Source organism: Abrus precatorius, unplaced genomic scaffold (assembly GCF_003935025.1).
Source record: "Abrus precatorius isolate BTA unplaced genomic scaffold, Abrus_2018 Scaffold2, whole genome shotgun sequence".
Lineage (NCBI taxonomy): Eukaryota > Viridiplantae > Streptophyta > Magnoliopsida > Fabales > Fabaceae > Abrus > Abrus precatorius.
Window position 1 is genome coordinate 29,539,169 of NW_020874362.1, and position 72,089 is coordinate 29,611,257.

General features: G+C 28.5%; 6 protein-coding genes across 10 annotated transcripts in view; 3 read left to right on the forward strand and 3 right to left on the reverse strand.

The window, feature by feature from the left end:
* Positions 1 to 18,085: 18,085 nt before the first annotated feature.
* On the forward strand, positions 18,086 to 18,955 carry LOC113859024. 2 transcript variants are annotated; one of them, XM_027491841.1, is made up of 2 exons: positions 18,126 to 18,603; positions 18,652 to 18,955. In XM_027491841.1, exons 1-2 carry the CDS (start codon positions 18,206 to 18,208, stop codon positions 18,671 to 18,673), a joined length of 420 nt encoding a protein of 139 aa, XP_027347642.1. In that variant the 5' UTR covers positions 18,126 to 18,205; the 3' UTR covers positions 18,674 to 18,955. The 2 variants fall into 2 exon arrangements, with proteins under 2 accessions (XP_027347641.1, XP_027347642.1); XM_027491840.1 differs by having other exon boundaries at positions 18,086 to 18,955.
* Positions 18,956 to 27,703: 8,748 nt separating this feature from the next.
* LOC113858819 (phosphate transporter PHO1 homolog 3-like) lies at positions 27,704 to 32,256 on the reverse strand. 4 transcript variants are annotated; one of them, XM_027491583.1, is made up of 13 exons: positions 31,734 to 32,256; positions 30,567 to 30,864; positions 30,435 to 30,483; positions 30,274 to 30,345; positions 30,038 to 30,167; positions 29,841 to 29,961; positions 29,461 to 29,719; positions 29,268 to 29,372; positions 29,123 to 29,167; positions 28,856 to 29,005; positions 28,185 to 28,463; positions 27,923 to 28,059; positions 27,704 to 27,803 (listed from the first exon to the last, which is right to left on the reverse strand). In XM_027491583.1, the coding sequence occupies exons 1-13, from the start codon at positions 32,254 to 32,256 to the stop codon at positions 27,704 to 27,706; spliced, it is 2,268 nt and encodes a 755-aa protein (XP_027347384.1). The 4 variants fall into 4 exon arrangements, with proteins under 4 accessions (XP_027347384.1, XP_027347385.1, XP_027347383.1 ...); XM_027491584.1 differs by having other exon boundaries at positions 30,567 to 30,809; positions 31,679 to 32,256; XM_027491582.1 differs by having other exon boundaries at positions 30,567 to 30,915; positions 31,671 to 32,256.
* A 4,324-nt stretch (positions 32,257 to 36,580) lies between these two features.
* LOC113858026 (ribulose-1,5 bisphosphate carboxylase/oxygenase large subunit N-methyltransferase, chloroplastic) lies at positions 36,581 to 39,820 on the forward strand. The gene is made up of 6 exons (XM_027490428.1): positions 36,581 to 37,135; positions 37,375 to 37,403; positions 37,604 to 37,815; positions 38,209 to 38,334; positions 38,686 to 39,090; positions 39,319 to 39,820. The coding sequence occupies exons 1-6, from the start codon at positions 36,660 to 36,662 to the stop codon at positions 39,535 to 39,537; spliced, it is 1,467 nt and encodes a 488-aa protein (XP_027346229.1). The 5' UTR covers positions 36,581 to 36,659; the 3' UTR covers positions 39,538 to 39,820.
* A 52-nt stretch (positions 39,821 to 39,872) lies between these two features.
* Positions 39,873 to 46,921, reverse strand: LOC113858025 (rhamnogalacturonan I rhamnosyltransferase 1-like). The gene is made up of 9 exons (XM_027490426.1): positions 46,450 to 46,921; positions 46,046 to 46,338; positions 44,251 to 44,318; positions 44,074 to 44,162; positions 43,822 to 43,984; positions 41,556 to 41,845; positions 40,902 to 41,106; positions 40,507 to 40,664; positions 39,873 to 40,408 (listed from the first exon to the last, which is right to left on the reverse strand). The coding sequence occupies exons 2-9, from the start codon at positions 46,296 to 46,298 to the stop codon at positions 40,135 to 40,137; spliced, it is 1,500 nt and encodes a 499-aa protein (XP_027346227.1). The 5' UTR covers positions 46,299 to 46,338; positions 46,450 to 46,921; the 3' UTR covers positions 39,873 to 40,134.
* A 17,325-nt stretch (positions 46,922 to 64,246) lies between these two features.
* Positions 64,247 to 67,140, forward strand: LOC113858550 (transmembrane emp24 domain-containing protein p24delta9-like). The gene is made up of 4 exons (XM_027491241.1): positions 64,247 to 64,653; positions 64,763 to 64,972; positions 66,303 to 66,379; positions 66,774 to 67,140. The coding sequence occupies exons 1-4, from the start codon at positions 64,423 to 64,425 to the stop codon at positions 66,916 to 66,918; spliced, it is 663 nt and encodes a 220-aa protein (XP_027347042.1). The 5' UTR covers positions 64,247 to 64,422; the 3' UTR covers positions 66,919 to 67,140.
* A 1,339-nt stretch (positions 67,141 to 68,479) lies between these two features.
* Positions 68,480 to 72,089, reverse strand: part of LOC113858245 (integrin-linked protein kinase 1-like) — a 5,399-nt gene continuing 1,789 nt past the window's right edge. The window contains exons 7-11 of the mRNA XM_027490777.1: positions 71,019 to 71,078; positions 70,704 to 70,825; positions 70,527 to 70,612; positions 70,330 to 70,445; positions 68,480 to 69,261 (exon numbers count right to left, since the gene is read on the reverse strand). Coding sequence (XP_027346578.1) covers positions 69,135 to 69,261; positions 70,330 to 70,445; positions 70,527 to 70,612; positions 70,704 to 70,825; positions 71,019 to 71,078 — 511 coding nt within the window. The 3' untranslated portion in view covers positions 68,480 to 69,134. The remainder of the gene's footprint in view (positions 69,262 to 70,329; positions 70,446 to 70,526; positions 70,613 to 70,703; positions 70,826 to 71,018; positions 71,079 to 72,089) is intronic.

The window sequence follows — 72,089 nt, forward strand, 5'->3', positions numbered from 1 at the left end:
ACTTCTCTTCTCTTATTTTATTTTTCTCTATTGAAAAATAAATTATACAAATTTATTCTATAAATATAATTTTTCCAGATTTTTTAGCCTCGTTGTTCATAATTTTTCCAGTTTTCAAATCTAGATAAAATATTTAATTCAATAATATAAAATGGAATTCGTAAAATGAGATAATAATAATTGTAGTAATGATAATATTTGTACAAAACAAGAAAGAAACGGGCTTTCTTTTTGTCCATGAGCTGTTGGGCCTACAGTTGATAATTTGGGAAATGGGCTAGGAATAAGGTCGATAATTGCCTTGGTTTTTCGCTTCCCTTGGTTGGACCTTCTTTTTAAGGGGTTCTTTTGACAAAATAAAATAAAATAAAGGAAAACACTTTGCTTCATATTTCCGTGGACCAAAAGGAGATACAAAATAAAACTTGATAGAACAAGAGAGAGATAGAGTAAAAGCTAATGTCCAATAAGGTGTTAAGGTCATGACTCCCGGAATATTAACTTCTTTTCACGACAAACATTTTTTTTAAATTAAAAAAAATTAATAATGACACTTTTTAAAAAATAATACTTGTTATTACTTTTAATTTGTTAAAAATTATAAAAATATGAATAAAAATAATTAAATCAAGAGTAAAACTCATAATGTTTTAGATTTATAATAAATTTTAACAAACAATAACAAAGTGTATTTAAAAGAATACATTAAAGAAGATTGTATTCCAAAATCCATATAAAATTGCTTTGATTGATGTTCATAACAAAATTAGCAAAACATAAACCTAGGACAATTCTACGGTACATGCACAATTGGTTGAAGCAAAAAATAAAAAAGAAAAAGAAAAGTCATTTTACGGTTCAAAATAAATTTTAGGTGAGCATAGAACACTGAAAAAAAAGGTAAGCACAAACCTAACACTTTTATTTAGACACAATCAATTAAAACATTATTTACGTATTTTTTAATAAAACAAACTAGATGAAAATAATAAGAGGAGCATATGGTTGGAAAGTGTTGACAGCTCTACATATTATGAATTAAGAGAGTTATTGCGTATATCTGGATTTGTCTTGCAAAATTTGAAAATTCCTTCTGCAAAGTGGAAATGTCGTAAATCTCCCCCCAAAGAAGAACAAGTATAACTTGATATAAACAAAACAAATGAAGAAATACAAATTGAGTGATTCTAAAAATCTCTCCTAATTACTAAATAAAGAAAATATTAAATATATTATATAATTTGAAGATAATAAATGCATTAATTTTTGGAGCAACATAAATTAGTTCTACTCACTCTTAAGCTTCACATAACACAATAAATCTTTCTCCACCTTTGATACCATGTACAATTTTAAATAGAGATGTCATCAATGTTTATTATATTGGTTTAGAATACTACAGGGCTCAAAGAGTTCAACGTTTCCCAATAACTTACCAAAAGAGCATCCCCCAAATAGAAGACGTGGGAATATAATTCAATCTTGTAATAGCTCATGAAAGGAAATACGTTGATGATGTAAATAGTAGCATAAATACATTTGTCTTAGAATAGGACTTTAGATTGTAAGAGAGCAACTCTTGCTACATTTAGCAAATGCATGTATTTGTCCTTCACTCTACATGAACAGGAAAATTGAATTTCAACTCATTTTTTGCTAAAGAAATTTAAGCAGGCTAAATTATTTAACTGTTGATTTTTATTTTCTTCGTGTCACTACCAAATTGATTCCTGATATAAGTAAAGAAGTTTTGAACCAAATAAAAATATTCAATTTTTAAAAAAAGTATAAACAATAAAATAATCAGCATTACAAACTATAGTTAGGAAATAATGCTTACCATCTGAGGTTGGTTTAGGATATAGACACCAAAAAATATATTGTATACGATTAAAAGTATCTTGTGCACAATTGTTAATTGAAATGAAAGGATTAATATGAATCTTTGATGGTGGAAAAATATCATAATTATGGGACTGAAATTAAAAGATAATTTTTTAGAATTTTACTACTTTGTACTTTCAAAATTTAATCAAATAAATGTCCTAATCTAGTGTGTAAAGTGGTGAAGTTAGGTATATGCAAAACATTATAAATTAGTGAGGTTTGAGTTTAGAGTCATAATTCTTATGGCTTGGATAGGAATTTGTGTATAATTAATTTAGTAAAATAATAAATTTATGTTAGAGAAAATATGATATGAGATGTGAACTTGCATCAATTATGCATTTATATGGATTTGTTTTGCGAAAAAAGAGATAGTGTAGAAAGAAGGAGTTCGAAAAGTCTTTTATAGTTGATAGTTAATGTTTGAATATGACATTATAATAAAACTAAATTTATGAATACTTAACAATAATAATTTTTATCATAGTTATACAGACGCTTATCAAATCATTTTCAGTTCCACCTCATTTCAATGCAAACCTCCAAAAAGCATAAAATAATTAGCTTATGTACTCATTTTCTTCCTAGGTGATATTTAAAACTAGTACTTATTTTGTCTAAACTACAAATATTTGCTTAATTAAAAATAGGCATACATTACTTAAACTAATTACTAAGACTTATTTAATAAGTTCTTATTGTATAAAGACTTATGATATAAATTTGATTATAAAATTTATTTTAATAAAATAAAAAATAAAGAATTTATTTTATTTTATTTAGTCATGTGTAATTTAGACTTTAACTTTTAAAAGTGTGCAAATTGTATAAAAATTTATGATATAAATTTGATCATAAATTTATTTTAATAAAATAAAAAATAAAGGAAAAAGTCCATTTTACTCTCATACTTTAATTTTTGAAAGTATACAAAGAAATCAACTAATTATTCAGACATATAATTTTTTTAATTTTTGAATAAAAATATTTCAAAAAATGTCTGTCATCGTTGAAAGAATGGAGATTAAAAGTATATTTGATTTACTTTCTAAAAACTATTTTTATCAAGTAAATTAAACATGCTCTAAGAATTTAGAGATATTTTGGTTTTAAAAATTGGATAAATTAAACGTTTGAGTAATGAAAGTGTTTCCTTATGCACTTTCAATTGTATAATGTATTTCGTTGCACACTTTCAAAAATTAATATTTAAATTACACATAGTCAAAGATATAGAGAGGTCAAATAGATTTTTTCTAAAATTTAATTTTGATAATTTATTTTAATATAATTTTAAAATAAACTAAGTTTTTAATAATAATCATAAATTATTTTTTATAAACTCTTTTAAGCGTAAGATATAACACAAAACAATGGAGATTAATTCTTTCAAATTATCGAAACATGATTTAGTTTTTAACAAACATTTTCATGGTAAATAGGTATACATTACTTAAACTAATTATTGATTGATATATAAGACTTATTTAATAAGTTTTTATTGTATAAAGAGTTAATATAAATTTGATCACAAAATTTTAATAAAATAGAAAATAAAAGAAAAAGTTTATTTTACTTCCTTTAGTCACGTGTAATGTACACTTTAACTTTTGAAAGTGTACGGATTATATAAAAATTTATGATATATATTTGATTCTAAAATTTATTCTAATAAAATAAAAAAGTAAATAAATAAAGTTTATTTTACTCGCGGACTTTAATTTTTAAAAGTGTGCGAAGAAGTCATCTATTAAAAAAATATTTGTCACTATAAAGAGAATGAAGATTAAGAATTTGGAAATATTTTAGTCTAAAAAATAGATAAATTAAACGTAATGAAAGTGTTTTCTTACATACTTTTCATTGTATAAGCATTTTGTTGCACACTTTTAAAAATAAGGATCTAAATTACACATAACTAAAGATATAGAAAGGTCAAATATATTTTTCTTAAGATTTTATTTTGATAATTTATTTTCAAGTAGTTTTAAAATATTTTTTTATAATAATTATAAATTACTTTTTATAAACTCTTTTAAACATAAGATATAACACGAAACAATGAAGATTAATTCTTTCAAATTATTGAAACATGACTTAGTTTTTAGCAAACATTTTCATGGTAAATAATTGAACTTTTATTAATTTGATATAATTATTTGAAATGAATGTGAGAAGAAGAATAGTAACATAATATTTTATCAAGATTTTTTAATGATTTGTAAATGACAATACATAATTTTTTTTAATATAAATTTTTTATATGTGATTAATTACGTAGAAAAGTTTAATAGATGGTGAGAAATAATTTTCTCTGGCATGATATACAAGTTAATAACTTTTCTATTTTGTAATATTATTTTACTATTATAATAATATACAGTTATTGTAAATGCACTTTTAAATCTTTTTAGTAATTTTATAAAGTAAAATAATATTTTTATTTTAATAACATTATCATATTTTTAGAAACTTAAAAATATGAAATTTTGAACAATTTTAATTTTATAAAAATAGTCAAATTATATAAACTTATAATTTAACTTTTTATTTTATTATATTTTTATAAACTATTTATTATAATATTTTTAAAAAATAATAGTTCTATTTATAATATTTTTGGATACATCATCAATTTAATTATATAGTGTTTTTAAAAATAAATTCTATTTAAAAATAATAAACTTTAATAGAGGCAAAATTTCATGAAGATGACATGTATCACACACAAAGAGTTTCACTTGTAAGAGTGAAGAAATTAATATTTTTAAAAAAATTTGAATTTATGTGTTAATACATGGTGAATTTCACTAAAGTTAATGGTGAAACTAATTATGTAATATCTTACTATATATTAAATAATTTTCTCTTATTAATATATAAAATTTTGAATAAATCTCAATAAAAATTGTTAAAGATTTGGATAATTTTAAAAAGTTAGAGAGATGTATAAATATTAGTAAGGGTAAATATCTTCTGCCTTACTAACTTTCATTTAATTAAACAACTGAAATAATATAAAAATGATTATCTTATATAACATGCATTAATATGGACATGATTTATAAAATAATTTTAATTAAACAGAGAGCATTCACATACATCATTTATTATTTAATCAAATACAATATATTTCTTCTTTATTCATCGTAATCAGTTTTTCACTTAATCAACACAAGCATTCAATATCTAAGCTCATGTCACTCTGCTCATGTCACTCTGCTCATTTCAATTTTGAATTATTCACCAAATAAGAGTACTCTAGATATTCACGGGCTCCAAAATTACGGCTAACATACTTTTTCTAATTGTGATGGACTTATGTCAGCATGGATAGTTGCCGTCAGCCACCACACATAGATACAACGTGTGCTCTGTTAAGCATTTTATAGCAAATGTATATTCAGGAGATCAATAAGGAAATGAACATGAAACCTATAAATGCATCCTACTATTAATCATGTGCATATCAGTGAACAACATTTACCACTTTTATTTTTCCTAGACTTCCACCATCGACTCCAAATCCTGTACCTCCAATGTATCTCTAAACTACCCATACAACAACTCAACAATTAATAACAATTGATATTGTCCTAATGCTTGTGTTATAATCACACTAATCAATGTCATAACATGTGTATTGTAATCGCACCCGTCGATATATTACAACTCATATATATACACATTAATCAATGTATTTACAACACATGTATTGGTCATTATTTTTCCTTTCTCACATTTTCCTCAACATTTCTCAATCCAGCATACAGTTATAAAACATGAAACATATCAGCACAACCCAATACAATGCACTAAAGGTCAAGCACTTCCAGACTCAAGCCAGTCACGCAGTTCATAAATATTTTGCCAAAGATCACACTCTCTCAGTCTCAATAAAAATTTTATCTGGAGGTTTAATCTTTTTGCTAGCACACTTAATATTTTCAAAAATACTTCACACCTTAAAAATGTTCATGTATAATAATCACTAGTAAAGTTGTAAAACTTCTCAAAAATTGGTTTTCTTCATAATTCTTACAATGAAACTTTACTCAAGTAGTAATAAAAATACATATAAGTTTTACATATCCATAAATTCATTTTTACACTGTAAACTTTAAGAAATCATTATAAATCCACCATCCTAAACAAGAGAATTTGAATTTCTAAGGCAAAAACATGTAAATGGGAGTTAGGGTTTCAGATCAACTCCCCTTACCTAGAAATAAGTCTCTGAGAGCTCTAGAGAGAAACTCCACGTTTCGACCGGAGATACTACCTTAGACTACAGTTCTTCCTAACATTATAAATTAGAGTACTATTATGAAAGAGAGAGTAGAGAAATAAAAATGAGATTCAAGAGTTAAGCTCTAAAAACTTTCTTAAATTTGAGTGGAATAGACTTTCAAGTTTAGATCTAAGGGAGATTCAGGATTAGGGAGGCTTTCTCTAAGAAAGAAGAGAGAGAGAATAGAGAGGAAGAAGTGTTGTGGTGCTAAATGAAAGTTTCTTTGATATAAGTTTCTTAATTATCCCTCAAACTCTTGACTTTTTTGCTATAGTGAGGGCTCTAAAGAGTTTGATTATGATTAATATCTCCTGCTATAACAAGATATCCTATAGTTTACATCAATTAAACTCTTCTAATTTCAAACAACATGCACAAACAACTAACATAAATTACTATGATAATAAATAACAAAATAAAGGTGTTATAAATTACATGTAGACACATAGCACTTCACAACAATTTCATCTATCTCCACTGACGTTCTTCTTTGGTCATTCTTTTTTTTTCTTCCATTTCTCCCTTCCTCATAACAATTTTCTTGTCCTTCATTTCATTCTTCCTCATCTTCAGCTAATTTAATTCACCTTATTTACATATTTGAATGTTAATTAATATATAATTTGAGGTATTATCACTTTTTGTGTATTACTACTTTATATTATATGATATTAATTTATTTAAAATATTTTTGAAGTGATATATAGCTATCAATTTGTGGTACATCTTATTCTTGATTGTCATAAAAAAACTGTTAATAAAACTTTAATTTTTTTAATAATTATTTTTATGTAGTTTATGATATATTATTTGTTTTTAGATATACAAAATTATAAAATAAATATGTTATTTTAATAAGTAGTTAAAAATTATTTAAAAACTTTAAAGTCTTAAAGATTATAATTAGCAATAGTATAACTATGATTATAATAATAAAAAAATTATTTAATTATTTTTAGCTAATTTTTATTTCAAAATTAGTCATCTGTTAGATAGTAACTAATTATTAAATTAAAGATTAGTATTTTATTTTAAAAATTTAGAAGTTAAAAGGATTATAATATGTATTAAGTATATTTGTTACTTATTAGTTTATTTGCATTTAGAAACTAATAATTTCTTTAAATTAATTTGTATAATATTTTTAATTTAAAAAATAATAGTTAAACATAGAAAATTATAAGTTATAGGAATTATATAATTTGTTTTAGCATAGTTATTATTATTATTATTATTATTATTAAAGAAATTATTGAAAGTTTTAAATAAAGTATATAAACTTTTTACATAATTATCATCAGTTTATTAATTTATTTTTATTTAGAAAATTATTATTTGTATTAGTATAGTTATAATAATAATAATAATAATAATAATAATAATAATAATAATAAATTATTATTATTATTATTATTATAATATTATTATTATAACATAAATTATTATCAAGTTGAACTAATTGTTTTCATTTGTTACTTAATTAGTAGTTATTATCTTAATTTTCATTTAAAATTAATAATTTCTTAAGTTTTTAATATTTTTAAATTAAAGATTAAGAGTTTAATTTAGAAAATTATAAGTTATTAGGATTATATAATTTGTATTACTATAGTTATTATTATAAAATTTATTTAAAGCTTTAAATTAAGTATTGAAAATTCTTTCTTAATTATCATTAGTTTGTTTTGATTTAGAAAATTATACAACGTAAGGATTATAATTTCTATTAGTATATTTATTATTATTATTATAATAGAAATTATAATTATCATTACGTTAGAAACAAGTTTTTGAAGTGCTAACTTAGACAGTAGTTAGTAGAAACCACTTTGTAATAACACATTTAGAGAGTAGTTAGCGTTGAATCGCTCTTGAATCTATACTTCTGAACTGCTCTTCAAAATTACTCTTGGAGAGCAGTTAACAAAAATTTGCTCTCCAAGTTTATAAGTGAAACAAGCTCAATTCATGAATCTTTTCGTCTTGCCAACAAGGTTGGTCTCTTTTATCTTTGTAAATTTTTTTCGTCTTTTCTGCGTTAACAAAGTTGGTATCTTTGGTCTCTTTCACGCTTGTAAGTTCTCTTCGTCTTCTCTGTTCTCTTCATCTTCTTTGCACTAATAAATTGATGCTTTTTCATATCTGTATGTACCTTTTTCACTGTTCTTTCTATTCTTTCTTTTTTTTCTTTTTCTCTTTATTAATGGTGAATCATCCATTCTCTCTTTCTTCCTTTTTATCTCTATTAACGTTGAATCATCCTACTAATTTGTTCTCTTTTTTTCTACTTATTTGTGTTTGGTTCATGCAGATATGAATTGTTCGCTTAAACACAATGTATAAACTCAAGATTCAATTTTTATTTGTGATAAAATGAAAAATTTTTGAATATCAGACCTATAAATTAAAATTTAAACGTAACAATAAATTAATTTTAGTTTGCAATAGAAAACTCACAAAGAAATAAATTTCAGATTCGTGATTTACACATATACTTTAGAAAGCGGTTCCATGCAGAACCGCTTACACACATTGGATACCGCAAGTTTTAGAGCAGTTCTAAACGCTTTTTAATTTAAAACAGAACTGCTCTCACATCTTCTTTCTGATGTAGTGTATCTTTAGATTAAGTATGTAAATGATTATTTGTAAGTTTATCATCACTTTCATAAATTGAGTTAGTTTATTATGAATATTGAATTTTGATTCTGATGACATCATCTTCGAGATAGAGTAGGGTCATAAATCTTAGTTGTAATTTCAAAGTATTCATGTTTCAAAACACTTATGTGATAGTTATGATTACCCGACGTTGAAAGGTAGAAAGATCCAAGCTTATTCCTACTAGTTTTGAAGGTGTTTCAAACAAAATCTTTCCTGTTTAGAGGTTGTTAGTTTAGCTGCAGTTGTGTAACTTTGTCATATTCTAGTTGATCTTCTATTGGTCACTATATTAGTGGAAACATGGAGGCCAATGACTCACACTGTTCACCTACTCTTTGGAGGGTGTACCATTACACTTCAAGACAATATCATTTTGTATGGTCTATAAGTTGATGACAGACCCATTATATGGAGTACTCCAGTGATTAGGTATAGATGATGAAGGATAACCTTGGTATTAGACCTCCTCCTAATGTTTTTGTACAGAGTGACCTAAAGATAAGTTAGTTGGACCAACATTTTACTGACATGGTGATGTGGGATCAAAGTTCCCTCCAAATCACAAGGTTTGTTAGAGTGTATATGTTACTATTGATTAGGGATTATATGAGGCATGACTATTCTACTAGCAAGGTTTCAGTTAGGTGTTTGCCTTTACTCAATGATTATCAAGTGACTAATCAATATAGTTGGTGATATGCAATTTTGAGATTTTTGTACCAAGAGTTGTATATGACCACCAATAAAGATCATGTTTTGTAGGAGGCATGCTTACATTGATCATCATGTGGGGATAAGAGAGGTTCTTATTCTCAATACCCGTAACTCCCCTACACTCATAACAACATCTTCTATATAGTGCAAGGTAACCATTATCATTTTGTTTCATTCAATTTAATGTAGTTATTATGAATATAATTTCATTTAATCAATGTATTCAAACAACTTTTGGTAGTGATTATAAGCATTGGAGTGAAGAAGGAAAAGAAGGATTTTCACTATTATAGATATAAATTTGATTATCTTAGACGTGACAAAATATTAAATTTTATTTTATTATGCTTATAAATATCACCAAATTATTTAATTATTTTCCATTGTTTTGTTTGATGATTTTGATATTGCATATTGTATAGCAACCATATAGTATCAATGTAATGAATAAGCTGCTCACCGTTTGCACTCAGAGTATGGATACATGTTGGGTGATTATGTCACTTATATCTTTCTATATTGTGAGTGGCACTAATTTGACCAAGTCATGCATTAGTTTGGTATAGTACAACATATACCTTACCCTTCATGTCAACTTGACCATTTACTTGACCTTACTCTTCAAGGGAAGACTAGGGTTAATTGGTTAACAAAGTTCAGAGATGCATTGAACATCAAGGAGTAGAGAAGATATTGGGTGATAAGTAATGATCTGCAATATGGTTTGCTTTCATCAAATTCGAATTATATGTTCGTATGTTACTCATACTCAACATTAGATGCATAGGGATTTAGTTGTTGGAGTGTTACTAGTAAATGTCTAATAGTAGTCTACTATGTATTACTATTGTTATTATTTAATTAATATTGCAGGGTGATGCACTTGAGGGCACATTTCCTGAGCACAAATAGGAAAGACACATTTACCTTTGATTATTTGAGAGACCTGTGCGAGATCATGTTATACCCAAAGAATAAGTAGGACTGTACTATAGAACCTGCCTCATCATTTGACCTTGTAGTGTAAAGTACAAAGATTTGTGATCAAAATGTTTAGATTCCCCCACTAAGGCAACAATGACAAGGCATAGACTTGCGGCAAGGCTGGAGTGGCCAAATGGTATCTTTTATGTATCATTACAATTCTCTTTCCATCCTTCACAGTTAAGACCACCTATTATATTTATTCCATTATATAATTTATATCTTTGATTTCACTATTGTGAAATTACTTTTCTTATAGACCTTAAATTTCATGATTCTCATAAAACATACAAGTTCTCCTACAATCAAAGGTTTAAATAGCACTAATTTGAATCTATTATTCTTTGATAAGATCTCCCTTGTATGTTCTTGAGTTCTTAGTATTTTTGCTAACTCTTTCTTCCTCCTTTAGCTTTCTTTTGATAGTTGAGAGAAAGTGCTCATTTCTGATTATCGTAAAATTGAGAAAAAAGAAAGAGAGACTGTAACTCCTATTTTGATAATTTCTCTTTTATATAGATGGAAGGAGAGAATAATGTTTCCTCATAATTGTATTTACAATTATACTCCTAATGACTTTATATTTTATATTAACAATTATTACGTTTAATCTTTAATTAGAGTTATGCTATAAATTATATAGATCACTATATAGATTATTAAAATAATCCAACATCACCTACCTATTTTTACTCATCTCAGTATAACCAGTACCTATTGTATCAATATTTATTCATCACACCTTCACTCTAAGATCCACTAGTATTTCTGCTCAGAGTACTTGATCATAATTTTTAGCATTCTGCATATGATTCATCATACATAGATTCTACATGTCAAATATTGATCTTAATGCCCAATTTGGTATCGCTCAAGATGTTTCAGGTCAAGATGTGTGACATAACCCATATCATGGTGTTAAAAATTGATCTAGGTAGTGCATCCTCACGCAACATGACTAGTAACATTAGCTAAATTTGAATTGATTAATGTATTATTTATTTTTTTTGCTTATTTCACCCAAACTTAGTAATTTAATGTTTTTTTTTTTTTGCTTATTTTCTTTGTAAAGTCTTTGATTATTTTATGGATAATGTTCCATGTATATTAAACAATAGTACATCTTCATTCATAGCACCTTTAAAGTTTATGAATAATGTTATATTATACAATAAACTTAAAAATAATATAAATGTAACATGAAGTTTTATACAAACACTAACGACTAATAATACATTAATTATTTTGGTTTTGTAAGTATATTGATGTTAGTTATAATTAATTTTTTTACAAATTCTACACCTTTATTGAGGTTATGACTTAACCTAATCCATTTTATTTTTTATAGGCGTAAACCTTGGTTGACCCTTACCTCTTGCTCTTTCATCATCAAGTAAAAATTTCCATTTTTTGTAAGAATGTTGCTTTTATTTTTTAGGAGTGACCACTGTGACAATATGCATTAACAAGTTATTGTATTGAATAAATAGGATCAACCTATTGCCAAAAATCAACTCATAACAACATAAGTAACTATCACATGTAAGCATAGAAATCAATATGTCTAAAACCTTCCACATTCACAAAATCATGTTGAAAGTATGACAGACCATTTGTGACCATTCCTTTGTGGGCTTAATGATTAAAATAATATTTTTTTAAAAAATAATTATCAAAATAAAGTAAAAAAAAAAAAACTTATTCCCTGTCTGGGGTAAATTTTTGCCACGTAAGCAGTAGTTTTGTATTTAAACTAGACAAAATTAATTTTTTTATTATTTATTTAATCATTTCGTTTAAGAGAGACGAAACACACCACAAGTTGACACGTGTTAATAATTTTGTATAAAAGAGGGACGAAACAATAGGATCTCAACACGTGCCAATATCTCGTTAAATTTGTCTCAAATTAAGACAAAACTATTAAACATTGACACGTGACTTGCTTTAGTTAAATTCGTCTACGTTTAAGAAGAAATATGTTTTACCTGTTAACCAACCGACTATCACTGCGCCCAAAAATTATATACATAGTAAACATTATAATAACTTTACAAATGACCTTCTCACTTATCGGAAATTCTTTTTGGGTCTATGTTTAGATAGGAGCAGGCTCTTCGGTGCTGCCAGACCAATTGTTGCCTGCCCTGTAGTTGTTTTTGGTGGATGTTTTGTTGAGCAAATATTGGTTTATACTTGTTTGTGTTTTGAAAATGCAGATAACCGAAAGCTGGAGTTATCCTCCACTGAATGATACTGCAGAAGCTACCAGCCAAGTGGCTGCTGCTCTTACTCAGCGAGGATGGACTATCTGTGTGTTTATTTATTTCTTACTCTAGTATCTCTTTGTCATCAAGATGTTCTTTGCTCAGACTTTTGCAGTATGTTATTCATTTATATGTGGTATAGTAGGATAATCTTTTTGCTTGTGCTATGTACCAAAAAACAAGTTATAATATTGAGTTGAACATATTAACTGTAAAGTTTGATGCACATTAACATAGGAAAATCTGGCTAATATTATATCAAGATGGTATTGAATCAGAATTTTTTTAAGTGAATACTGATATTTATGGACTAATTAATTTGCCTATTTTCTTTTTTAATTGAAGGACTACTAGAATCTAATAAGCAAGTAATTGTAATTTGTACAAGTTGTATGTAATATATATCCATAAAACAACAACAACAAATTAGTAGCTACGGCAAAATTGTCCGTTGGTTTAAATCCTTATATTTATATTATATAATATACGTATGATTTGATTGAATTTAAATAATACAGTATTAAGAGCATTTTTTTTAATTTTAAAATTAGTTTTATGTTTTATATTTTATTTTATTTTTAAAAATAGAAAATTGTTTTTAAGAGTCCCAATAGCATTTATGTGTTTGATTTGGGTCGAAGTAGATTCAACTCTGAACACTGAGCACGGCTTGTTTGGTTGGAGCGGAGACAAAATTGTTACTATGTATACAAGTTTTGGGCGCAGTGATAGTCGGTTGGACAACAGGTAAAACATATTTCATCTTAAACGTAGATGAATTTAACTAAAGCAAGTCACGTGTAAATGTTCAATAGTTTCGTCTTAATTTGAGATGAATTTAACGAGATATTGACACGTGTTGAGATCCTATTGTTTTATCTCTCTTTTATACGAAATTATTAACACGTGTCAAGTTGTGGTGTGTTTCGTCTCTCTTTTAGACGAAATGATTAAATAAATAAAAAAAAATTAATTTCGTCTGATTTAAATACGAAACTACTGCTTACGTGGCAAAAATTTGCCCCAGACAGGGAATAAGTTTTTTTCTTTACTTTATTTTGATAATTATTTTTTAAAAAAAGTATTATTTTAATCATTAAGCCTCACTTTGTGTGACTGGATTAAATGTCTTATCAACCTCAAATCTTGTTATTTTCATGTCATATGGAAGAACTTAATGTGGTGAAGTTTTCTGTTGTTTTTTTTTATATATATACAATTAATTTTTTATAAAACCTATGCTCATTATTAAGGTAAGTGGTGACTTTTTCTCTACGTTTCACAAAATATTGAACCATACATCCTTATCTGCATTTAACAAGGGTAGTAATAAGATTTCTAACCCCTTTTAAAACCTTGTTATTGACCTTTGAAAGATTAATGGTCATGTGCTTATAACAACACTCTTGTTTCTTATAAGCCAAAGCTCATTTCTCATTTGATATGCTACCAATCAAGCTTTGTATTTCTAGAGCTTTGTTACAAAGATCTTTTCAGTTTATCTTCAAAGATTAGCTTGCATGATATATACTCTACAATTATAATAAAACAATATTAGCAATTATAAAAAAAAATTTAACGATATACTTTACATATGATCATAAAAAATATAATTATTCTTATTAGATATTTCTTCAAAAATGTAATTTTAAATCAGTGATTGAAATTATTTGCAATATGACAAATGCAATAAATATGATAAGCATTTGGAGGTTGTCATCCAATGTGTGCATTTGAAACAACACCTTTTATACTTTAATGGTAATCAAATATCAAACAAAGTTTTGTTTTTATAGTTACGTGCAAAAAAACCATAATCAACAATCATTCCTATGTCACTAGAGTTTCTCCTTCGACAACGATAAATGCTATTAGCTAAGAACATGATTATTTTCATCTTGTATTGTAGGAATAAGCAATGTGTGACAACACTTACCAGATAAAAATATTTCATCTACTTATATTATGGGTTTGCAAAGTTGAAAGCTTTACAACATTGTCTAAATAATCAAAACAATCATTGAAAAGCTCTAAATTTATTATCCACTTGATGACTAATGACATAATCATTAGTTTTAATTTTATAAATAGATCAAAGATCATGTAATTGCATGCACTCTAATCATTTTAACAATGTAGCATATGATTCATCCTAGCAAATACATACACTTATAATTACTTTTTGTTTCACCTTCCATGCTTTTATGTACAAAATTTTATATCTAAATTAAGTAATCATCATCTCTTGAATTTATGAAATAGGCACTAATAGTTCTTGATTTACCATACCTACAAACAATAAAAAAATATATAGAAAAGATAATTCATGAGTAAATTATTTCTTAAAAAATATGTCATTATATTTTGATGGTCTTGAAAATTTTTCATATTAACACATGTATGTGTACTACTTCACCTCGTAATTTTTCACTTGTTTAAATTGTTTAGTGATGATGCTTTGACTCTTCATAGACAACCATTACTATGGTTTAAATATTTCAACTTGGATGTATTTGTATATCAATTATAATGTGTTTTTAACATTCTTTTTAAAGTTAAATAACAACCCAACATATTTAGCATCATCTTGCACCCATGAATTAGACTCATTCAAATATTATCCTTCCATTTTTTGATCAGGATGTTTCTAAATAATATAGTTGTAGTGTAGACTAACATTCCAAAAAGGAATTTCACTAGAAAATGCATTACGAAAATATTAGTGTGCATAATTGATTATGACATGTCCTAATCAAGTAAATCATTAATAATACCTATTATGTTTTGTTATGATATATTCAAGTTAGAATCAAAATTATCTTCTAAGTCAATATTAGAAAAAAAAAATTAATGTAATTTCTCCTTCATCATAATTATGCTCATCATTTTCATCTAAAATTCATTTCTTGCAATAACTTTGTAAATCAATATTTCTATCAAACAAACTATTAATACAAACAAATTAGTAATTTGTGGCTATACTCAGTGTAACTACACAATGACCATGTCAACATCAATTTTTTTAAAAAAGTGTTAAATCTATGTCTAATATCATTGAGAGAACTAAAGAATTCTCACCAAATCTAACGTCAACATATAACTCAATCATAGTTTTACCATATTGTTATCAATGCGTACTTATTATGTAATCAATGTCTTCCCTATCATATATATATATATATATATATATATATATATATATTCAAAGTAATATATTATTTAACACTTGCATTAACAAAAAAAATGTGAAATTAATCTAAAAACAACGTCATTTTGTTAATGATTAAATTTTTTATGAATCTTTATTTTTTATGCTTCCAAATTGTCCCTCATTTAATCTAAATTACTTTTTTATATATATTCTTCAAAAGTCATACCTCCATTTCCTTAAAAAAATTCTACTATTCCAATAGACAACAACAATAATAATTCCACTCATTCTATTTTTAAAGAATTAAAAAAATATTATTAAATAAATAAAAATAAATTACAATTAATTTAACTAAAACAACAAACTCATGAAATACAATTTTGTTAAATTAATTATTCAATTGAAATTAATATAATTAACTAACATTATACAAATTTATTAAATAAATTTTAATTGTAATTAATTTAACATAATTATATAACTATAATTTATTAAATATATTAATTCATATTATCAATTTACAATTTATTTAAATAACCAACTCAAAGTAATACAAATTTACTAAACAAATAAATTAATTGAGACTAATTTAAATAACTAACATAATTCAAATTTTTTTCCAATAACTAACTGAATTTAATATAGCAATTTAATTGTAATTAAATTAACTTAGTTAATATAATTTTACTTTATCTAATATTAATCAATTTCAATTAACTAACCCAACATAACTAACTAATATCATACAAAATACTTAAAAACTTTACAATATTTTGCAAACCTGATCGAAGTCTATTTGAATCTTCTCCAAAAATTTACAAAATTACGTTGAATTAGTGTGGTTTATTTAGGAAAGTTTTTTGAATAAAAAAGTTTATCTACATACATTTATCCAATGAATAATGTTACTTATCAACTCACAGTAAATTTTACTATCAATGTAGGCAATACTATTTTCACCGTTACTAACGAAGTCTATGATGTTGACATATGCTACACGGGAATTTTTTTTAATAATAATAGCAAAATTAGTATCGTATAACAACACTATTATTATTATTATTAGTGAAATCTTTTGTATAACATGTCACCTTTAAAAAATTTCACTCTAAATTATGATGATACTTATTAAAAATAATGTAAAAAAACTAAGGATGACATGTCAAAAATTACCTCAAACAAAAAAATTATATTAAAAAATATATTTTAATAAATAATTTTAAAAATAAAAGGTCATTGTATTCAATTCACATATAAAATTATATGATAAAGATATAACTAACAGTTTCATTTTATACTAAACATTACTTAGAAATTAACATCATAAATATTTATATAATATTGAAATTTTTATACTTTTATTTTTTAATAAACTAGTAATTTTTCGTCTATTATGTAGTATGATTAATTAAAATAAATAATTAAAAATATGTGTATAATTATTTTAAAATTTATAATTTTTTAAAAATAAATATTAAAATTATTAATATTAGATAAAAATTTAATTAAAATTAAAATAAATATTTAATATAAGATAATTATGATAGGATAAGAAAGAGTAATTTTTTTTTCTATTAAATGGGCTGAAAGCCTGGAGTAATTTTTAAAATACCTTATAAATTAAACAAGTATTTTATACCCTCTTAACGTAAAATAATTATCATTCTTAATTTAATATTAACTCAGATTTATAATACCACTTATCCTTTAGAATTTGTAAAGTTTAACTGAATCGAGAATTGAAAAAAAAAATAAAAATAAAAAAATTAATGACTGAATTAATCAATTTATAGAAATATATTTCATATTATTTTATATAATAAAAATTAAATTATAAAGTATCCTTTTATTTTTTTTCAAAAGATACAACGTAGTTTTTATATATTTATATATATACGACAGTAAAAAAATATATAAATAATTAAATTTAATTAGATTATTTTTAATTTTAATAATATGTATATGTATTTTGAGATAATCAATAATATTAGTGATTTATTTAAAAAAATATAAATATCCTTAATCTCTAATATATACAAAATCACAACTGAAAACAAAATATTCTAAAACTAATTCTGTTCCAAAATAATTTTAAAATTCGTAGTTTCAAAATCTTTCCATACATATTAAAGGGAGAAGTAAAAGGGGAAGGGTTTTAGGGGGTTTTAAGCAGGATTTATTATTCTTCGCGTACAAGAGTAGAGGAGAACCCTGTATCGCAGCCACCGTGTCTGAAACTTGTACCCCATGTCCACGCCCCCGGAGCAAGTCCCGAAGGAGAAATCCGATGCAAAAGCAGAGGATATTCCTGCGGATCAAGCAGGTTCGGAGTCTCCCGGAGCAGAAGCAGAAGCAGAGGAGGCGGAGGAGGAGGAGGAGACGGAGTGCGGGTTTTGCTTATTCATGAAAGGGGGCGGATGCAGAGATGCATTCATCGATTGGGAGAAGTGCGTCGATGAAGCCGATACCAACAAAGAGGATCTTCTCGAAAAGTGCGCTCAGGTCACCGCTGCGTTAAAGCAGTGTATGGATGCCCATTCCGATTACTACGAACCCATCCTTAGGGCCGAGAAACTCGCCGAGCAACAAGCCATCATCGAATTAGAGAAGGAGAAACAGAATTCCCAACCAAACGACGAGCAACCCCCCCAACCAAACGACGAACAACCCCCTCAACCAAATGACGAACAAACCCCTCCTCAAGATCATAAGTGAGACCCCATTCCAGTGCCCTTTTATTTTTCATTAAACTAAATCTTATGTTATACTTGTACCGTCTAGTAGCGTTAGCGCAAATAGATTACACCTATTTAATGTCATTGTGACTTACAAGAGTGTGTGGGTCTGGGTCCTCTCATTTTTTTGTCGCAATAATTGGAATTACCAATATTTTCTTACTTGGTTGGATTCGCAGCTCTATGATATTTATTATTCTAGCTCTGCTTATTTCATAATTTGGGTGTGTTCTGTTATATCTGTTGCTATTTTATTGTCTAGTTATTGATTCATGCCCTATTTTATTCTATACGATTCTCTTTTCTATGATAACTGTGTTTTGATTGTTCTGGTGATTAGCTTTGAAGAAATTAATTAGATGTTCCAACTCATAGTAAATGAAGGTGCCGAATAACTCATCAAAGGAATTTTCCAAATCTATAAATATTTAGTTTGATCCACTCTAGAATAGCAAATATTCAGTTACTCACTCTTAGTGCCGGATCTGTTACAGCCATATTATCAGTATCCCATACACCCTATTCCTCTCTACTTAATCCAACATGTAGTCGTTCAATCATTTAGGCCTAATCTTGTTGCGTTGCCTAGTTTGTTGAATTGGGCTATCTCACTACTATAGTCCCCCAATTCAGTAACCTCGTCCTCAACACTGGTTTCGACTTCAACTTCATTGCTCTCTATTTCATTTTGGGCCCTAACATGTTTGCTGCTTGATATTTCTGTTATAATTTTGTAGTGATGGGAGTATGATACTGTTGATTTGCAGAATTTAAGTGCTAGAGCTAGTAGTGAATAAGAAATGAGAAATAGCTTGATTTCCAGATTCAAGCTATTTGGACATGTTGACAGTGTCAACAGAAAGAAATAAGAATCGAAATTAGTATTCCCCCTATAATGTTTTCCCCAAATTAATATAGTTTGAATTATACATGAATATGACCCAGTTTGGGTGAACTTCTAAAGAAGTCCTTATAGAAGAAAATGATTAATATAAATAATGAATAAAACTTTTTTTTAAATTAAAAATTATTTGTCTTTTCAAATTTTAGTGAAGTTAAATTAGAGAGCTTCTCAAAACTTTGCCAAAAATAGAGACCTATAAATTGTTTTTAACTTACAGGAGAAGTATTATTTGTTTTGTAAACATATTTTTTCTCATATAAAGACTTCTCTAGAAGTTTTCCCAAACAAGACCTATGTTGGTGCTTACCCATGGAAAATGTAACTTTATCCCTTTCTCTCTTTGCTTTTGATCTATAAGGATACTCATGGCTATGCTGCGATTTGAGTTGTAAAAGTGCTTAATGAATGTTTTTTCTACCCTATCCATAAGCTTTCTAACCTGCCAAGGGAAGTGTCTAGTAAATTGTGACTAAAAGCATTGAGAAATTCAAAGAGTGCTTCCTCATCAGAGCTTCGAAGGTAGGAGTTATCCACCATTTTCATATAGCTCCTAAATTTGAATTTGAACCTAACTCAACTCTAAAAACTAGCTTGTAAGGTGCGAGTTGCATTAACCTTTACAAGTTCTTATTTGGTCATGTCTGAAATCGATGTATGACTTCAATTGCTTTGGAAAAATCTATGGGACTTGATTCTTTTTTTTCGATCAAGGGTGACGTAATATTGGATCAGAGATAGGCTCGGATACAGTCTTAAATTTGGGGTCAGACCTATCTCAACCCTTAAAGCCAGTTCGTTAGGTGAGAATTGTTTTGGCTTTTATAAGTTCTTATTTAACCATATCTAAAGTTAATGTGAGACGTCAATGTAAGCCTTAGCTTAGCTGGGTGCCTCTTAATGTGATGTGCAATATGAAGTTATGCTATGAAGAGTAGATAGTGGAGACAAGATTGTAACATAGAAACGAGTAAAATGGAGTGAAGATTTATTGAGTTTCCACCATAATATTTCTTCATTATCTTTGAAAATGCCAAAGTATTTAGAAAGCTGTTATTTTCGTGAAAATGGTTAGATAATTTCATGGGAGAATTATGAAGTAACTGACCACACACACTGCCTCTTACCTATAACTTTTTAGAAGCCGAAGCTTTCTGTAGAATTCAATGTTTCCTTGAAGTTATGCCTCAACTTTGTTCAGTTTTTTCCTGCTGAAATTTAGTTCTTTATACTCGTGGAAATTGAGAAAGCCTGTAGTTGAACATGGAGTCTGAAAAGTGTGGTTAATTGCACGTGATTAAGCACTTCCAAAGCAGCTGGTCTAGTCCCATAAAATTCTTTGGCCTCTTTACTTCAACTTTTTATTGACTGTAAATCATTAGAATCATCTGATTGCTCGTGATGAGTGCTACCCTCTTCGATCTCTTTCATGACCGTGGAAACCTTTCCTGGATATGAAGCAGAAGGCAATTAACACTTTTTCAAAAACAATATGTTTAATGACATCTACAGATGTCGAAAAGTACAGAGAAATCAGAAGTTAATTATCTCCTTCCATTGCTATCTAATTGTTAAGATAAAATCTTCAATTTAAAAAAAATTAGATGTGCTAAAAGTAAAAGTAATGTTGAATTAAATTAAAACATAACTTATTGTGCGGGTATCATTACATAAAGTGCAAGTTAAGGTAGCGAAATAATAAAATTGATAAGCAAAGAAAAGTATATGTATATATATATATATTTGTATTGATCGCTGATATTAGAAAAAATGATAAAAGGTTCAAGTTCAAGAGAATTAGAAGACATTAATAAATGTTAACGGGAATTTTGAGTGTTATTATAGATAAACAAAACTATTTTAATCTCTTATATCAAAATAAAGATTAAGTGGACGAACGTTTAGTTATGCCAAATTTACGAAGTGGTTTAAGAATAATTAAATAATGAGCAGCCACAAATGAATGATTAAAGTAGATGGAGAAGAAAAAAGCAACATTCAACCAAATCTGACCAAAAATTTTATTATTAGATAATTAAGATATCAACATTACTCGCTTATCTTAATTTTTATATATTATAAATATTTTAAATTTTATAATTTCAATTTTTTTCCTTTTCATTTTTCCCGTTTGTGTCTCTTCAAAATTTTCTTCTTATATAGCCAATGTAAACTTTTAATTTTAATAGTAATTGAACTATATTTTTTTAATAAATTAGAAAAATATACATGTTTTATAATTAAGATATATATTGATAAAAATACCTTTAAAAGTTATTCTTTTACATGTTTATAAATTATATATTATTAGAGTCTTGACCTTTCAAATTTTAATCAAAACGTATTTAAACATTAAAGTAAATTATGAACCAACTCAATTGATAAAACAAAGCAACACATATATAATAACTAATAAGTTAGAAAAAAAAATACACCTCAAAAGGTGTATGCTTGAAAAAAAAAAAATAATAACGAGAGATGGAACAATTTAACATGAATGTAAAAGTTATGGTTTAAAAGCATTTATAAATTCCATGAAAAAATCATTTTAAATTATATGATAAAAATATGTACGTGCAATTGTGTATTTTATTTTTGGTTTAAGTAAAATTATGTAGAACTCTTGCCATATTTGTTCACTCTATTTGGATTTAGATTTTTTTTTATTAAAAAACTTGATGTCTAATTTTATTTTTATTTAATCGATATTAAATTTATTTAAATAAATCTTAAAAAAATAATTAAAAAATTACATAAAGTAAAATCTTCTTACATCTGTGTAAGTCTAAAAATTCTTATACACTTTTCATTTAACTTAAATCTAATAGATTATAATTTATTACTTTACTTGCTGTTAAATTTAAGTTAAATAAAAAATTTAAATTAAATATAAAATTTTTTATAGTTAAACTTTTTCCTTACACAAAATGTATTTTAACAAATTCTAAAATTATTTATGCGAAATTTGAGTAGTCACCTCAGCGAATGTCTTCTTTACCTAGAGAAACAACCTCCCAATTTAAGAATTTACACGTTACTTGACCACACTTCTTTGTTCTCTCCTTGAAGGACAACCAAGTTACCATCACTTTTTATTGTGATAACACCTCCTTTGTCGTTGATGGGTTTCTCTCTATTTGCAATCCATACGTATGCTAACAAGGAATCTTATAGATTTTCCCCGTGCGATGGAATTGGCTGCATGCAAAAACAAGGAGAGTAAAGAGAACATAAAAATTGCATCTTTGGTTCTAATGGTCATGCGCATATCCTTGAGATTGCAGAGAAGACGCTGAAAATTGGTGTTTTGGGAATAACAATGATAAAAAGTGAGTAAAAATCAAAGAAGAAGAAGAATGTTCAAAGCTAAAGCTACGTATGAGCTTGTGACGGAGAGGTAGTCCCGGGAACGGTCAAGGTCTAAGTTGTAGAGTTCGGTGTGAACGACCATGGAGACAGCTTTCGGGGCGCAAGTCTTGGTTCTAGCTTGGTTGATGTGTTTTGGGTGTTATGTCTTTTCAAGATTTTTTTAAGGATCACTGATTCACTATTAGATCGACCTATATGTCTTTTCAAAAGATATTTTCAAGAAAGTTCAAGGTTCAACTTTGAACTTTCCCATGGACTGCACAAACACTAAACCTGTTGTGAGACCCAACTCAAATATCTCAGAAATGGTGTGCAAGTTCATCAAAGTTTGTAAATTGAAATCTATTAGGGTGTTATTACTTGCACTGACCCATTTGCAATGAGGCTTCTCTCAGTCAAGACAACACTGAAGATAACAAATGTTATGTATGACCAGAAAGTCTCTATTGAATATAATGCAAAATTAGTTTAAATGATTTTAGAATTTGTTTAAGTAAATTTTATGTAATTTTTTTGGTAATTTTTTAAAATTTATTTAAATAAATTTAAAATTATTTAAATAAAAATAAGACTGAACATCTAATTTTCATTACAACAGAAAAGAATTTAAATTCATTCTATTCACATTTTATCAGCTCTTATCTTTAGTAATATTATTTTAAAATAAATTTTTAAAATATTTTATCATGTCATCGTTAGTTTTGCATTTTATAATATAAATTTTATTTTAAGAGTTTTACACACTTAATAGATGAAACAATTTTTAAAATAAAAAGTTTTATATTATAGAGGGAAAATAATTTTGTTTATATAACCTGCAAAAATCTTTTTTTTTTTAATAGCTACTTTCTTGGGCTCACAAATCCAAGTTCCGGTATCTTCCTTGACTGAGGCATTTTGCTGGGTAGAATTTCTGCTTTGGTCTATCCCGCACCATTTTTAGGCTCTTTCCCAATATGCTTTGGAGGGTCTGCTCCTCCCTTCATCGCTTTCATGTTCCTTCAACCACAGACGTGTTACAAAACCTTTTCATGTTGTTCTTTCATGTCCCTTCATCGCAAATGTCAACTGTGTCTAGTACAACCACAGTAAGCACACTTCTTGTTGGAAGCAGTTCTGGTATTGCCGGTTGAAGCAGCACCAAGAGGACTGCTGTAACATCCTCAAATTTTAGTATGTTCCCATTACGTGTTTTATTTTCTAGGGGGAATTTTTTTTCTTTTATTGCTTATAATTCTTTTGTTTTCTGCTTCTTGTAATTTCTTTATTTGATATATTGCTGTATTTTCTTGGACAAGTGTTTGAATGTATGTTGAATGTGTTTTGTGTTCTACTCTTGGAAAGAGTTGTACCTTAGATGTATTATGAATACTATCTACCCCATCCCAGCAACCTTTTAACTTTTCCTATTTAAGTGCTGCAGGCCCACATTCTCTTCTATTTAATTTTCACGCCTAGCTGAAGAATGCTAATTTAATTATACTTTTGTTTGCTATTCTCCAAATCAATGCTAGAGAGGAGAAGGGAATTCCTTTGTGAATTATGTGGGCTGTATACGAGTAATTCTCTCTCTTTTCACTTAAAAACACCCTCCCTTAATAACGAAATTAATGCACGTTAGAAGAAAAGGTTGAATCGGTAACCCCTCCTACAGCAACTCTCGCCACTAACGCCTATTAAAGGGAAGTCACTTCATTTCATTTGAACCTTTTTAAAACCATTTGCATGAGAGAGGAAAACTGAAAGCTAGATAATTCTACCTGAGCTGTATCCCATCATTACCTTACACACTTGGAGTTCTCCACCGCCCCCGGAGAGAGTCCAAAGAATTTGTAAATGTAAGTGGACGATACGTATCTGCATGTGAGTTTTCTGCATTTTACCATCCATAGAACGTCAATCGATTACATGCATGGCATTCTTCTCATCTCTTCAATTCTCTAAACGATTTAATAAGTAAAACTGAGTTTTGATTGTTGCATGATGCATAACTGGGTGTGTTCTACTACTGCATGTTATTGTCATTTTACTTGAGTCCCTCCCTCCTTTTTATTTCATAAAATTACTGTTACTGATCTCATCTCAGTAAAAGTTGAAGCATGTAGAGGATGATGAAGTTTTAATCTCATTCCCATCTTCCGTAATCCCTTTCGCTAGATTTATGACTCTGTATGTGTGCATACAAGTAATCTACTAATATTCTGTACTATGAGTCATTTGAATGATTAGTAAAGATCATAATTTAAGAACTGTTCGTGTTCATCTTGCATGGATGCTAATCTTAACCACTCACATGTAATTGGCATAAATTGTGTAGGTGTAGAAAGCTTGACATGGGACTGGTATACGTTTTTTATTCGGAATATTATGAGATATTTCATTTTTGCAAGTATAAGAGTTAATGACACATTGTGAAAACTACCTTTGAGATTAAATTTTTCCTGCGCATTTGTTTGGGCCGAAACTATCTTCTACATTCCACCCCCTTATATGCTTAATGAAGATTTGGTTAATAATCCTTCTCTTTTACACTCTTTCCCTTTCTGTCAAATTTAAGAAGAAATCTTTTGCATGCATACCGAACTAAATTCTTATTTGTAATTTCTAAACATCTTGCTGGTGAACCTTTAGGAATAATATATTTTCTGTGTTTTGCACTTAGACATATTCTCTGCTACACACTCTTTACTTTGAGCAAGAAATATAAAATTCTGGAGCAATGTAAGTATTTGATTAGAAGACGTTCACTCGAGACCAAATCGAGATGAGTTTTCAAATTGGAAAACAATTATTTTCTACGAAGTTAAGTAATTTTAAATTATAATTATAACATTCATGTGTTGTACAAGTTAGATTAAATGTGAGAAAAATATAATTTTTTTTAATCTTTATAAATACAATAAATTTATTTGTAATTTTGATATTATTTTTCTTATTTACATCTCAAAATTTTTCAAATTTTTATTGGTGATTTCTGTCGTTAACGTATTGTTAGATTCCAACTTAACTAAGCTCCACTGTGTAGGTGGACACATCATACACTGTTTTAAAGGCAAAGGTACGTAAGTAGCTGACTTGAACAAAGATATGAAAATGACATTAACTCTCAACGATGAAACTCTTAATTTGTAGTGTTTTTTTTAAGATTTTTTAACATACATAGTCCGAGTTGGTAGAGGTGAAAGGGCTTTGTTAGGCATATGTTCACTGCATCAACAACAATCTAACTACAAGTTAACGACAGGGGATGATAAAAAAAAATATTAAGTTTGAAAGGTCAACGATAAAAACAAGAAATGAATTAGAGACTAAAAATAAAGCTCGTTATATTTACGTAGACTAATAATTAATATATTTAAACTTAATTTAAATATGTACAAAATATGTTAAAATACTTTTTATTAAAGTTTAGACAACATTTTTAATATAATGTGCACTTTTTTTCATTAACATTGTCAATTTTATCAATAAAATTATTTTGAAAATAAAATATATAAATATAATTGTATTGGTACTGTTTATTAAAATACTTTGTTGTAGACTATATTTTTAATGTCAAAAGTAAAAATTCTTATTTCTGCTCAATAATTTCATTTTCAAATGAATGGGTAAGACTTACTAAAAACTGATTAAAAGGTTGATTAGTTTTCAAAATAAGTTAAACAAAACTAAAAAGTGTTTTTCATTAAAAATATTTGATGAATTATTTAATATATTAGAAGTCATTTACTTCTTAAGAATAGTGATTATACAATAGATATTTGAACATAAATAAATAGTAGATAATAAGAGGGCGTTTATTTTGAAATTGATGGAATGAATAATAGAATGATTATAATAAAAAAATTAATTTTAGTTTACTGTCAATCAAAAAAAATTTATATTTTTAATTAATAACAATAGATCAAAAATATATTTTTATATTAATTAGTATAAAAAATAATTTTTATTGATACGGTAATCAATAATAGTATAATTTTTTTATAAATATTTAAATTATATTTATAATAAAACAGTAAAAATATTTAATTATAAAAAACATGTGATGTGACTACTAATTAAAGAGAAACTATATAGGCTGAGCCAAAACATGCCACGGGCTAAAAAGATGACATGGCAAAACACGTTAATAGAATATACAGCTCGAGCTTTTGCTTTTATATATTCTAAAATGAATATTATTAAATTAAATATTTTTAATGACTAATTTAAAATATATTATATGAATATTTTATATTTAATGATTTTTAAAAAAGTAGATATTATATTATTAATAATAAATTTTTATTATATTAAATAAAATAAAAAACATTATGAAAATTTTAAAATTAAATTAAAAATAAAACATATAATGTAGAAAATCACTTGAAATGATAAAAAAATTACTTCTTAAAAATGTTCTTTTTTTTAATAATATTTCTAAACATATTCGTTTAATTTGATAATTAGTATTCAGAATTTATATACAGAGGCGGAAGATAAATTGATAGATAGACTATGAAATGGTCCTCTATATTTGTCTATAAAAATTTGGATTCAAGTAATAAAAATGGATAGTACAACATACCTTAGATTTGAGAAAAATATTTAGAGTATGTTAGGGTAAACAATTTAATTAAATACTAAGTAAAAACAAAATAATCTTATCAAGACTTGAATGCACGGTACTTACCGTGGAGATTCTTATATATTGTTTATCAAAGTTCAATACCCATAAAAATGTCATGGAGTCCTTCCAAATTACTCATCTTTGTCTTCATTTTCCTCGTAGTTGAAGGGTAGTGGCACAGACTTGAATGCACGGTACTTGCCAATATTGTTCAAATGCTCATTCTCCACCCTGATCCATACAATTGTTCGGATAAATCATAGATTTAATGCAAATGAACTTTTGAAATGAACTAGGCATAAAATAATTTGGCTAGGATGCACAAACTGAACTACCTAAATGATGTTTACCTAAAGAAGTTCCATATGCCACGGCGAATGATCTCTAAGCTGGCTATGATGCTGATCATGGCTTGCTTGTGCAAGAAGGAAAATTTGAAATTCAATACTGTCTGCAACCATGCAAATCTCAACAACACATTTAACACCTGTGCATTGTTTGATTAAATAAATTAGCAACTTGACCAAATAAAAGAGAAGCAAATACTCAATATAAACATCCTAGAAAATATTTCATGTACAATATTTTTTTCCCTTTTTGCTAATTCCATACCATGGCTGCGAAATATACACTTTTCTGAGGGATTAGGAGTTTGTCTCTGAGCCAACGGTTTTTGGAATGTTTTTGCAGAAGGCCCCAATCAATGACAAGGTCCCAATATGTGGAAAAAATGGCTGTAGATACTGAGAACATCCATGCCAACACTTTCCAACCCATTCCCTTGTCAAGACTATAAGCTGTCCTAAGGCACACAGCTGCAATAGTGAGGAAATACTTGAATGCATTATATCCTTGCATTCTATCTTTCTCCTCAAACAGGCGCCTTAGACACTGACAAGAGAAAGAACAAGATTAATTATATGGCACTCTCAGTCACTTCTTAATTGAGAGCAGCTATCCCTTTTTCCCTGTACTGTGTGCTTGGATAGCTTGCGTAAGCTCTTATTTAATAAGATCTTATCACATGAAATGTTATAAGTTTGATAGATTCAATAAGCTTCACTACAAAATTTATTAAATTAAGACAAAAAAAAACTTATAGATGGGTCATTAGCTATTTTCATAAGCATAACCGAACACTTCTGATTAATTTATAACTTAGCTGCTTATATGATAAGCTATGTAGAAATTTTTCCAAATGCTATCCTATTCTCTTCATACTTGTTTTTATAACTAATCAGCTCAAATCTATGCGTGAAGAAAAATGGAATGAAGTTGTGTACCTGAAGAAAACGAGACCAGTATGGAATCACAACAACAATGAATGAAAAAGTTAAGAATATGCTATTTGACTGGCATGTGGTTTGTCTTTGTTTGAAGTCACCCCAACCATAGTAGCATATGTAGAACTCAAAACTCCTTAAGGCTTGCCCCTGAATGAGTAAAACGGATCATTGTGTTTGAATGATCACTGAAGGGACCATGAGCATAAAAGCTATAATAAGGGATATAGAAAACAAAATATAATCTCATTTTTGCTTTCCACAAACCTGGCTAGTAAATTGATCTGCCAAGAAAAAATCTGGCAGTGTGACCTGATAACATTGAAAATAACCGGGATTAGATTTCTAAACAATATCGTATGTAGCCCAAATAAGGTTCTCTGCTAACACGTTAGATACAAATTTTCTTTACCTTGTATAGAGGAGCACAGAGGCAGTGAAACAGACATGTAAGGAAAAACATTCGGCTTGATCGACATATGATGTTTAATGGGCATAATAAAATAGCAATCACAACCTGAAAAGTGAAAATAAATTTACCATGTAATTTTAGAAATAAAACTAGGATGAAAAAACCTGCTAAAATTGAACTTAATGGCCCTTACAAGAACCAGAATCAGTGGCATAAGTTCAGTGAATGCTACATAATCTTTTGTCTCTGGATCGATTTGCATGTCTAAGTTTGCAAGCACGCTGGCTAGTGCCAATGCTGCAAGGACAAAACTAAGAAGAAGGACTTGATGGTAGCCTAACTCAGTGCCTTGCTTTAAACCAAATATGAATGAGTGATTCACTCTATATCGCCTCCAGAAGTATATATTAGCAGCATACATCAGCATGTGTAGAACTACAAATCCAAATAAACTGCATAGATAGTTTAAAATAGAAAATTAGTTATAGTCCTAGCTTTTATTAATGTGGTAAGATGTTTAGGAGTTAGAAGACAGACAAAACCATATATTTCAAAATCTTCATATAGGGGTACCTGTAAAGAGGAAACATGATTTCCATGTATTTGGTACTTCCTGAATGATCCATGATTTTTCGAGTACGAACAATCAGAATAAGAGCTAATGTTAGAGCTGCAGTGCATCCAGCAAAGAAGCCTGAAAAGTTTATATACATGGAAAGTCAGGGAAAGGGTAGACAAAGATAACATTTTTCACAAAAGTTATATTTTACCCATGGAAAATGTAATCCTATGCCTTTCTCTCTTTCTTTTTGGTCTCAAGATGCTCATTCCTTTATTTCTATTTGAGTTGGAAAAGTGCTTAATGAATACTTTTTCCACCCTCTCCATAAGCCTAGTGACCTGCAGGGAAGTTGATTCACAAGGAAAATTTGAACAATTGAAAAGCTTTTCATGTGCCTTCAGAATTATGATGCTAAGGCTTAAGTCTATACTGATGAATTCTCACCTCATCAGAGCTCCCAAGGTAGGACTTATCAACCATTTTCATGTAAGCTTTTGCCGCACCCCTTGATGTAATCTGAAGTATAAAGCTAAACGAGATGAATAGGCAATTTTGTTTCATTTGCCTTAGAGAGAGACTTCGAGTTTTTTATGGTTCAAAAGTACCTTATCATATTTCTTCATTATCTTTGAAAAAGCCAATATATTTAGAAAGCTGTTTCATGAGGTACAAATCTATAAGAAACATGAAGGCAATACTCCTATTGATTTTAAAAAGATTATGATAGTGTCTACTACGTGTAGTTCTTGAGAAGTCGAAGCTTGTGATAGAACTCAACAAAAGCCCGTTTGAGTTTTTCTTCTACTTTGCTTAAATTTTCCTTAGTGAATTTCAGCTTTGTTTGGCCAGGGTATTTGATGAAGCCTTTTATAGTTGAACGAGGAGTCTCACAAGCGTTATTTAATTGCACTCGCTTAAGCACTTCCAAAGGAGCTGGTTTGTTGGCTTTGATATTCTTCTTTGTGTTCTGTACTTCATCTCTTTGGTTGGGAGTTTGAATCTCTTCGCCTATGTCATTGCCCGATTCATATAATTCTCCATGGTGGGTACTGCCATTCTCTTTGATCTCTTCCATGGAAACTCTTCCTCCTGTTAATGAGCCAGAAAAAAGATACGAAACAAGTAAACTGAACTTTTCTACTATTCAGTTTAAACATTAGAAATGACTTTACTAGGGATATATTCAATTGAAATTGTTTTTTTTTCTGGTTAATTTGTAAATTATCCATCATAGATCTCTACAAAAGCATGTGATAAGAACTACTTATTCTGAAAGTCTAAACAATTGAGACAAGACCATCTAGCATTATTTTGAAGGCAACCCCCACATAAAAGTCATCACATGGCCATATAAAACCCAATAATAATATAACATTAAAAAAAGATAAAACCTACATGTTTGGATCCTGTATGGAAATGTCACAAAATTACATTTACTTTATTGTAACAAGATTCTATAGAAAACTTTGATATTTGATTACTTGTATCCAAATTGATTTTTTTCAAAACTTACATTTAGGCTAACTTAAGAAACTATAAATTTTAAGTTAAAAATTTATGCTAAATTTTTATCATTAAACTTACTTTTTAAAAGAAAAGTTTCTAAACAGAAATCAAATCGCTTTAAACTCTTTTTTAAGTAAAATTAATTCTATATGATCAAGTTTATTTAAATTCATTAATTCTATATAATCAAGTTTATTTAAATTCAAATTTGCAATTGGTCACTTGTATAAGATGCATGAATGAAATATATTTGTCACTGACTTTGCCAATTCAGTGTTTGAGTGTGAAATAAAATTCTTCAAACCAACAAAGGCTAGATCAAGATGGAAACTTACGGTTGAACTTGACCTCTCTGGGTGGAGAAGCAGACAATGTGGTCACTGAAGCAGAAACATCACCCAGATGAGTCATCTCAACTGAGCTATCAAATGACTCAGTAGTTGGGTTCTCAACTTTTACCCTGAAAGCTATTAAAGCATCCATTTGTTTGTTTAACTCAACTGCTTCCTTCATCACTTCTTCCACTTTAGATCTATAGAACTTGTCCACTTTGTTGAACTGATCATCTAGCCTCCTAAAGTACACTAACTCATATTCTCCACCTTCTTCTGCAGCCATGAGAAAGGTAGTTTCATATTTTTCATGACCATCTCGCAGCACTGAGTGCACCAAAATGGGTTGGTTCTCAATGTCCTGTTCTGAAGGGGTCAAGGGTTGGTAGTGTCTCTGAGTGAGACCACTGAAAGCTCTATAAAGTGATAACTTTCTCTTTAGAATTGTTGGGGTGGCACTTGGATGTGGCTTCTTGCTTTGCTGGTTGTGCAGGATTTCTTTCAAAAGGGATTTTAGATAACCATAATCCATGTATGCTTCTTGCCATTCTGGCACCATTTGGGATGCAAATTCTTTGCCAAACTTCATTTTTGGCTTTTTGAGTTTTGAGCAATCAATGTTCTAACGGGTTTGGTATTAGGTAATAATGTGACCAGCTCAGGAAATAGTAAGGGTGGTAAAGAACCAATGGATAAAACTGGTTGCCAAAAGATAGAGAAAAAGAAAATGCTTCGGCTTCAGCTCATATTTGCAATAATGCAATCTGGAGAAAACATTATGTAGAGAGGTGGAGTCCAAAATTGTCCTTTTATTCTTTTCAGAGCTAATGGCAGAAAAAGGTGACTCTTTCTGTGCGGGAAAAAACTGGTTAATGATGCATGGTGAGTCGGTGACAAATACAAATCAGTTACTTCATAAAGTGGGACAGTGACGCTTGAATGGGCTATAAACCAAGGTACCATGGGCTTCATAAAATAAAACTATGATTAGAACTAATAGACTGAACAGATGACATTTATAAATGTAAAGCCTAACTATTACCAAATATGTTGTCGGAGTGTTGGAGTGACTATTGTCATGAGTATGCCACTTAACTTTCTGGTAATGTACGTACCCCTTTTTGGACATGTAAATTTCATTGTAACAGGGGTTTGCTTTTTTGCACCTAGATTTTTTCTATTTGCACTTCGAAATAATATTTCTTTTAATTTGTGTTTTTAAAAATATTCTTATTAAAAAATTAAATTATCTCTCCTCACTTTGATTCTTCATTTTCCCAAATTGTTAGCTTCTCCACCTCTCTCATCCATTTCTTATTTTCACTTTCCGATTGTTCCTTCACCAACATTTTTGTTTGATTGAACTTAGTTATTTAACAATTTTATATAGTTTATTTTATTTTTTGTTGGAAAAAATAACTTTAAATAAGTGAAAAGTGCCGTTGTTAGCCTCGAAAATTATTTTCTAAAAACATTTTAATAGCTTTTCAAAAATTATATTTTAAAATTATAAAGGTACGATATTTTTGGAATTTAAATTCTAGGAGCTTTTAAGTCAAACTTCTGGAATTTAAATTCCAAAAATCTATTATACATGCTTTTGAAAATTAATTTTAAAATTTAATTTATTTTAAACAATGATATGAAAATTATTGAGGAGATTGTGTTTGAGATTTAAGTAAAAAATATTTTGTTTTATTTGTTATAAAATATTATATGAGAAAAATATAAAATAATTTTTAAATATTATGTTATTCTTTTTTTCTTCGCTTAAGAAATTGCGACATTCTCTTATTTAATATTGTTCATTTATTTTATAAGTTAAAATTTATAATTAAATTTACTCATACTTTTAAAAGTAATTATGATAAATTACTTCTTTTATAAACAAAACTTAGATGTACTTATTTAATTAAAAATTTACTTTATAATCAAAATAATATAAGGTAGCATTAGAGTATCAAAAGTATCTAAAGTACTACATATAACTTTTCTCCTCAAACACTCTCTTAAATGATCTTTTAAATATATAAAAAATATAACAACAAAATAATTTTGACCAAACTCTCAAACATCCCATGGTAAAGTAACTATTGTATTCTGCCATGAATTATTTAACTTCTTTCAACTTATTTTAATGATAATTTTTATTTTTAGTTTAGTTTATATGTATAACACAATTTTTTATTTTTGTAATTTTTTTATAAGGACTAAAGTAAAATTATATTATGTATAAGAATCAAAATAAAAAAAATTAAATAAAAATTAACGTCGTTATACAAATATTAACATGAACTATTTTAAATTTTTTTCGTTCAGAGACATGTTTACAAACTTTTTTTTTATAAGAACCAAATAAAAAAAAATGAGTTCTGTACCAAGGCTAAAATTGTATTTAAACTTAAATATATTTTAGAAAGCCATCAATTAATAGATACAAAATATATATATATATATATATATATATATATATATATTATTGATTGAGCTCTTATATAATTACAAAATATACTTGAGGGATACAACATCTACATAAAAGTTATTTAATTATAACCTATAAAAAAAGTTATTTAATTATAAGACAATTAGTTTATTTTGTCAAACATCCATAATTTTTTTTTATACCTAATGACATAGAATAGAATTAAAAAACATTCTATAGTATTGACTATATTAAAGATGATACTAGTCTCACTTATTAAAGCGATAATTGATAAGTGATTCAATCATAGTCATTAAATATAAGTATTATCTCTTATAGATGTAAAATACATTGAAGAGCAAAAAAAAAATACATTGAAGAGGTGATGTGTGTCAACTATACAATAAAATCACATATACATATACATACTGTTTTTTTTATGGCATGGTCAAAAATTCTAAAACAAATTTTTTTAAAAAATATATATATTAAATTAACTATTTATTTTTTTAAAAAAATATTATTTTGGTAAAAAAGCTCAAACTTGTTCAGCTTTAAATTCTTCACAAATTTGAAAGAATGATCATTTTTGAGTAAAATCAAGAAACCATCCTACCCATTTCAAATGTCAATTTTTGTGATGGGGAAGATCTTTTTATACTAATATAAGTTTAAAAATTCTTACATTCAATTTAAACTTTTTATTTAACTTTAATTTAATAGTTAATAAAGTAATAAATTATAACTCATTAGATGTAAATTAAATGAAAAGTTTAAATCAAGTGTAAGAGTTTCTAGACTTACACACATGCGTGTAAATATCTTACCCATTTTATGATTAATTTTCACCAATTTCATTAATTTTTAGCCAATTATTTTTTGACTCGATTTTATGATTATTCTTCTAATTTATTTGAACACAAGACAATTATATCATGATCATTTATATTACACATACAACATCTAGTACTTATTAGTACAGTCTAATAAAATTAGTCATTTTCAGATGAAAATTTCCATCCCTCAAAGTTACAAGTGAAAAAAGAGGTGAGCAATATTCCAAAAATTCGATCCCCTCAATCGAACTAGAGGGGAGAATAAAAATTGTTAAATTAACACCCCTTTTTACTTAGCTTGTGATTGATAAGGTATTTTTTTCTAGATTAGTAACAAAATTAATTCTTATTTTTTTAAAATCCAAAAATATGTTTGTTTTAATAGAAATATATAAATCAAATTGATTTATACATATCTCCCAATTGATGAAAAAAATTAATACTCAATATGATAGATGATAATTAAATACTTTAATATAATTAAGTGTTAGAAATAATTGAGTTTATAATTAAATACTTCCTTATCAGTGAAAGAAAACAAAAATAAATTAAAAAATAAAGAAAACTTTTTTTTATTATTCTTTCAATGTAGCAACATTTATTTTAAAGTAAGCCCAATAATAATAATTATAAAATCATATTTATTAATAATAAAGTTATTACAAATAAATTCAATAATAATTTAATAAATTTAATAATATAATTTAACATTTTAGCATTTGATTAATTTAGAATTAAATTAATGTTATAATAAAAATTAATTTATGCAAGTTCACGTACACATAATATATCAAATATTTGTCACATTTAATAATTTAAAATTAATTTTTTTTATCAAAATCAATTTTAATTCAAACAAGCAAAACTGATATTCTTAATGTATAAATTACTCTCCAATAAATATTGACAACAAAATAATTTTATGAAATGTTAAAATATGTTTTTTCTTCCTTTGAATCAAATCACCTTTTATAAATGAGTAAAACACAATAAAGTAAAATAATCTTTTTATAATTAATTTATAAAAACAAAATAAATTTAAGTTTATTTTCTCAAACTAAATAAAGCTTTTACGTGAATATAGAAACAGGAGTTGTTTTAGTTTAATCCATAATATCAAGTTTAAATTTTAATAAATATATTTATATTACATACATAAAAGATACCACAGTCTATAAAAAAAAGAAAATCAATCATATTTTTTCCTTATATTCTCTTTAAAGTAAAAATAATTTCCAATAAATAAACAGTCAAACTATACCATTTTAGCAGTTTTGTCATCGTGAACCTTTACACTAATTTTAAACATTAATAATAATAATTTTTTATTGAAAAAATATTACATATTTTTAAAATCAAGAATCTATTACTTTTAATAAATATATTACTTTTAATTATTTAATATTTATTTTAAAGGCTAATGTGAATATATATATATATATATTTTTTTTATTTTTTTTTAAAAAAAAAAGCTCCAATTGAATTTCATGCGTGTCTTTGGTTATAAAAACAGCCCAAGTCATAGCAGGATTTACCTAAATAAAATTGTTCCATATGCATTTACCAAAAAAAAAAAAAAAGAGAGAGAGAAGAAAAGAAAGTGTTGAATCATGATTGTGAAAAGTGGGCTCGAAGAAGCAGCAAGAAGAGAAGAATCTTATCCACAACCACAACAAACGAGAAGATCAAAGGCTCCTCTCTGTGACACAACAACACAACACAACACAACACACAATGGCTACTGTCTTTTCCATATGTTCAGGTTCTGCTTTTCTTTCTCACAGCAGGAGCTTCCCCTTTGCATCCAAGGGTTCACTCCTTCACCCCAAAAGGCCACTCTCAGCGAAGTGTGAAGCTTCTTTGGGAACTGAGATATCAGTGCCTCCAGCAGTTGACACCTTCTGGCAGTGGCTTAAAGAAGAAGGTGTTGTTTCTGCAAAGACCCCAGTGAAGGCTGGTGTGGTCCACGAAGGCATAGGACTTGTTGCCCTCAAAGACATTTCTAGGAATGATGTTGTGTTGCAGGTTCCCAAGAGGCTTTGGATTAACCCTGATGCTGTCGCTGCTTCAGAGATTGGGAATGTGTGCAGTGGCTTGAAGCCTTGGTTGGCTGTTGCACTTTTCTTGATCAGAGAGAGGTCAAGGGATGATTCTCTTTGGAAGCACTACTTCACTATTCTGCCAAAGGAAACTGATTCTACTATTTATTGGTCGGTCGCTTTTGGTTTACTTGTCAAAACGGGGATTCAGTTTTCCTACAGTTTAATTTTGATACATTGTCAAGACTGATTAGAAGTCACTTTAAATATGATTTTAAAGTAATTTTTTCTAAGTGACAACTTTCAATTATGTGGGAATTCATCATTGAATAAGTTTTACGCTGTCAGAGTATTCCAATTAAATTCGTTTTCATATGGTTGATTCAGTGTAATTGATTATTCCAGTGCAGGTCAGAGGAGGAGCTGTCAGAGCTACAAGGTTAGTTATGTCAATGTTTCAATGCAAATAATGTAAATAAGCCTTATCCACTGGGTGAAGTAGGCTAAAATAACGTAAATAAAGAATAAAAAAAAGTGTGCTTTGGAGTAGTTGTTGAGTTTGTATACTGTATTTTCTGGAAATGGTTTTGTGGTGTGGTTTTCTCTACAGCCTGAACCTGATAGAACTGATTTGTGTAGGGACTCAACTTCTGAGCACAACACTGAGTGTGAAAGAGTATGTGCAGAGTGAATTTAGGAGACTGGAAGAAGATATCATACTCCCTAATAAGCAGCTTTTCCCTTTTCCTATTACACTTGATGACTTCTTCTGGGCATTTGGAATTCTAAGATCAAGGGCATTTTCTCGCCTTCGCAATGAAAATCTGGTTGTGATTCCATTCGCAGACTTGGTAAGGTCTTTTTCATTTTCTCTCTTTCTGTAGTCTGAAGCAGTGAGACTAGACTACAGCAATACATGCAGAACAAAGAGAATAGAGAGACAAAAATGAACATACATAACTCTGTCTATGATATTCCTAGAGTAGTAAAAAGTATTCATTACTCTAGGGGAATGTACTCATTTCATCAAAGTTATTACACATGGCATGTATGGTTTTTTTTTTTTTTTTTTTTCTTATTTTAACTTTTATTGAGATAAAAATAAGAAAAATAAAACTATCAATTTAAATTGGCTTTCAAAGGAGTAGATAGTACAAGAATGCTAAAAATTTATTCCTAAAGTAGACATTTTACTTGTTTTCATTTGCTGATATTGTTTTCTCTAAATTCAATTTCTGGATCAGATAAACCATAGTGCCAGAGTAACTACAGAAGATCATGCTTATGAAATTAAAGGAGCAGCTGGTCTCTTCTCCTGGGATTACCTATTTTCCCTAAGGAGCCCCCTTTCTGTTAAGGCTGGGGACCAGGTGAAGTGTTGTTGCCTCCTCCTACCTTTATTTTTATTTTATGTTCATTTACACGCAACATCCCTTTAAAATAATGAATACGTCTATGTTGAACAGTGTTGTGTCTAAGAAGCTTTTATATGAACTAGCAAGCGCTTATGTATCAAAGGGAAAAAAAGCATCTGTGAACCAAGTGCATAAGTGCTAGAAACTTGCAGTAGAATTTCACAATCCATGTTGTATTCTGTGGCACGAACTATCTCTATCATGGTGACAATTTCATGCTTCTCCATCCATGGTCACATAAAAAACTGAGCAGTTGGTAACATAAATTACAATTCACATATTGATGGAAGGAAATTTGTTCTGCAGGTATACATTCAATATGATTTAAAGAAAAGCAATGCTGAGTTGGCTCTGGACTACGGTTTCGCTGAACCAAATGCAGATCGGAATGCATATACCCTGACACTGCAGATATCAGAATCCGACCCCTTTTTTGATGACAAACTAGACATTGCTGAGTCCAATGGTTTTGGTGAGACAGCATACTTTGACATCTTCTACAGCCGCCCACTTCCGCCTGGGTTGCTTCCATATCTGAGACTAGTAGCTCTCGGGGGTACTGACGCTTTCCTATTGGAGTCACTATTTAGAAACTCCATCTGGGGTCATCTTGAATTGCCTGTGAGTCGTGACAACGAGGAGTTAATATGCCGAGTGGTTCGAGAAGCCTGCAAATCTGCCCTTGCTGGTTATCATACTACTATTGAAGAGGTATGACTTTCTATATCAATTTAGGTGACTAAAATCATGCACATTAAAGGATTTTACTCTTGTTTATAGGTATAAGGTATGGATAACCAAGATTAGATTTAGTTAATATAACTGATACATTTAGAAGTAACTACATGACATCTTATAATGGTTCATGCACTTTAAATTGTCAAAATTGTGAAGCTGATTGAGCTCAACAAATGACTGAACAAAGCAAGTGAATGGCAGGATCAAAAGCTGAAAGAAGCAAGTCTAGATTCAAGACTTGCTATAGCAGTTGAAGTTAGACAAGGGGAGAAGAAGGTCCTACAGCAAATCGATGAGATATTCAAAGAGAAAGAAAAGGAATTGGACCAGTTAGAATATTATCAAGAAAGGAGGCTCAAGGACCTTGGACTTTGCGGGGAAAATGGTGATATCCTTGGGGACCTTGGAAAATTCTTTTAGGAAGCAGTTGCACCTGTTAAGGAGACATTTTTTGTCTGCATTTCATAGAACTAGAAAACAGAAACACTCGGTGAATCACCAATAGAATCTTCCAACACGTATCCGTGACAGTCACTCGATCTTTGCAGAGAATCACAATCACGTTTTGACAGCCCCAGCCACGTTTATTAAAACCCCGTTACACGATTGCTGCTTGTAAAGAGGAAGATATAATGCATTAAGTACACTTCCATACCCTTTATATCGTGATAATGAAATTAGAATGGCTAATCTGAATTGAAGACTGCCACATGAACTACTATTATATATCTATACTGAACTCACATTTAGAAAAAATAAATTAATTAATGAAGGGTAAATTTGAAGATACAGCTATGCAAGCTTCACTAGAAGCTGACATTTCCTTCTTTTTTTTCCTTTTTTCTTTTCTCTTTTACTTTCCTTTCCATGGTTTTCTACAAATTCATGTGTACATATTTATCAAGGTCATGTGTACAGCACTTGAGCAAGTGTGGGAGTGGGAAGGTGCAACTGATAAATTTCTCTTTCAAACTCAGTTGGGCAGAAGAGAGCATTTCGACATTTGACAGCTTGTGCTCATCGTATTTGACTAGAGTTAAGAGGACTTAGCAAGTCATCACACTTGGTTTCCTCACAGAGGCATTCATGAGGATTGGCATAGAAATAATCCTCCTCCTTCGGCTTGTCTACAATAACTCTACGATAAGCTGGCTGGCCCATTCTCTTTTCATGAACCTCTTGCACAGCATTTGCAAACTCATTCCATGGAAGGGTACCATTTTGATGCATATCAAGAAATTCTACAAGCTTTTTTCGATCCAATAAGATGGATTTTTTAAAACCAGAATACCTGCATGAGGACAAAGTTATTTTTTTGTAGATTTTCATCAAGGTTGCATTTAGCCACCATATAAAATCAAATTGCAACTAGCAAGGGCACATGCATACCTTCGATGGCCTTCCACAAGTTTTGCCATGTTCCCATAATAGGTAGGAATAAAGGTGTTACTGGCTACTGAAACCATAAAATCCAAAGCTGCCATCTGTGACGAATGATTCTGAAACTGCTGCAACTCATCATGGGCCAGCAATGTCTCCTTTTTAACCTACAATAAAAGTACCCAAGTCAGAAAAATAAAAAAGTAAGGAATACGAAATTTCTTTCAGAATTATCTAGTTTAATGTGTCATTGTAGTGTGTCAAACAATCTTTAAATGGAAAATTTGCATAATACCAAGTAATCTATGATAGTCTACTCATAATCATTCACAACTATTTCATTATATCAAATACGATTCAAAATGTAAACAAGAAAGGGGAGGGGTTATATATGGTGAACTCACAATTCTTGGAAAGGCAGCTCTAAGCTGTGCTAGTCTTCGTTCACCACCATAAATCTCACCAGCTGCAATATAAATCTGTGTTTCCTTATCAATACCTAAGGCTTGCATAACTAGGGCTGCCTCCTCTGGTGTCAAAGGACAGAAACCCTGTGATCTCCTCTCTTCAGAGACTATCTCCTTTTCTCTCCAGGAAGGGAATGCATACCTGAATTACACAAGATCGATCAAAATTTTAGGTGCCATAGATCTCTCATTTGCCAACTCATTACAAAAGAATTTGATCATCGAAATCTTTCTTTTTATGCAGGTAACTAATGTATTTTTGTCAAAATATGTCAAATCCAACACATGTAACTCATGAACTACAGATCCACGGCTCTTCAACAACAAGACTGTGGCTCCACCATTAGAAGCAACTAGCATCTAGGAGCCTCTCACTAAATAAAAGATGCTTGTTTCCTGTTTTTTGGGATATATGACAGAACAGGAGGCATAATTAATGATTTAAACTCAATGGTAATTCAGCTATGATAGGGAAAACAACAATCATAGTGTCCTGTATTCTCCCCTGCAATTGTTAGATAAGAAGTACCTGTCTTGTAAAATTTTACCCATAAATATATGTAAAGCAAAATATGAAACATAAAAGACCACCTCATCCGCTTGAGCTCCTCAGCTTCTTCATCAGTACAACCAAGAGTACAACCTGAGAAAGCCAACATGTCCATCTCATATCTCAGATGCAATGCCACAAAAGATCCCTTCTGACGAAGTATCTGAATCAATTTTTGGCCCAAATTCTCAATTTGAGGAGTGAACTTAAGAGCTTGGTAATTAACACGACACCTAAGTTTCTGTAGTTCAAGCGGGAGACCATTGTTTGCTAGACGTGAATCAGTTTTGTTGAAGTGTACCACCTCATGCTTGCCAAAAAGTGGCAGAATCTGCAGTGAGGAGTCAATAGTAATGAATCAAGCTCAAGACGTACTACTGAAAATAAGGGAGGGAGTGAGTATAAGAAAAAGTATAATTTTCTAATTTCCACGGACTTGATTACTAGGTGCCATTTTGAAGTGGGCGGAAGCATCTCATATTAAGTGCTAAAATAGTCATTCATATCTATAAATCGTACTCTATATATATATATATATATAACTGATACTTATTCAATTAATAAGTTGAAATTCTCCTGTCATATTATAATATATTTTTTATCTTGGTAAAATAACTAATACAACCCTCAAAATCAGTCTTCAGTATCCTGTATTTTGCTCTTCATCTGCCACCTCGTATTTGATATGGACAAGACTATAATCATGCATTTGGTAATTTGCAGATTACTGATTTCCAGCTGATAATTGCCACCCCAGATGATGAAGAAATCAATAACTTTTGGTGGGGGGTGGGGGAGGTGTGCAGAAAATGAGATCTCTTAAATTTGAGTTTGCGTTTAACTCAACTCCAAAAACTAACTCTTAAGTGAAAATTGTTTTAATCTTTACAAGTTCTATTTGGCCATATCTGTAGTTGATGTGGAATCTCAATGCTCTACTCACACTCAAGATTGAACATATAAAGCGTAAAAATTGTAAAACTGAATTTTTTTTAATTTCACTAAAAAAGCTGCAAGACTAGGTTAATAGCATTGGAAAATCATGGCCAAGTTAATTGCACTGTGAAAATTCAAGGGGTCAAGTTGATTTTTTTACAGTCAAAAGTTTCCTATTTTTAGATCTACAATGGGGGCTCCGATAACATCTTAAATTTAGGTTTTAGACTTAACTCCAAATGCTAACTTACAAGGTGAGAATTCCTTTAACCTTTGTAAGTTTTACTTTGGCTATATTTGTAGTTGATGTGGGGTCTTAATAAGATCAAATAAGTAAAAAAAAAATCATTGACATTCATAAAAGATGAAACAATTTTAAAAGAAAAGTTCTCATATGGAAGAAAATCTTTACAAACATGTCCCCATTCACCCTCCCACTATGGACAGGAGCAAAAAAGTAATGAGGCAACTTATTAGTGCGACAAATGTTAGTAATTTGGCAGAACTCCCATTTTATATAAAAGTTATCACTGTTTTATAATCTAGGCACATCAAATAACAAGATTAAGACTACAAGTCTACAACATAACTACAAAGCAGTAATCAAAGTATGGTTCAAGAACAAATATCCATAATAATAGATTGATGATGATAAGACTCCAACTTAATTCCACATGAATACAATTTCTAGCATTTACACCTTCATCATCATGACATCATATAAATAAGTACAAGTCCAAATAACTACATGCCTACAATTGTCGAAATTAATTGTTCTCACACACAGTCTAAAAATTCCACATACACAAAGCTAACTTAGGGAAATTTTAGGATACCAGAAAATAGCACTGTGTATTACAGTAAAACTAGACCGTGAAGTTAAAAATTTGATGGGGAGGTCTATCTAAAAGGAAACTACTCCCACAAAAGCAACTGAAGTACAAAACATGGCGTTCCCTTAAAACTGAAAAGTTAAAGAAGCATACAGTCCAAAGACAAAAATAAAATCAACGTCTTATAAACTAAGGCAAAGAACCATTAATCAATCATTGTATCAAACTTTAATATGTTTGGAAGTTGGGTTTTGGAAGGGAAGGGGAGGAGAGGACAAATATTTTATATTTAAATTTAAAGAGATATATAATGTTCATAAAAGTAAATAAAAGATTAACACATTAAGTTTATACTAATCTATCATTTATGACTTTTATTTCAAATAATTATGAAATTAAAGAATGTTGATTAGAAATAAAAAAAAATTCTTTCCCTCTAAAATCTAACTTCCAAGCACACCCTAAGTCGTAAAATAAAAGAAAGCCCAACTAAATATAGAGGACATAGTTTTAGTTACAATTAATACAATCTGCTGACCTGCTCCAAGTAATATTTTTCATTAGACCAGCTAACAGGAGGCATCTCGAGGGTGAAGTATCCACTTTTCCTACTAACCCTTTTGGGTACTCTCTTCAGTATTTGAACTTCATCTCGTAAAGAATAAATGAAATGTCTCACGTCAAAAATGTCCTCGAAATTACTGCAAAAAGAAAACTACCAAACTTTAAATTGAAAAGAAGACCAAAACAGAGAATACTATTGAGTTTCTTTTAAAATTAAAGGATATACCTAGGGTCTGCCCAAAAGGATTTCTTATCAAGCTCCGGAACAACCAACGTTAGATTCAAAAATCGAGCAACTGTCACCATATCACAAATCTGAAATGCCAAATCTGCTCAATTTTAACATTTAAGCATATCATAGAATATGTATGAACACAGACATGGCAGAATAGGAAGTACAAACCGCTGCCCGCATTTGATTCAATCCCCCATTGCAGGAGACTCTTAGAAAACCATTCCTTGTATAATTTCCTGCAAGATTTCAGGTCATAAGGCTTTAATATTTACTGAACGTGTAAGAAAAGAATAGTACAAACAACTAACACCCTATCCACCAAACCATCTATTTATAACTATTGATTTATATTATTTATGCCCATTCACAAGTGGTAGAGATTAAAAGGATTGAAGATAGGATCATGTCCTTGAAGTTATTAGTTGCACAAGATATTCGTAATATCATTAGTGTGCATGGTCCACAAGTTAAGTTATTAGTTGCACAAGACATTCGTAATATCATTAGTGTGCATGGTCCACAAGTTGGCTTGGAAACTCTTTTGAAAGCAAGGTTTTGGGGGGGATTTAGAGGGGTTAATCCAAGACATTCCACAAACTGAAAAGATTTTCATAGGTAGACTTAAATGGTCATGTTGGTTGTGAGGCAAGACAATTTACAAGGACTTATGGTGGTTTTTGGTTTTGGAGAGTTAAATGAGGAAGGACAATCTATTCTTGATTTTTCAATGGCCTTTGACTTTAAGATTATGAATACTTGTTATAAGAAGAGGGACGAACATCTTATCACCTTCAAGAGTGGGGTCTAAAGGTCACAAATAGATTTATTTTTGGTAAGGAATCTAGACAAAAGGATTTGCAAAGATTGTAAAGTGATTTCAAGAGAAAACCTTACTACACAACATAAGGTCTTAGTTCTTAATGTTTGTTTCAAGACTAGTAAACAAAGAATTCAACAAGTTATTATTCCAAGAATTAAGTAGTGGCTATTTAAAGATGAGAAACAATTGAACTTCTAGAAGCAATTAGTAGAAGAGCGGTACCTGGGATGCACAAGGTAGTGCTAACATCATTTGGAACAAACTAGCTATAAAGGCCGGAAAAGTTGTGAAGAAAATTATAGGTGAATTTAGAAGTCTTGGACTAAAAGAAGACGAACAATCATGGTGGTAGAATGAAAGTGTGCAAAAGAAGATTAGAGATAAGAGGATGTGTTTTAAAACTTTGCATACATACAATAATGCTGAAAAGAAAAGATAGAAAGAATGATTGTGTATAGGAGAATGTTGGAGTAGAATATATTCATAAGATGGTGGAAAGTGGAAAGTGGAAACTGACCTATGGTGGTTTGGATATGTGATAAGACCAGTAGAGGATTCAATGAGAAAGGTGGATCAAGTGGAAAATAATTAAATTAATAGGGGTGGACTGTGCAAGAAGAGTTTCAAGGTCAGTAAAAAGATTTTAAATGCCTTTTTTGAAATTTTGGATTTTGGTAGAACCCAATGGCATCAATTGATCTATGCAGCTGACCCCACCATGTAGAATATGACTTGATTTGATTTTTAAGGCCACAAAACAGTGTAATATTGACATTCATAAAACATAATTCACTATGATATCCATATTTGAAGTTGAATGCATATTTTCATTCTTCCTTGAGTCCTGTCATGATCGCACACTCGACGTAAATCTACTTCAACACAAACACCAATCCAAAAAATAAATAATTCTTTACTAGATAATCCTGCACCAACACTCAGCTAAGTATGAACATTACCATCTAATACCACATACAACACATGGTCAACAATATGGATTCCATTGCTCAATTAAATTATACACAAGGTTGCATCAAAGGACCGAAGCTACACTTTTCCAAGCCTACATCCATAACTACTATACCACTCAATCAAACAAAAAATATGCTGATATAGATAAGCATGAAGCGATGAGAAACTAACTTGCAGGAAGAAAAGGAGGAGGAGGTTGAGAAAGTGCATTTTGTGGTCGGAGAGGACGTTGTGTAGTGTGATATATTCGACTAGTAATCCCAAAAAGGAAACGGGAATGCCAAAGTTCACTAACTGTCACTAACTGAACCAGGCATGTCCATAGCACAATGCTTGAACACACTCGAATGAACCAAACCCGCAAACGGCTCCTCGGAATCACTGAACCCTGAAGCTTGTCGCATCTCACCTGAATACCCTTCATCTCTCTGCCACACCCCTCATTGCCACGTCATCGCCATAACCTTCATACACAATTCCATAGCAACAACATCATAAAATAATTTTAAAAAAGAAGATACTCATTCATAAACAGTGAATTGAAATATTAGTAACCCATGAAATTGAAGACCTACCTCGGACACAACAACACTGCTAGGAAGTGAATCGCACTATTTGAAGCTTTTGAAGAAATCGAAACCGACCCAGAATTTAATTAGAAAGGGATGATTGAGGGGGATACTCAAAATAAGATCTTTCTGCCCCCAGTTGGTTGCTTCTACAGATTTTGAAGCTCTTCTTCAAGAATCAGAGACAAAGAAAGTGAGAAAAGGAAAAAAGGAAGTGATTGTTGTGGCAAAGGAAGAGAGGAAGAACAAGAGAGCGCAAAGATCGAAAGGAGGTGATCAAATCGGAACAACCGAACACAGATGATTCATGCATTTCTATTCCCTTTCCAGGAAAACGAAAATTTTCTTTCCGGTTTTCTCTTTCTCTCCACTCTTTGTTATCTATTTCTAGAAAAATGTTCTCTCTCTCTCGCTGTCTCTCCGTGATCAAAGTATGCATGAATTGAAGTAGTGGTAGATCAGTTGGGAGATTCAGGTTAACTGGAAAGAAAATGTATTTTCACCCTTTATTCAAAGTTTTAAAACTTTACAAAAAGAATAATAAAATTAATATAAAAATTAAGGATTTAAGCTCTAAAATAAAATAAGTAAAAGTCTATTTATAATTAATTTAAATATTTTATAATATAATTAACTTTGAATTAACAAAAGATAACTTTATATTTTACTTTAAATTTGAAATTTAAAAAAAAGAAATGAAAGATGACAATGACATATGTGATGATTTTTTTACTATTCTAACGTAATAATTTCTATCAATTAATTGATGTGTTCGGTTATATATTTAATAGATATCAAACAGTTAAAATTAAAAAATATTATAAATATATTTTTAATTTCTTAATTATATGTTAAAAAATACTAATTAATAAAATTTAGATATAAAAAATTGCCATGCAAAGATTTGTAATAGAATTAAATTTTAAAAAAAGTGACTTTAAATTAACTTGAATTATGTTTGAATTGAAGTTGCTTAAAAAGTTATTTTTAACGATTACTCAAAATTGATTTTAATTATCAACATCAATATTATGTTACCTAGTTTAGTAACAAGCAATGCATATATATATATATATATATATATATATATATATATATATATATATATATAATTTAATAACAAAAATATATAATTTAATACTTAAAAAATAAAATTATATTTTTTATAAATAATTATATATGTAATGAAATTATTAAAAATAATAATTATAAAAAAAATTTTAACTTAACTTTATAATTATGAATTATATATATTAAATAATAAAAAAATAATAAAATTAAATAATTTTAAAATTATTTTAAAATAGTATTTTTTTAGTATAATGTAAAAAAAATTAAAATTAAATGTCAACAGTTAATATAAAAGTAAGTTCTGAATTAAAAAAATAAAGATAATTTTTATAAATATAAAAATATGTATTCATAATAAATATAAAAATCTATACAAAATTATTAAAAATTTTAAGTAATAATTTAATCTCCAAAATTTAGAATAAAATTAATAAAGCTGTGAATAAAAAAAACATTTTAACCAAAGATAATGTAATTTACAAATTTTTTTAAGTTAATTTTAATCTATATATATATATATATATGATTGAAAGAAAATAGCTTTACTAATGCTTCTCTTCTTAAATAGTTAACTATCATTTAAAATTAAAAATTAATTTATTCAAATACAAAGCATCTAAATTTTAAAAAAAAGTACAAATAAGAAAGTAAAATTAATAGTGAAATACAAATTTCACATATAACAACTATACTACTTATTTATCTTATGTTATATAATTTGATTTCAAATTGTATCTCAATCATAATTCATCTTAAGTGAAAAAATAATATAAAAAATTTGATATTGGTCCATACTAGCCAAATTGTGATAATTTTCATAATTTATGTCAAGGATTACATTTTCATTTTTACATCTACTAAAATAAACATCTCTACTTTAACATTTAAAAAAAATATTATTTATTGTCATTGTAGCACAAAATTATTTGAACTTGTGTTTCAATTTTGAACTTAAGCATAGTATGAAAAAGTGGCCTAATTGATAAAAATTAAAGACTTCATTATAATTTAAAAATCTAGATTTATGCCTAAAATAAAAAGGGTGGCAGCATTCACATATAGAGACCAAGGTACCTCACAAGTATTGAATACTCAACATTCACCAAATTATATCTACTGAATCAAAAAGTTTAAAAAATATAAACTATAAAGACTAAACAAAGAAACATACATAAAAGATAATATAAAAACTTCATACTAACATTTGTTATATATTAACATTTGTGAGAGCATGGTAAAAACATGAGCATAATAAGTAATATCTTTCCAATAAATTCTACTTGTTCATTAGCATAATAAGTAGTATCTTTCCAATAAATTCTACTTGTTCATTAGGAGTAAGCACACATGGAATGTGCATATCCTCAATTGTTTCTATAGCATTCTTAAAATATGGCTAATATTATTGGTTATTTTTAATTCTTGTATATTAAGAATTTTTGTCTTAATATGTTTAAAAGATAACTTAAGAAATACAATTATTACGTTATAGAGATGTCTACTCACAATGTCTCTTTAAGGTTGAAATCTTTCTTTAATCATTCTATTACTTATTCCATGGCTAACCATGTTTAAGAACATTGCAACTATTTCTTCAACTCTCATGTGACTAGTAGGATTTAAGCCATGCTCAAATAACTCAGTACAAAGTTTAAAGAAAATGTTTTTTTATGTAGAACATTCCATTGCAATGAATGAGATGTTCTTGCAAAACTTTTTATACCCATACACAACTTGTTTGTTCATAATTTTACATGGCTCTTAATATAATTAACTAATTGCATAGTCATTGATGTATGCTCTTACATAAGGTGCTTGTTCCATAAATTCATCTTCATAGATATCGATTTTAAATTGTGCATTCCAATCATTCATGTTATTCCTTTACTGAGGTAAAAAAAAAGCAATTATATAATGTATATACATGGTACTTTATATATACACACAAATTCAACTATTGCAAGTATGTTTTATGGTCATGAAAAATTTTGAAACTTTCAATCAATTACTAATTAGTTGTGAATAAGGTATTAAATTTCCTATCAATAAGGTATCGATTAATTGTGACTCAAATATATATGTTATTCCTAAATAGATATGCATAATAGAAATTTATATTAGTAAAATATTTATTAGTGTACTAATACTTGTATTCTATGCAAAACATAATCTTATGTGTAAAACATTATCTTATGCAAAACATAATCTTATATGCAAAACAAGATTAGTTTTAAGTAGAACAAAAAAAATCTTATATGAGCAAAATATATAAGCACGCTTAGATGAAACATTCAATTGTTTTAAAGTCTCAAAAAGTATTTTCATAACGCATTTGTCGCAATTGGGAGTCACAACAATATGATGAAAACGTTTTAAGAAAAACATTCTTTAGAAAAAAAAATATTTTTCTAAAAGTCAGAAAAGTTGCTACTAAAGTTTATTATAGAAAAAATTTATAAAAACTTTTAAAATGTACCTTTGAAACAAAAAATGAGTTCAGAAGTCGTTAGGTATTAGCATCTTATAACATTAGTCTAAATAATAGTTGCTTTAAATTAATTGTGCAAATTTATTATAATTTTAGTTGCTATCTTTATTTTTAAAAGAAGAAAATTTATTTATTAAAATGTTAATTGGTATCTTAGGAAAGAGAAAAATTATTTTAAAAATTATTTTGACTTGACAAGTTCGATTTCTGCTTCTACCTAAAGGTGCAATAAAGAACTTAAAGCTACATAGTTCTATTAAAATATTACAAAATTGGTTGATTAAATTAAGTTTAGTAGAAGGAAGTTTATTTTAAGATAAAATCATTTTCATAATATTATAATACTTAGGATACAAGATAACATGGTTATACATATATCGTACGAGAAACAATTCAAAAGATAAATAAAAATCACAGAACTATATTGTAAATCATCGCAAAAAAAGTATAGTAGTTAAGACGATGTATTTAAATTAATAAAAAATTAAATATGTATTTTAATTTTAAATTTATATTAAAGAAATTTAAGACAGCATAAACATAAACTATATATAAATCTCTTATAACTTTTTCGTCAATAAAAAGTAATGTAAATCACACATCGCAAAATATTGTATAATAAAATGAAAAAAAAATAGTAATTAAATGTTTAGTTATTTAATTTATCAAAATTTGATACATGACAAAAAAAAATTTAAAACAAAATTATTTGTATTTAGTAAAAGGTGAATTGTTTAAACAGAAAAATATATCTAAATTACTTAGTAAAGGTAACTATTTAATAAAATAGTTATAATAAAACTTAATTTTAAAATAAAAATTGATTGCATGAAAGTTAAGATAACGATAATACACATGTGTTTTGACAATTTATAATGCATAAAGGTAGAGTTGCTACACATTAGCGTTATAAAATATTGTGTTAATAAAAAGAAATTGATTTAATTTAACTGATTGATTAATTTGATAACTAAAAGAAAATTAATGAAACATGTTTTGATTAATTTTTAAAATAATTACTTAGTTAATCAAAATTAGAATATAATAATTGATATTGTATGAAAATTAGGGTAACATAAGTACATATAAACCTTTTCAACCTATAACACATAACAGTAAAGAAACTACATGTTAGTATTATAAACTGACGCAAATAGTTTATATTTATTTATTTGTTATTGTTTTAAAAATATATATTTATTAATCATGGAATTAAAAACAAATACTAACCTAAATCATATTATATCCACCTTGTAAAAAAATAAAAAAAATAAAACAATAATAGAAATAACAATACTAATAAACAACAAGATAAATGAATAATAAAATGAAACTAGTAAAATTTCACATAAATTATAATAGGACTTTTGTTGTCATCTTATCCATACTATATTATCATTTGTATTTGCAAAGAATAAAGTTCATAATCTTAAATAAAAGATTAAAAATTGTTAACTAGATAAAACATAGGAAAGTAATAAGAATATTAAAATTAATGCAAGAATGGCATTTTAGTGATAAATTATGTTGCAAATATTATAGGCAATAGAAAGAACAAGTACTGCTCTACTACGTAACAAGTTGAGGTGAATAACAATTTTATTTTTAATAAAATCATCTCTAGTAGCTAAAGCGTTAAATTAAAGAAAAGATATGGATGATAATGGAGGGAACTTGGATTTATTACCTACTAAAACCAAAGTAGCAATTGACCACTAATTGTTAGTTTGAGCAAATAACAAAAGTGGAAATAAACATTGCAAAATGGTATATTAAGAAGGTCTTGGTTCAGTCAATATTTGCTAAGGTGGTCATGTAATGTCCCAAATTTTGTAATATTAATTATTGATAATTATATAAATATAAATGTATATTCATGTGTGTATTTTTTTTTAGATATATGTTGTGAATATGTATGTGTATATATATATATATATATTTGTGTGTGTGTGTGTGTGTGTGTGCATGACTGTTTGGGCTAAAATGGATAAAGTGCCTAAGTACAGGGTGAGATACTGGGTTGTTCTCGCTGCAGCAAGAATCCTCTTGCTGTAGCGAGAGGGCCCTGAGAGGAAAGACTGAAACTGTCACCTTCTCGTTGTAGCGAGAAGGTGACAATTTCAGGTGCATTTCTGTGTGCAGTTTTGCTGTAGCAAGATTCTGGAGAAATCAGAGTGCAATTTTCTCTGGTTTTTTCGCTGTAGCGAGAGGGCGTGTCGCTACAGCGAAGGATATCTTGCTGTAGTGAGAGTGTCGCGACCAGAAAAGGATTTAAAGGGGGTTAGGGTTTGAGGAGAGTTATTTCTCCCTTTCCGTTCGATCCTTTCATGCCCAAAGTCTTTTTTATCGATTAAATACTTCCAAAGCCGTTCGGGAGTTTAATTGAAGGTTGAATCTGTGTGAGGAACGCTTGGAGGTGAGTTTTAATGGTTAGCGTTTCAATTTTACATCCCCTTTCTCTATTTCCATGGTTTTCCTAAGTTCTCATGGAGTTTTTCCATGTGTTTAGGACGAAATTCGTGAAGGGGAGTACTTCTTGGTGGATTTAGCGTGTGGGACGTCAATCCGAGGTAAGGGCGACTCTACCCTACTCTTTGTATGCGATTTATCGTTATTTAGTTGAATATTGTGATGTGGCTGACTAGAGGATAAGAAATTACTGTGAAATATGATGTGAGCCATGTGCCGTGATATATGAATATTATGTGTATGATGAGAGAATATGTGGTTGATAGAATTTTGCTATGTATTGCAGTGTGTGAACAAATGTGGGCCCGAGGGCTGTGTAATATAGATGAATGTTGGCTATGTGTCGTGTAATGTGAAATGTATGTGGGCCTAGTGCCGTGTATTTGAATGCAATGTGGACTGTGTGCCGTGTGTAAGCATGATTATTGCATGTGTAAATGGAATATGTGTGAATGGACGTGTTAGCGCCGTTGTAATGTGTTGTGAATGGTTCAGCGATACACTTGAGATGTGAGAGATGAGAACGGTAGAAATACCTTGGGGAAGAAGGAGTGGTGGTGACACCGACTGCGGAACAGGTGCACCACGGGCCACACACTTTCTTCCTGACTAGACATCTGACCATTACCTTTGTTGAGCGACCCGTGACTGCCCACGTGGTATCCGTGAGGCGGGGGTAACCGGCGACCATTCATGGTGTAAATCTGTGATCACAGTGCTGCAATGATTGTGGCTGGCGTGCATATGCATTGAGTTTATGAATTATACTTATGGATGTGAAACGCTGCTTGTGTTTGTGCTTGTTTAATGTATTGGAAATGTTCTAGAGGTGAGACTCTATGTTGACTATGTGTTTTGGGTAGTGTATAGTACTCACCCTTACATTCATTTTCAGGTAATCAAGATGATTAGCACCGGGCTCAGTGAAGGGGTGGATGGAACTGCTATAGAACTTAGGACATTATTTTAGAAAACTGTTGTATTAGAATAAGTCCTGTAGCGACTGTTTGATATAATTTGTAACCTCTTTCTTTATTTGAAATGGTTGATGAAACTTGAATTAAAATGAAAATTTTATTATTTCAAAAATTTGTAAAATTTCTTATTTATTGAAAATTAAATTTAAGGTGTTACAGGCTAGACCATAAGCATTGTGTAGGCTCGATAGCAATGTGAGTTAATTAATTAGGAAAAAGAAAAGGATAAAGAATGAAATTATGAATAAGTGAAATACTAGAAATACAAGTTAACACATAACTAACAAAAATAAAATTCTGTGTGGGACAGGAGAGGATAGTCACATAGTCTTTCTCAATGCTTCCTTGATTCTAAGTTTTTTATTTTCCTTTCCCTCGATCCTCTCTCTTTCTTTTCCCTTTTTCCTTTTATCTGACAATGATGAGTTTATATATATATATACAAAAAAAAAAAAAAACAAAATTGGTGATATTTGAGTGCATTTAGTTTCTAAATTAGAATGCTATATTTAGTTTTTAAATTAGAAAAATACAATTTAAGTGAATTCTATTTAGAAAGTTACAATTTATATTAGTATAAAAAAATTATAAGCCTATAAAAAAGTAAAAAATAGATAAAACTTTAAAAAGTACATCTTACTTAATATTTTTTTTCACAACAAAAGAACAAGCAATTAAGAAAGACAATAATATGCACTCTAAGTGACAACGAAAAGTTGAGAAAAATTGCTTTATTGATAATCACAAAAAAAATATGAATGTCCATCTGGATTGTCGCTAATAAATTCATAATTAATGACAATAAAAATCACAATTCAATTGTCATTACCTTTATCATTTTAACCATTGAGCCCAAAGTTATGATAATTTCAAAGTTAGGAAGATATAAAGCAAACAATTTATTTCACCAATTAGTACATATTCAATACTACTAAGAACAAAGACTATAAAATTTATATTAAAAGAATGGAAAGAAATTTGTATTTATTGTTGGTAGCAACCTCTATTAATAGTGTGGTGTAACTAAAACAATATCAAACTCTTTGATACCTATTATAACAACAAAAAGCTAATTTCTAAGAAGTTGTGCATGCATTAATAACATCCATCTATGAAATAAAGACAATCAATATAAATGCAACAAAAAGAAAGCAAGCCCTATCAATAAGATATAATAAATTTAGAGAAAAGAAAAATGTACCAAGTAAAAGGATAGCTTGCAACAATTAAAAAAAAGATAGCAAAAAGGTATAAGCTACATCATAATACCAAGAAAAAGATAAAACTAAATATTTAATTTTCTATAATTACAATGATCTACCAAGTGATATACACATTGTTAAACAACTAAGTCTTTGACTACAAAACAACATATAAAACGTGAGACACTTTAAAAATATCCATGAAGGAACTAGTAGCATTTGACAAACTAAAATAATTATAATATGAATCATTCAAGATGAATGAAAATGAAACTATTTAGGGAATGATAGAAAGATTTCAGACCATTCTCAATGGTGTGAAGCTCTTGAAAAATAGTACACCATAAAAGAGAATAACTTGAAGACCCTTGAAAACCTTCAAGCTAAATGGGACCAAAGATTATAACAATACAAGATACTAGAAATTTGAGCTGTATGAATCTTAAGTAGCTACTTAGTTCTCTCACAATACATGATCTATATAGAAATTAAAAGAATGGAAAGAAGAAAATAAGTTTTTATATGGTCTTAAACAAGTTATAGAAGCTTGATATAAAAGATTAAACACTTTTCTTATTTTTTATCTTATCATTTGTTCGTACAATTACTCATTTACCTTAACATTCTTATTTTTACCACTTTCATTTTAACAAATTGTTTGTTAGACAATACAATCAAATAATTAGTAAAGACCATATAATTTGTTAGATGATAGATCATTATGACCTCAAACAATATAGATGACAAGATAGATACAAAAGAACATCCAAATATAAAGATAGATTTATAAGCAAGTCAATTTAAAGAAAAAACTACTAGTACAAAGCACAAAACTCTTTAAATCAAAGATGCACTAAAACATAAAGAGTTGACCATAAACAAAGAACCTTCATAAAAAATAATAATTGGCTTAAATATGTTTTTGAACTTCACATTTTAGCAAATATTTAGTTTTAGTCTCTATTTTTCACAATTTTTGTTTTTAGCTCTTATTGTTTGATTTGGTCGCTTAAAATGTTACCAAATGTTAATTTTTAGTTGAACTATATCAAATAGAGAGACTAAAAATAATAATTTTCTAAAATATAGGAATCAAAACTAAAAGAATTTATTTAGAATGACTAATTAAAAAAACTTATTAAAATATAAGAAGTAAAAATATATTTAAGCCATAAAACTATTACATTTATTTATGAAAGACAAAAATATACTTTCTCTTCTTTTTCTTGTGCCTTACACCAGCAAAAGACAAATGATAGAAAGTACTTCAAACATAGAAAAGCCTTTACACATATCATAATACTTCATAATAAAGAAATCTATTAAAACTAACAAACATATAATAATGTCTAACATAAACTTTGAGTAAATTTATTGTAAATTGAAGACACTTTCATGTAGAAATATGGTTATAGTACAATAACAAATAATTAGGCAAAAACATATATCAAACTTAATGTTTGTGTATAATTTTTGTAAAGAAAATGTGTTTAGCCCAAAGAGATTAAGTGATAATACTTGGTGAGTATTTATTTTCTTGAAGAGGTAGTGTATGAAAAAAATACGTAAGCTTTTATTCGAGTCTGGAGAAGCTTAGGCATAGTGATGATATACTTGTGTTGTATTTTAGAAATAATGAAAATTTTGATTAAAATCAAGGACTTCACACAAGAATTAATTAATGTAAGTATTAAGTGGTTGTCTTTTTTTTTATCTTCTATACATTCTAAGAAAGTGATAACTTTTAAAATTTTGAAAAAAAACTTATAAAAATGTATTCATTCTTCTTCTTTTATTTTCAACCTCTTTACTTTAGTTGAATAGAAGTTTAGCTTCTCAGCGTTAAACATTTAATAATGAAAGAGATAAATATTCTCAAATAAAATATGGTAGATTGAACTAACATATTCTAGAAAATGGACCAATTTCTAGACCTTCAACATTCTTTGGAGTCAACTCTCTATTTCAGAGAAATAAATAAATAAATGGAAATGTTCATCAAATCTACATAGTTCAATCTTTAAAGTATTGTACATAACAAAAACCACCCTTTGCCCGAGATGTAGATGGTAATGAAATATTTAACCTCTTTACTTTTAGGTTGTATCAAACTATCTCTTAGTTGTTGATGTATCTACCTCTTGTATTTTTCATATGTTGATAATTGTTATACTAGGTATGAGTTATATGATGAATTTACATTATAAATAGATTTCTAAGATTAATTGTAAAATAATTTTAAAGAATGAATTAAAACATATATGATGAATTTTCTAGCAAAATATTTTTGGAAAGAAAATATTACATTTATTAGCATTTGCTAACAAAATAAATGATTATTTGATGAAAATCAAGGAAGGCTCATTGTAGACAAAGACTTGAAGGCATTGGAAGGACTTCAAGGACCAATGACAAGGGTAAGAACAAAAAGAATAAATGGAAACTTAGAAAAGATTGTTGCTGTCTTGTTGAAAAGGGAGCTCAATTTAGAGTTAGACAAGCTCAAGATGGTCAATTACATATGCTTAGAGGATTTGAACTCTAACGAGTTTTATTAGGATTTAATCATTATGTTTAGTTTATTTATTTTAATATTAGTCATTACTTATTTTGATTTTTTATTTAGGATAAAATCTTGTTATTTTATTTAGTTTATTTGAATTTAGGCTTGTTGGTACAAGAAGCCCATTAGGGTTTGCGTTAGTATTAGTTTACAAGCATTAGGCATATATAAGTTCTTGTAAACACAATTTTAATTAGTTTTGAATACAATTTGAGATTAAACACTCTTGTGATAGCGTGTTACTCTAGGTTCTTGAGTGAGCCAATTTTCTTTGATCTTATCAAGAAGCCAAAACTCTTGTGGCGATCGTTCTTTGGCTTATCAATCTTGCGATTGTGTCGCCATTTTCTATCTCTATTCTATTTTCACTTTTTATTAATTTTTTTCTTATTTCAATTCATATTTGTGCTCTAATAATTTTATTTTTATTGTGTGAAATCCAATTTAAGATCGTTTAATTCGGCGACACGGTTTGTGGTTGTCATCATTATTTGTGCTTGATTTAGGACCAATAAGAATGAGGCTTAATGATAAGAACAAATTAAAATGTTTAAATATGAGAGTAAGAAGAAGTTGAATTATTCCTATAAGCAATTTGGGACAAGGGTACCCATTTTTTAACATTCTCATATTTCGGTCTTGAAACTATCTAGAAAATACGTGTCATGATATCTAACTATGAATGTCTTCACAATAGTCACTAAAATGCTCTAAAAGGTGTGAGTTGGGACATCCAATATTCAATATCTAGAGAGTGATTGTCTATAAAATATTTATACATTAAGCATTAAATAGAACATTTAAGATCATTTTTCATTTTTTACTTTTAGAATTTATTTTCTCATACTAGTTTAAGTTTGTCTTTCTAAATTAGAGATCAAGAATATGTGAAAGTAGAAGATTGAGTTTTAATAAAAAAAAAAAAACTAATTTCTTATCTTCTCTTAATTCTCTGCTATGTTTTATTAAACTTTTAAAGTGACATAGGATTGAATTTTAGTTTAAACCCTGTGTAATTTTCTCCATTTAATTTCAATTTAGTTTTTTTTTGTGAATCAATTGCATTATTTAATTTTTTACTATGTTTCATTTAATTTTCCACACAAGTGTATATTAAGAAGTTCCTTACAATTGAAAAATTGATAAAATTTTTCAAATTGAAGTAAATGACTTAATCAATTGACTACCTAGAAACAATGGTGTTAACTATTGATTATTGTACTTCATGTTGTTCTTGATTAAATATACATAAGAAATTCAATTTTTTTTTTAAATTAGGAGAAAGTTACAAAAGGACTAACTATTCAAGTGAATTAAATTATTCAATTGAGTTATAATTATTGAATTGAAAAAATTAATTGTCAACATAAAGAGAAAATCTAAAAGAAATTTTCTTCAATTGCTATAATTTTATCTTTAACTTTGTATGCTTGCAATTATTATTTCAATTTTATAATTCTGAATCATTGTGTAATTCAATTTCTTATTTTAAAACTTTCAACTACTACAAAAATCACAAAAAAATGGTGTTAATAGATTAATAATTATTTAATATTATTAACCATTGATTCCAATCCTCAAAAACAATATTTTATTATCACTTTATTACTTAATTTATATACTTGCCACTTTTCATTATCACCATATATTTGAAGATTTTTTTTCAGTTACAACTTGACAAGATAAGTAACAATGCAAAAATAGCTTAAATACATAATGTGATGAAAGTACTCTATGTTTATGTAATGTATTTAAAAATTATATATGATATAGTTTGACCGATAGTTACATATTTTTTATATGTTATAATTGATTAATAGGTTAATAATACTTTATTAAGTAAAATAGATTATTATGATCTATATTAGTATGTCATGATATTGTTATGAAATTAGAGTGTTTATTTGGTATTTGAGCTTTTAGTTTCTCAACTTGAGGTATGTTATGCTATAACTAAATCTTTGTGCATCTATTGCTATTTTCTTGAATATAAAATAAAAGTATAAAAGTGTAATATGATCTATCTTATATATAGAAGGTTTTATGTTGTATTTCATAAAAATTAATTATGTAAATAGAAGAAACATTTAATCTGTGAGGGAGGGAGAATAAGAGAAAACAACAATATTCCAAATGATGTTCTACAAAGAATGACCAATGTTATGAAGACAAACTAAAAGATAGATTAGAATTAAAATCAAGATAGGAATGCCACTCTAAACAAGTACTATAGCTTAGATGAATTTTAAAAGAAATATTTTTTAAAATTTATTGATAAATATTATCTAAGTAAAGCACAATTATAGTTGCAAGAATTTAAAATTTTTTTTTGAGTAATGACATAAAGTTAGTTTAGCCACTTTATGTTAACCATAAGAAAATAATTGGTAAAAATATACCAATCAATAGATGAAGGGTAAAGATTCGTTACTTACAAATTATTCAGACACAAAATTTTAAAAAAATATTTTTTGGAGGACTTACAAAAGAAGAAAGAAATCAAATTCTTAGAGGTGAAGCTAGTAGGTGAGTTTGTTGTCAAGTTCTAAGATTTGTCAAGTATTTCCTTTACTTCAAAAATAATGTTGATGAGCACTTAAAATGTGTAAATTTATAATGATGTTTGAGGTTAAAGATTAAGCAAGTAATTAATTATCAACAAATTCATAACTTTTTAACTCTTGCAAACAAGCACAAAATCTATGAAGACAATAATAAATCACCACTTATTCTAATGATGAATTATAGTCATCGATGAAACAATATTAAAAAATGGCTATTCCTATTAAGTCCTCAAGTTCTTTTTTCTAAAATCTTCTTTTAAAGGTCTACGTTTTTTTTTTTCTAGAGTTTAAGACAACTATTCTTTGATATGGAACTTATCAAAACAAGGTTTCTTTAGGTTAATATTGGGAGGATTAAACATGAGTTTTTTTGTTCAATAAAAAATAATTAGAATATATGAACATCTAAATCTTATACATTATATGTAATCATAAATTTTCTACAATAATTTTTCCTTGAAATACTTGTAGAACTTGCTTCCCTAGCTTTATCTGAGATTAGTTTGCTCAATACAATCTATGGTCATGATATTTTTTGTAGTATGTTGGCAAACCTTGCTACTCAACTCAAATGATGTCTAAATTACTTCAACCTACATTTTTCACCTACAATTATAGTAAAAATGTAGTAGTTGTCCTAACTAAAAATTAATACAATTTATTATACAAAGAGTATGAATATGTTAAATTCGAAGATAAATTATATGTTAATTTTTATGAAAAAGATATGCGTGATTCACACATATTAATTTTAACACTTACAAGACATTATATAGATTAATTATATTCATTCAATCAAATTATATTATAAGGTTTATGTCAAATTATATAGAATGTTTATAAATTTTTATTATGTCTATAAATTAGTTTGATATATAAATTTACAGTTTAGTAATAATAATGCGAAGTATGTAATTATTTATCATCCCATAAAAGAAATAATCAAGCAAAAAATATAAAAAAAAATGAAGAAACATATAACAAGTAAAAATAGAATTTGAGTTTATCAAATTCTCAACACCAAAACCTTCTCAAGTGTGTAAGAAAACTTTTACAAAGAGTAAAAACATTATCCTTGATATCCAAAATATTGACATAGTCAATACATCTAAAGGTGTATTGGCTAAGAGTAGTGTATGACACTTAATAAAATTCTCCTTTTACCAATTAAAGATATTAAGATTTTGAGTTGCCTTCTCTCAAGTCTTCAAGCAATACAAATTCATTATAATTTTATTTATACTTTCACTTATTTGCATGTCCTTAAATTTCATAGAATGAAAGATTATTAATGGTTATTTTAGTACTTTCTATTTCATGAGTAGAGTATGTAGATTCTTGAACTTGACCATTTCTATAATTATTAAATATCTTGTTGAAAGTGTTATTTATTCTTTTACTTAAAAAGTTAATGTCCTTCTTGTGAAGGTCAACATGGTTTAACTTTATAATTTTGATTAATAATTAGATTAATAATCTATTAATTATTAATGGGTTCATTTAAGCATACATGAACCAAAAGTGATAAAATATTGAAAAATATTAAATCATAAGTGCTTATCCATAGATCATACGTGAATATAGTCTAAAGGGATAATTGTTTAATAAAAGAGTAACATCATATTCAGAGGGCAAGTGTATCCGTCGAGAAATAATAAAAGATTCAAAAATAAGTTTCCAAAATATCCTTCCACAAAAATTGATTTTCAATTACTAAGAATTTCTTAATTCAATTCTTTGAGCCTAAAAGATGTGAAATTAAGTAAGAACTAGAATTTAATTATAAAATTAATTATGAATAAAAATAAATAATACAACACACGTCTTGGTTGAACTTATAGAAGAGAAACTTATAATATATAAGTTTTCTTATTTAATCTTTTATGTTATTTTTCTATTTAACTCTAAATTTGATTTCCTTGTGATTACCAATAATTCATACAAATACTATTAATACCCAATAATTATGCAATACTAATATTCTTTTCTCTAAATTAATATTCACAATGTTCACGCAAGACATCAATCAAATAAAATATAAAACACATATGAACTTATTAATTTAATAATGATTGAAAGAGAAATATTGGTTTGGTCCACCTAATCCTTTGTTTCGTTTTATCTTATAGATCTAATAACTAATCGAGGTATGGTCGCTTGACAATATAATTAATTATGATTATAATTATGTGCAATAAGATAAAAACTAATCACGAATAGAAACTAAATATAGATTCAAACTTTAAAATCTCATAAATAATAGTTCCTATAGTCCTAGCTATAGACTTAGTTACTTATGTTAAAGAGAAGAACTAAAACAATCATAAATAAAGTTATAGAAAAAAGTAAACTGGAAAGAGATGATTTTCTGATCTTCAAGTACGGTCACTCGAAGCTCCAAGTCCCAATAAGAGTATGCTAACAATCTTGTGCAAAAGAGACAAGATGAAAGGTGTGTCGAAGAACTTAAAACAAGATGTCTGATGTCTCTCTTTAATAGGGTTTAAAAATCTTAAAAGTTCTTCATTAATTGGACTGACTGCAAATAAGCACAGTTGTGCAAGGCTGTAAGTATGACAGTGCATAGACTCAAAGCACTTCGTGCTTGATGATAAGATTTGGGCTTATTGATTGCTGCAAAACTCTATTTTACAACCAATTGGACCTAAAATATGTCTTAAACCTAGTTGTGACCTTTTTATGCTAAATTGCATAATATACAAATAAATTAATGTAAAATTTAAATAAAGTAAATGTCAAATATCAATATATGAGATGTAAAAGAGGACTTAATTACAAACTTATCGCATCATAATCTAAATATTTTTGTGTTGTATCATCTTTGGACAAGTTTTAATAATGGATTAAAATAACATTGATCTTCAAAATTAAATTTTGAAATTGTAGTAATTTTGAGCAGTACACTTGATATAAAAGTGGATACAACAACTCAATCTTTTTACTAAAATTTTTTAATCACATTATTGAATAGAAAATTTCACCTATTTTGTACTTTTATTATATGTCAATAGAACAAAGAAAGTGTTGCACTTTCATGATATATAATAATGTTAAAATGTAATTAATGAAGATTTAATATTAATATTTAATAGAAATATATATTTTTTTAAAGTTTCCAGCGTGTATCAAAGAAAACAAGTATACATATACACATTAATTAACTACCCTAAACTTATGTAATTTCTATTTTAGTTATCATTCTTTATTCTTTTTAAGCACATTTATCGTATATTTCTTAGTAAGAGGCTTAGAAATATTTCTTATTCTAATTGTGCATACATTTATATGTTATTAATCCATTATATGATATTTTACTTTCTTTTGTGAATTTTTTAGGTGCAGAGTTAAAAGTTAAAAGATAAAGAGAAAAATAACATAAACACATGTATAATAACTTAATTTCAACTTATAAAATTATATATAATAATTTTGATTTGAATTAGATTAGTTTTCAAATAAAAATAATTTTAAATTTATTTTTATTTTTATTTAAACACCTTAATTTTTCTTTTTTGAATAACAATTTTTACTTTCCACAAAAGGAACAAAGTAAGGAAGTTGAACTTAACCTTAATTTGTTCAATCAACTAAAGTTAATTAATCAACCTAATTAATTAGTAAAAATACATTTATAATCTTATGAAATATTTGTTATATAATGAAATATTAACATTAATTCTTAAAATTTATTTGAAGTTTTATTATGAAAAATATTTATTATATTAAAAATAAAAAATAAATATTTTTATTTAAAAAATATATTATTTTAAATACTTAAAATTAAATTTAAGAGTTTAACTTGTTTTAAGATTATAAGCATTTTTTTTTATTAAAAACAATCTTATTTGAGTCGGATAAAACTAACGTGAATAATAAATCTATATTTTTTAGTATTCTAAAAATTGACGTTAACATTTTTATTTTTTATTATTATTTTTTGTTGTTATGTAATTTTCTTAATTTTATCTTATTAAAATAAAATATTATAATAAAATTATAATTCATAAAAAAATTACTAGTATGTGTCAAAAACTAAAATTATACGCTTTATTAAATATAAAAAATAAAATAAATTAAATTTTTATGAAGATTATAATTGATTATTGACTAAAATTATATTTTTTTGTTAAAAACTAAAATAAATAATTTTTATAAAATTTAAAAAATTTAGAAAAGAATAACTTATTTAAACTATAAAAATTAAGATGTTATAGTATTATTTTAAAACAAAATTAAGATATCATTAAAATAAAAAGATAAACAAAATTTTGTTCATATCTAGAAAAGGGGAGGAGATTGTTGAAAAAGTTTAAATAAAAGAGGTATTAGAGTAATTTACTCTTGAAACAAACTAATCAAACACCAAACAAAAAAATGCAAACAGGCTTAAATGATACGTGTATCTTCCAATGAGAGGCGACCACGTAGGATCCAAGTTTGACAACCTCGTTGTGCAGCAGCAGCAGTTGGCACCTCGTTTGGTTGGAGTCTTCAATTACCCATAATTAATTCTCAACCCTTGTCGCTGAAATCTGTTTTGATTCTTCTTCTTTTCCACCTTAACCCATAACCTACCTAATCAATCAATAATCCTTTTGTTTTTCTTCGTCTCTTCAATCCCACTATGATGTTGACGATGATTGGGGTAGCCCACAAACCCCTCTTGCATCTCTCTCTTGTAATTTTGATGCTGTTTTCTTCTTCAACTGAATCTCTCAGATTCGAACTCCAATCCGGTCACACCAAATGCATCTCCGAAGACATCAAAAGCAATTCCATGACAGTGGGCAAGTATCAAATCGTCAACCCCAACGACGGTCACCCCCTACCTGATTCCCACAGAGTCACCGTTCGGGTACATTAACAAAAAAATCTAAACTTTTCCGTGCCCAGTATTGAATCTTTGTGTTTTGAATCATGTTAACTCGTTTTTGGTTAATTGGTAATCGTTCTTTTTTGTTCAGGTGACTTCGTCTTATGGGAACAACTATCACTATGGGGATCGCGTTCAAACGGGTCAGTTTGCGTTCACGGCAGCGGAAGCTGGAGACTACATGACTTGTTTTTGGGCCGTGGATAACAATCCCCCAATAACTATGACCATTGATTTTGATTGGAAAACTGGTGTGGCAGCCAAGGACTGGTCTAATGTTGCTAAGAAAGGCCAAGTTGATGTGAGTGCTCACTCATTTATGTGTTTCACTTAACCCTCTAATTTGGTTGTTGAGTATAGTGTTGCTTCTTTAGTGCCTTGTGGAGGATTGACTTTGTAGTATTGTGATTCGTGTCCTCTATTCTAATAGGTTCCATCTTGTTTGTTTCTGAAAATTTAAGAAAAAAAGAATAAAGTCTATGTCTTCCATGATTTACTCGTTAGTTGCATTCCAAGGAATGGTTTTCTAAGGAGAGCTGATTTGGACTAATGTATATGGAATTTGTACCTCTGTCAAGATTATTTCAGGCAAGGTTATCTTACTGTGTACTTGACCTGGTTCTTGATGATTGCAAATTCTGGTATTGGGGTTGGTGTTACTGAATTTGTAGAAATTTACGGCTGATGTGGCTGCACCTCCTAAACCATGATATTCTTTACAGCTAAGATTGTGGTTGCAGATTGCAATTTAAAACCTTGATTAAGTGAATACTTGGTTTTAGTGTTTGCACTTCAGGGAAAATTCAAATTAATAAACAAGTAGCTTAGGTAGTTCTGGATATCAACTTGTTCTTCTCTAATAGCGTTCATGATTATGTTACACGCGAAGTACCAAGGGAACTGAAGGTTGCACCCTTATTAGGTCCATCCCCTAGCTTATGCTGCATGTACTGACGTGAGGTGAATGTAACCTATATGAGCTTTAGTGGCTAAAGCTCAACCTAATGTAATCGGTCAAGTCATGTGTGACATGATGTCAATAACCTGTTAGATAGGTTAGTATCTGTATCAGGGCTAGAGAGTTAAGATTTGCACCCTTACTGGTGAATTTCTTTTCATGGTAAGCTTATAGGGCATGTTATATTTCTAATAATAGCAAGCTTCTGACAGCATGATGTGTATATTGAATTGCAACCACATATCATCCTTGCAAATGTCATTTGTATGCAACTCCCTGTACTTGTAAATTTTTATTTGCTTTCCACTTTTGTTGATATTGATACATGGTAGTTAACTCTTTTGTTGGCTTATTATTCTGTTGACAAATTTGGCTTTCATGAATGATTGCTAAACACCAATTTCTTTTTTTGTATTATTCCGCCCCTGTATCTTTTTTTCTCAAGTTTACTGTAACCCTGTGGCGTGGATACTGCTAAAATTTATGCTCTATTCTTAAGCAAATCTGAACCCACTCAGAGCCTCCCTGTCCCACAACTCTAATCCATTTGTTGTTTGAGGCATAAACAAACTCATAACTCTGATATCTCAGTTACTTTGCAAAAGTTTTATTTTGCTGCTGACATAATGTTTGATAGAAGAAAACTTACACTGATTTCGTTCACCTGTACCAGGTTATGGAGCTAGAACTAAAGAAGTTGCAGGACACTGTGGCTTCTATTCATGATGAGATGTTTTATCTTCGGGAAAGGTAAGCCATGTCACAATTGCCTGGAAATTCTTAATTCAATGCATTGTCATGGGAAATTTTTAACAAGCATTTGTTCACATTTTTGTATAAGCTAGCGTATGGAAGAACTTATGGAGAGCTTCTAAAAGTAATTTGACTCAAATTCTTTTCAGCTTATTTCAATAAATTTATTCATATAACTTCTCAAAATAAGTTCTTTTTAGCGTTATGTCAATTGCTTTTGTAGTTAAATTTATGATGTAAACCTCTTATGCAATAAGAACTTATTGAATAAACATTTAATTAAATTGTTATCCAAACATATTCTAAATACTTAATTAAATACATGGACTTAGGATAGTTTAACAATAACAAACACTATTCTTCTAATTATATTTAACACTTTTATTTCCAGAGAAGAAGAAATGCAAGAGCTCAACAGAACAACCAACAGCAGAATGTTCTGGTTGAGTTTGCTATCGCTCTTTGTGTGCTTATCAGTAGCAGGGTTGCAACTATGGCATCTGAAGACCTTCTTCGAGAAAAAGAAACTCATTTAAAATTTTTGTGATAGTTTTTATATTTTTCTTATGTGCTCTTGTAAAATATACCGGCATTAATTTATCAGAGGATACGCGTAATGGTAGTCACTACAGCCCACAATATTTCCTTTGTTAAACGCAAATCAGAGTTATTGCAATCAGTGTCAAAGGAAATGTTGATGTTGAAATCTGAGTGTTTTTTTTTTTTTAAAGATAATAAATAAAAAGTCATTAAGCGGTTAACACCTTATCGATGATTGATTATGCTTTGTTAAACTGCAGGTCAACGTTATATTCCATCCTCCTGGAGTCAGGTTGCAGGAGATTTCCATTGAGTAATACATTTTTTAGTCTTTAAAATTATAAGTGTTTGTTTAATTTTTGAAATTGTGAAAAAAATTATAGCTATTGAAATATTCATAAATTATTCATTTTAGTTTTTATAATTAGTATTTAAAATTAAGAGAAATCTTTAGTTTTTATAATTGTTGATACTTGTTAATTTATAATTTAAAATTATTATAAGTTAACCATTTTAGTTTCTTCCTTTAATTTTTGTTAAACTCGTCTAACGACATATTGGTAGACTGTGTCAATGTGGAGCATAAATGACAAATCTTTGCAAATGGGTAATAAGAATGTTTATTAATCGATTCAAACCGTTGTAAGCTTCCTCTAATGAATTAACTTTTTGAGAGTGAATTAAATCTAATTTTCTAATATGTTTGATTTCTTACAATTTCAAGGACTATTTTTTCCCCATAATTTTAGGAACTAAATTGATAAATATCTATATTTTAGGGACTAAAATAATCAATTTTTTTATAACTTTAAGGACTTTTTTTTTCCCCTATAATTTTATAGACTAAATTAACCAATGTCTATAATTTTAGAAATTAAAATAACATATTGCTCGTTTTTAATTTTAGCAAGTTCCTTTACGCGTGACAGACAATTGACACAAATTAGGAACCCAAAGCCCAGTTAGCCTGTAAAATTCCATTTTATGTTTAAGACCAAAACTAAATTAACTTCTTGTATATTTGGAATTGATTTCTTATAATGAAACAATCTTGTAATTTTAAGCATTTATTTTTAAAAGTGAATAAAAGTAAGTGCCTATTTCATTAATAAATTAAATAATACATTTATCAATTATTCAGTTCATTAAAGTTTGATATTTTCGAGTCAGGATGACGATGAAGAGTTAAAAAACTTATTAAAATAAAACCAAAAAAAAATTCAGTTATTTTAAATACATTTGAAAGCTAAAAGATTAAAATAAAACAAAAAAATTAAAACAAAAAAAAAAAGTTAAAAGACCAATCTATTAATTTATTCTTGTAAATTATTTAAGTTTGAGCTAAATTTTATAATTTTGACAGAAATCAATGCTCGAATAAATTTTTAAAATTGTAATTGTCAGTCATTTAATTTATAATTTTCTAAAATTTAATTTGTTATTAATTTTATAAAAAATTATTTAGATTAACGTTAGATAAACCTTTTTGCAATTTTTTATAATAAAAGAAATAAAGAGAAAAAATAAATTAAACTTTTTTCAAAAGTTAAAATTAATAATAAAAATCCTAACAATGCATTCTCTCCCATTTTTTTAAATACATTTTTTGACATACTCTTTGTAATTAAAAACTAAACAGCTCCGGAAATTGAATCCACCATTGACACGATTTTTCACAGCAGATCACTGAATTCACGTGAAATAAGCGAAGAAAATAAATTCCCACGAGAAGCGCAACCCCAAAAAAGTTGGTAGCATCTGTACCACAGGAATTGGTAAAGCATAATACAAGAGTGGAAGCTACTATTATCTTTTTAAACGAGAGATGGAGCATAACACAACGGATAGCATTGGTGTGGCCTACTTCCTCAGTTTGTACACTTGAAACGCTTAACTTTAAACAACCACTTGCATATGCTCACTTGAATGGAACGAGAGCTTTAACAGCATAAAAACGTAGAAACCAGAGAAGGGCAATCAACACCTGGTCTTCTCATTAATCCAAACAGTTGAAAACAAGTATGGCTTTGCAGGTTTTCCAGTTAGCTCTACCAATCCATAAGATCCAGCAGCAAACTGGAACGGTAATGAAACATAAATCACCTGAATTTCTGAACATATTAATGCTCTTAGACATCTATGAAGCGAACAACTGCCAGTGATGGTCTCAAGGTAAATTCTCCTTGGTATTTTCAAGCCGTTTAGTAGACATTTATGAAGTAAACAAGTGCCAGTGATGATCTGAAGGTAAATTCTCCTTGATCTTTTCAAGCCATTTAAGGATCTCTATGAAGGAAGGCCTCTGATTCATGTCAGCAGCCCAACACTGCACTGTTAAACTGAAAACATGCAAGGCCAAAGTCCATAAGATTACTTATATGATCAGGGCCAATAGCTGCTCTATTAAATATTTGATGTAAACAAAATAAATGTTTACTTGCTGTAACATTTTTTAATAGCCTAAATTACAAAGCATTCCAGAACCTCTAATTAAATGGTCACAAAGTGAAAAATTAAATCATATATTCACTTGGAGTTTGTCAAATTGGAAGTACTACAGCAGCAAGAGTGCTTACATGGTTTCTCAATGTTCTTCCACGTACAGTGGATGGTAAAACCATGACCATTATTAACCATCCTTTTAGATTTGTAATTGTCATAGTGAATCAGACTAGCAGAGATTAAAGCATACCACCCATACAAAGTGAGATCATAGATGCTGGATCAGCAGAAAGGTAAAAGATGGGAAAACAAACTAAGATGTCTTCTGTGATTTTAGGGCAATGTACAATAGAAAGCCTAGTAATGCGCATCACATGGCTTAGATATCCCAGAACATGTAAACACATTAGAGTGTAAGCATTTGAAACTCTTGAATCAAACCAAATGAGTTTGAAATAAGGCAAAGAGGTGAAATCAATCCTAAGTCAGATGTTGAATAGAGGGGAGGTCAGACATATAATGTCAAGGATAGATTAATTGTAGGGATGCATCCTCTAACATGAAATATTTTCTCCAATGGAAGCATCTCAGCAATTACTTATATAAGATCCAGCAGAGTACGTGGACTTCTGACTGTAACATTTTAAATATATCAACTTTCCTTATCATATGCTACCCTGAAAGTACATATATAAGCTAGAATACAGTAAAGGACCTACCCTTTTAAAATCTTCAGCTATTAAGTGCAAACCTATAAATGATTTATATCTCTCAAACATGGCCTGTTATGTTAAAGCCTTTTTGGGCTTGGAGTGTGAACAAACCATGCATATGCTTAGAAGAATGAAATGATAACGCCAATAACTCTTCACCATTTGCTCCAAGTGTGATACCATGCCAAGAACTAACTCTCATAATAGAGTTCTAGAAAATTGGAAAAAAGAAATGTATCACAAATGACTTACTTTTGTAATTCAGGGATATAACCCTTTGCTCGAAAAGTAGGCCTGTGGCCCTCAGCAGCGCGCTTTGCTCCATCATAAGGTTCATAACTTGCAAAAGGTGGTTCACCTTCAAGCATCTGCAAGAGATGAAAGACATTACGAACTATATTCGCTTATATTGTATGACATAAAACTACTATGTTTAAGAAAGCAATTACCTCGTACAAAATCATTGCAAAGGAGTACACATCAACTTTCTTATCATACCTCCTATGTTTGAAAACTTCAGGAGCCATATAACGGTCTTTTTTTATCCCCCAAGAAAAAGAAAATTACATTAAGTTTTGCATAAGAATGACTACTAACATTTTAAACGAACTTTTGAGAATACTCACAGCTACCAGTTTCACCAGTCATCCTGTAAACATCATGAGAACTCTGGACTGTGATAAGCTTACTCAATCCAAAATCTCCAACTTTTAAATGGTCAGCACTAGAATTGACTAAAAGAACATTCCTAAAATTTCAGAAAATAAACTTCAACATATAATACAAAGACTTCTAAATTCCAGCAGCATGATTTTTATGACATAAAATTTTGTTGCTTCAATTTGTTAAAAGCAATACATCATAACATGCTGTTTGTGCAACTGGCAGATTATCCATATTAAGATAATGTGTTCATATTTAGATGCAAATAACCAACTTACCTTGGCTTTAGGTCTCGATGAATTATAACATTTGGTTCATTATGTAGATAGGCCATTCCTCTACAACAATATTCACAAAATATATATTAGCATAATGATAAGATTTATGCAAAAATGCTTCTAGATTTCCTAAATCTATAATCTCACCATCGTGAAAATACATGATACTCTGAATTTGAATTAGTAAACATTAGCCATATACTTGAGGTAATCTTCTATTCCCACCTCAAAAAGTTCTACTGGGTTTTGCTATATACTGAGGGGTCAGTAATCAAAGATACCAACCACTCTAAATTAACTTGTGAAAAAATTTGTAATGTTGTCTGCTTACAAGTGATATGCTTTTTAGTGTTTCAAGTACTACTCATACACAAAGCAAAGTTCACTCAGCTGGAAAATTTGTTTGCAAGATCTAGGTAGAGAGTCCCAACACCTTCGAATGGGACATCCCCTTCTCTTTTTCCCTCTTTCTCCCTGGGCTTCCTAGTACGGTCTGGTACAGAAAACAAGAGATTGACTGTGTTTTAAAAAAATTACAGTCACATCTTAACAGGGTTACTGCTTTGCAATTTATTTCTGGAATCAGTATTTTAATGTTTGCTTCACAGAATATCCTAATCCATAGGAGGATATTCTGGCTTATAGTCAGACATCAAGGTGCAGATCAGGTTGAGTTGATTGCAGTGAGCAGTAAACAGCACAAGTAATACAATGGACCAAATCCCCTTTTATAGTATTCCAGCTTCCAAAAGCTAGGTAGTAGGTTTGAAACTGGCCTTTTGGAATTTTTTGAGCAGTAGATTAGCCCAAATCTGTGAATATTTTAATCACTCCATTAAGGGCTTGTTTGGAAGAGCTAATGAACAACTTATAGAAAATAACTTATGACTCTCATAAGCTGTTTTTAGCTTATTTCAATAAGCTACTTAGTTAGCTTGTCAAAATAAGCTGTTTACAAGTTATCCCAATAAGTTTCATTGCTAAATTTGATACAAGTTATCGTTTTAAAACAAGCTTATTAAATAAGTGTTTAAATAAGCAGTTTTCCAAATGAACCCTAAAGCAGCATCA

Excerpts from the sequence above, each read along its gene's own strand:
- LOC113859024 (XM_027491840.1), top strand. The coding sequence starts at position 18,206 with ATGTCCACGCCCCCGGAGCAAGTCCCGAAGGAGAAATCCGATGCAAAA.
- LOC113858550 (XM_027491241.1), top strand. The coding sequence starts at position 64,423 with ATGATGTTGACGATGATTGGGGTAGCCCACAAACCCCTCTTGCATCTC. Across the intron at positions 64,654-64,762 it reads CCCACAGAGTCACCGTTCGG|GTGACTTCGTCTTATGGGAA; the intron begins GTACATTAACAA and ends TTTTTTGTTCAG. Across the intron at positions 66,380-66,773 it reads ATGTTTTATCTTCGGGAAAG|AGAAGAAGAAATGCAAGAGC; the intron begins GTAAGCCATGTC and ends TTTTATTTCCAG.
- LOC113858025 (XM_027490426.1), bottom strand. The coding sequence starts at position 46,298 with ATGAAGGGTATTCAGGTGAGATGCGACAAGCTTCAGGGTTCAGTGATT. Across the intron at positions 44,163-44,250 it reads TGAATCAAATGCGGGCAGCG|ATTTGTGATATGGTGACAGT; the intron begins GTTTGTACTTCC and ends TTGGCATTTCAG. Across the intron at positions 41,107-41,555 it reads GAGGAGCTCAAGCGGATGAG|GTATGCATTCCCTTCCTGGA; the intron begins GTGGTCTTTTAT and ends TGTGTAATTCAG.
- LOC113858026 (XM_027490428.1), top strand. The coding sequence starts at position 36,660 with ATGGCTACTGTCTTTTCCATATGTTCAGGTTCTGCTTTTCTTTCTCAC. Across the intron at positions 37,816-38,208 it reads TGATTCCATTCGCAGACTTG|ATAAACCATAGTGCCAGAGT; the intron begins GTAAGGTCTTTT and ends TTTCTGGATCAG. Across the intron at positions 38,335-38,685 it reads CTGTTAAGGCTGGGGACCAG|GTATACATTCAATATGATTT; the intron begins GTGAAGTGTTGT and ends TTTGTTCTGCAG.
- LOC113858819 (XM_027491581.1), bottom strand. The coding sequence starts at position 32,256 with ATGAAGTTTGGCAAAGAATTTGCATCCCAAATGGTGCCAGAATGGCAA. Across the intron at positions 29,962-30,037 it reads TAGGATTACATTTTCCATGG|GCTTCTTTGCTGGATGCACT; the intron begins GTAAAATATAAC and ends TAAACTTTTCAG. Across the intron at positions 29,006-29,122 it reads CAGATCAATTTACTAGCCAG|GGGCAAGCCTTAAGGAGTTT; the intron begins GTTTGTGGAAAG and ends TTACTCATTCAG.